Here is a 71,370-nt window from a genome sequence, read left to right as displayed (position 1 = left end):
ATTCATCTCGGCCGGCTTTAGGAACAATTAATGTTATTTTTGCTGCACAGCGGGAGGACCCAGTTCGACTCCCACTAGGGTGATGGCGGTTTCTCATTCTCGGGCCGAGGATACGAGGCAGGCCGAAGAGGTTGAAGCTCGATTTGCCCGTCTTGGGATTTTCTGAGGAGGATAAAATAGGGACTATCCAGCCCCATGACGATGCCCTTGTAGTTACGATTAGGATAGGGAATTATGATGTGAAGAGGGTGATGATAGATTAGGGCAGCGGTGCAGATATCATGTACCCTGATCTATTTAAGGGGTTAAGATTGAAGCTGGAAGATCTTACTCCTTATGATTCGCCGCTTATAAGCTTTGAAGGGAGAGCCGTTGTGTGCCAAGGGCAACGATCCGTTTGCCCGTTCAATCCGGCTCGAAACGGTTGAGGTGGATTTTATTGTGGTTGACGCGTACTCTCCATAGAGACATCCTCGCCATGCCTTGGGCGCACGCGCTTGGAGCGCGTCTCCTCACCTTACATGTTAAAGTTAAATTCCCCTCGGGGGAATGTGTTGAGAAATCCTCGGCAGCCAATCGGTAGCCGGGCGTATGCATATCGGCTGCAGCAGTCTTGCATCGAGACGAGCCGAGTCTTCGGCTTTAATCACCAAAGACTTATAGCAGTTAACAGCTCCTGGTTCATCTGGGATGGTGACAGGAGAGGAGACACATTGTGAGGAGTTAGAGAAGTTTCCAGTAGCCGATAATCCAGAGAGGTTCTTCCAAGTCGGCATACTTTTGCCACACCAAGAGAAGATCGAATTGTTAGAATTTCTAAAGGACAATATTGATGTTTTTGCGTGGGATCCTTACGAAGCTCCAAGCGTCGATCCGAGCTTCATTTGTCATCATTTAAATGTCAACCCAGCTATTGTTCCGAGAAGGCAGCCACCTCGGCGCTCTTCCAGAGAACATTCCAAGGCTGTGAAGGAAGAGGTGTTTAAACTCAAGAGGGCTGGGGCTATCAAAGAAGTTTTCTACCCCGAGTGGTTGGCCCATACAGTTGTTGTTAAAAAGAAGAATGGAACGTGGAGGGTATGTGTAGACTTTGCGATACGAACAAGGCCTGTCCCAAAGATTCGTTCCCAATGCCGCGTATTGATCAACTGGTGGATGCCACTGTCGGACATCCTCGGATGAGTTTTTTGGACGCTTTCCAAGGTTACCACCAGATTCCTTTGGCATTGGAGGACCAGGAGAAGACTGCCTTCATTACTCCAACGGGGAATTATCATTATAAGGTCATGCCATTTGGTTTGAAAAATGCTTGGGCTACTTACCAAAGAATGATGACCAGGATGTTCGAACATCAGTTGGGGAAGACTATTGAGGTGTACGTAGACGATATGGTGGTAAAGAGCAAAACGATACCTTCACACGTGAGAGACCTGGCTGACACCTTTCAGGTGTTAAGAAAGTACAAGCTGCGCCTTAATGCCTCAAAATGCTCTTTCGGCGTTGGGTCTGGAAAGTTTTTGGGGTACATGATCACTCATAGAGGCATAGAGGTAAACCCAGCACAGGTGAAGGCTATTCAGGACTTGCAGCCTCCTCGCAACCCAAAGGAAATCCAGAAATTGACTGGGATGATTGCCGCATTGAATAGGTTTATCTCTCGGTCAGCCGACTGATGCCGTCCCTTCTTCCAATTGTTGAATAAGTGGAAAGGGTTTCAATGGACCAAGGACTGCGTGTTAGCTTTCCAGCAGCTTAAACAATATCTTTCTCGGCCACCCATTTTGTCTCGCCCCGAGGCGGACGAAGTCTTGTTTGCTTATCTGGCAGTGGCCATACACGCGGTCAGCCTGGTCCTTATTAGGAATGAAAATGGGATGCAAAGACCGGTTTACTACGTTAGTAAGTCTTTGAATGAGGCCGAGGTGCGCTACTTGCTTTTGGAGAAAGCGCTTCTGGCCATAGTTCATGCCACGCGGAAGCTCCCTCATTATTTTCAGTCTCATACTGTGGTGGTTCTGACTCAATTGCCTCTCAAGGCAGTGTTACGCAGCGCCGACTACACTGGTAGGGTAGCAAAGTGGGGAACCATATTAGGAGCTTTTGATGTTAAATACAAACCTCGCACCTCGGTGAAGGGCCGAGTCCGCGACTTGGTGGCGAGTTTGCTGAACCATTGCCGAAGAGACTCAAAAAGAAGCACGCATGGATGGAAAATCGAGTCTGGTGTGATCACGGCCGCAGTGCCTTCGCCTTGGAAAATGTATGTGGATGGGGCGGCTAATCAGAGGGGTTGGGTGTGGGACTTGTTCGATATTCCGGAGGGAATTATCTTTGAAAAATCTCTAAGGTTATCATTCTCGGCTACTAATAATGAAGCCGAATACGAAGCAGTTCTGGTAGGCATGAACATGCTACATAAGATGGGTGGAAAGGAAGTCCATGCGTTCTCGGACTCTCAGTTAGTGGTCGGCCAGGTCATGGGGACCATGGAGGCCAGGGACACAAGAATGCAAGAATATCTGGCCCAGGTCAAACGTCAGCAAACAGAGTTTGACTCCTTTCTCTTAACTCACATCCCTAGGAGTGGGAACACTCATGCCGATTCCTTGGCTACGTTAGCAACGTCCTCGGCTCAGGACTTGCCCAGGATTATCCTTGTGGAGGATCTGCTGGAGCCAACTCTTATCCCCGCCAGGGCGGCTCGCATCCATCTAATAAGGTTTGGACCTAGTTGGATGGACCCGGTCGTATCTTTTCTTAAGAACGACATCCTCCCTGAGGACAAGTCTGAAGCAGAGAAGGTGCGTCGGAAGGCGCTACGTTTTTGGCTATCCGAGGATCAGAAGCTGTATAAACGATCCTTTTCAGGACCGTACTTGTTGTGTGTGCACCCTGAATCAACGGAAGCATTACTGGAGGAACTGCATGAGGGAATTTGTGGGAGCCACATTAGGGGAAGGTCCTTAGCCCATAGAGCTCTAACTCAGGGTTATTGGTGGCCCAACATGCAGAGAGAGGCCCAGGACTATGCCAGAAAATGTGATCAATGCCAGAGGTTCGCCCCTAATATTCATCAACCTGGTGGGGTTCTTAACCCTTTCTCCAGTTCTTGGCCTTTTGCGCAATGGGGATTGGACATAGTGGGGCCATTTTCGAGAGCAGCAGGAAATAAAAGATGGCTTCTTGTGGGAACAGACTATTTCACCAAATGGGTTGAGGCCGAGCCCTTAACAAATATCAGAGATATTGATTCCAAGAAGTTTGTCTGGAAAAATATTGTCACTAGATTCGGTATACCACACACACTTATCTCCGACAATGGCGTTCAATTTGACAGCAAGGCCTTTAGGCAATATTGTGGTGACATGGGTATCATAAACAGATACTCCACCCCAGCGTATCCTCAGGGAAATGGGCAAGCCGAGGCTGTTAACAAGGTCATAGTCAGTGGGCTTAAGAAAAGGTTGGACGATGCGAAGGGCAAATGGGTAGAAGAGCTCCCTCATGTTCTATGGACGTATCGGACCACACCGCGCAGGTCCACGGGAGAAACGCCATTCTCTATGACTTATGGAGCCGAGGCGGTGATACCTCTGGAATCTGGTTTTCCTACCCTAAAGACGAGCTCCTTTAGCCCGGAGAATAACAATGGACTCCTGGAGAAAGATCTTGATTTACTCGAGGAACGACGTGAGGCAGCTATGGTCCAAATGGCTTATTATCAACAGAAGCTAAAACGGGGATATGACGCCCACGTGAAGCTAAGACCACTTGCACCTGGTGATCTTGTACTAAGGAAAGTTGTAGGAACTTCTAAGAACCCAGCTTGGGGTAAGCTAGGACCCAACTGGGAAGGCCCCTATCGCATTGTTTCAGTAGCAGGCATAGGGTCATATCGGCTAGCTGACCTAGATGAAAGAATTGTACCACGCCCGTGGAATGTAAATAATCTTAGAAGGTATTATTATTAATAAAAGGGGTTTTTGTCAGTTAATATTTCAAAGTTATGAGTACCTCTGACACCTGCAGCTACTGTTCTTAAGAATCAAACAGAAACTTGGTTAAGTGCAGTCCTCGGACCACAAACCTTATGGAAATTGATGTCTTGCCATTTGTTAAACAGAACCTTAGTTATGCCGGGTCCTTGGACCTCCTACTTTGGGGAAATTAACATTTGAGGCTACTGTTCTTAAGAATCAAACAGAAACTTGGTTAAGTGCAGTCCTCGGACCACAAACCTTGTGGAAATTGATGTCTTGTCATTTGTTAAACAAAACCTTAGTTATGCCGGATCCTCGGACCTCCTACTTTGGGGAAATTAACATTTGAGGCTACTGTTCTTAAGAATCAAACAGAAACTTGGTTAAGTGCAGTCCTCGGACCACAAACCTTGTGGAAATTGATGTCTTGTCATTTGTTAAACAGAACCTTAGTTATGCCGGGTCCTCGGACCTCCTACTTTGGGGAAATTAACATTTGAGGCTACTATCCTTAAGAATCAAACAGAAACTTGGTTAAGTGCAGTCCTCGGACCACAAACCTTGTGGAAATTGATGTCTTGTCATTTGTTAAACAGAACCTTAGTTATGCCGGGTCCTCGGACCTCCTACTTTGGGAAAATTAACATTAGAAGTTACTGATTTAAATAATCAAAACAGCAACTTGGTTAAGTCTTGTTCTCGGACTGCAAACTTGATTAAAGTTAATTTCTTATTGCGTCTGGAAATTAGTTCCTTACTGTTTGTTAGATCGGATCTTAAGTTCTATATCTTTAAACGTTAAGCAAATTTATATAAGGAATGGTCCTCGGATCTTACATCCTACTGAAAACAATACCACACATTATAAGGGTTTAATCGTTATATGAGGTCTTCTCTTTTTTAACCAAGGCATGGTTTAAAATATCTCAACCATGTCATCTGCTGTTAAGTTTTTAATACTAAAACATGCGCATGACTGCGTGGATGTTATGATTGTGCAATCCTTGGAGTTAGATTTGTTTACTCTGACTCTTTTTTTTTTTATCTATGTACTAATGGGAAACTTTTGCAACAAGTACAAAAAGAATAAAGTAAAAACAGATACAACACGAAGAAAAATTAAATGAAATTGTTCTTCATTAATCATTCAAATATACATTACATATTTAATTCAAATATGGAAAAAGAGAAGTCCTAAGCTAGGTCCTAAGCTAGGTCCTAAGCTTTTGGAGGGGGGTCTTGTTGAGAAGTGCTAGTGGCCTCGGTCTTTCTCAACTCCAGCTCAAAGGGAGACAACACTTGCTTTCCTTTGTCTGCTGCCTTTGTTGGAGGGACGTTGGACTCCACATTCTGGCTCAGGTCCTTCTCGGCATCCCCGTCTCCTTCCTTTTCTTTATTGGAACCCGAAGGTTACGTAGGAGCACGGAATTAGCTTTGGGACCATGGGAGGAAGAGCAGGAAGAGTTGTTTCAGGGGTAGGAGTAGCAGCAGGAGCCTCTTCAATCTCCTGTATCTCCAGGGGAAGCCGAATATTCTCGGACTTCCTCAGATCCGAGGATAGAGGAACTCCTACTACATTCAGAGCTTCCCCCCAGACCTTTTGACAGTATTCCCGGCACAAGGCCGCAAAGGCTTCTGTCAGTTGCTCCTCGGTGACCGCTACCCCTTCCTCACAACTCCGCCGCTTGGCGGCTTCTAGAGAACGATGGAATGCGCCGGCTTCCTCCTTCATTCGCGCAAGTTCTTTCTCCAAATCCGAGCGCTCCCTTTGGACTTGGGAGAGCTCGTCATCTTTTTCACGAAGAAGCTTGCGCTGCCCTTCTATCTGGGTCTTCATGGTCTTCAGGTTCGCCTCGGCCCCATGTTTCTCTCTCTTTAGCTCAACCACCTCCGAGGTAAGCTTCTCATTTTCAGCAAGGGCTTGTGCCCAAGGACTTCTCGATCTCCGGCCGATTTCAAGCTCAGCTTTGGCCTTCTTCGAGTGTCTTCTATAAATTTCTCGGCTACGTAGAATTCCAGAATGGCCTGCAATATAGTGCTTTGAAGTCAGATATAGCAAGACACTTATTAATAGTTGTTAAAAGAGTAATCTTCCTAAAAGGGTTAAACTTACCAGCTCTAAATCCCTTTTTAAAGAGAGAATAGTTGTGGGCGGCTCATTTTTTCCAAGGTTTCCATGTCCTTGGGCGGCGAGGAGAGGCGCTCCAACACTTCGGCCAGTGGTGGGCATGGCCTTGTCAACCGCCCTTATCTTGGATTGGCGGGGAGATGGGTGCACCATCCAATCTTAAGTCGGGGACCAGGTGACCAGGTGCTTGGCGCACTTCGGCCTCGTCCACGATCTCCCCGCTTCAATCCCAGCGGGCCCTACCCTTGCCTTTATCCAGCTTCTGCTGCTGAACCGGTGGGGGTTGTTGTCGTGGTTTCTTGGGGTCATTGCTGCTCGTCCCCTCAGCCTCCACCTTTCTTTTCTTTTTGGGATCTTCGGCTGGAAGTTTTGGCTCAGCTGGAGGAGGGGGAGGTGGCAAAGAGGGAAGAGCTTGGGACCCCCCGTCTTTCTCTCAACAACCTTCGCGGCTCTATTGGTTAGGAGACCCTTCATCCTGTCCATATCCTCTTCGGATTCGTCCTCTGGTTGGGCAACGACTAACCCTGCAATTCCAGAAGCCTCAGTGGCTTCTTCTTCCTCGCCAGAGAGTACGACGAACTGGTTCCCTCGAGGTCTCTCGGTGTCTTCAAGTTGGAACTGTTCTATCTCCTCGTCTAGCGTGTGTGAAGAAGACACCTGCTCTTCCTGGAACAACGGCGTCTGAGAGTGCACGGCGAGGGGGATTTCCGCTATGGGCTGTCCGTATAAAACGGTGTGAGGGGCGTCAGGGAGATCGTGGTCGTCCAAAAAGTGGGGCCGGGCTACGTTTATCTTCCTTCGCCTTCGGTCACCGGCGACTATGGCGTTTTCTATCTCCTGGAAGTTCGAAGAAATGGGAGTGTACCCTAGAATCGGAGAAGCGGCTCGAGGTTGCGAGGTCCTCGCTGACAAACACCTCGGAGCGCAGTACTCGGTTGAGGTCTGCAACGTTGCAGTGGCTTAAGCGTGGGCGCACGTGTCGCTTATCTGCAAAGGAAGACACCAAATCAAACGAACATGGTCAGATTCACACAACATATAATAAACCTAAATAAACGTGAATACATGTGAATGCGTATTTTTGTGAGTATTAGAGGAGTTTGTGCGGGGGGGGGGGGGAGGCTAATCCTAAGGTGTCGCACCTAGATCTCCCCACTCAACTGGGCAGTGGAGGCCGTCGTGCCAGTTCCTAGAGACGATCAGGTAGTCATCCTTCATGCCTTTGTTGGATTTGGGCAGACAAGAAATTAGCCTAACGACGCTGGAGCGGGATTTAATATAGTAACCTACATTGGAGAGTTTATGGGACTCGTACAGAAAGACGACATCGTGCCAGGTGAGGTTTAGACCCATTTGCTCGTTTAGAGCATCGACGCTACCCAAAACTCTAAAAACGTTTGGGAGGCACTGATCGGGACACAACCGGTGGTTGCGAAGGTACTCCCTAGTTACAGGCTTCATTGGGAGGGTCATCCCACCCTCTACAAAGGCTATTATTGGGATGATAACCTCTCCCTTCTTTCTAGAGCCGGCCACGGCTTCCGCCGGGCAATATTTTAAACCTACATCGCCGGGAATGTGATACTTGGCTCTGAAGCCTTCCATTCCAGCGGCGGTATCAACTAGACATTTAAATCTTCCCATCAGAGAGGGGCGAAAGACTAAACTCTAAAAGGGAAAAAATCTACAAGTATAGCCGAGGACAAGATCCGAGGAGAAAAGGTTAAGAAAAGGAGAACCAAAAACTTACGAATCTCAAGTTGTGCAGAGTTCCACGGTTTTCTACGGGTAAAGTATGTTTACTGATGTTTTGATGGGATTAGTCCCTGATGAATTAAATGAAGGCGCAGGTTCCCGAAGCGTCACGACGTGCGAGAAGCGGCCTCGAAATTATATTTGTCCCGCCCAAATTTTCATGGAATGATAAGGACCGTTGGATGTTCATCTCACCGTTGAACGTGGGGGACAAGGTGTAACTTACAGTAATAAATGCGCGCGTTTTTGAAAATAAAACCGCCAAGTGTCACCCTCCGGAACGCGAAACGGTTTTCACGCGTGTGGTTATTTGCAGAAAGTGTGGAGGAGGTGTTCGTTGGATCAAAACCCCATTTTTCTCCTCGGATGATGAAAAATAGAGTTTTGAGGGGCTATTGTGGGGAGTAAAAGGGCCCAAATGGGCATGTGGGCCTTTGGGCTATAACATGGAGGGCCGACCTGCTCCAGGGTTAAACTCTATGAGTCGGCCCATACGCCGAGGGTCTGAGGATACAGCCGAGGACGAGATTCTCCTCGGAAAAGCCCTAGGGAGTTCAAAGTTTCATTATGAAGGTCAAAGCAAGCATACCGGAGAGACCAGGTGGTTAAAAGGGGACATCTGAATCTTTGAGATGGACCAAGGTATTAAAGAAAATATCAAGAATAAAGTCTGCCACCTCCGCATTAAAGAACACCTACCTCCAGCGCATTAATGGGAGGTGACCCTACAACGGTGGGGTGGAAACTTAGTCACTATTCAAAAAGTATCAGGGAAGGCAGTATAAAAGGGGGGTAAAGGCCAAAGAAAAGGGGGATCAGAAAACTAAGAAAGAAATTAAGAACTTGTAATTTTGAAGGAAGAAAGAGAAATAATAAAGAAACAGTTCTCGGCTTGAATCCGAGGAGACCCATTTGTCATTATCGTTCTTTATTTACTTGCGTTTGCTTATAAAAGCCTGTTATCAAGATCCCAGCATTTCTAACATAGGTTTAAAGCCCACACTCTACAAATCTTATTGTTTAAGGCTCATTGGGCCTGAGCCCGTGATTGTCTTTGGGTCCAGGTGCAATTGTGCACTTACATATATATATAATTTTTATTTTAAAATTTTAATTTATAAGTGAATAAATCAATTTAAAAATTAATAGGAGAGTGGTCCTATCTTTTAGGTAATGTTTTAGTGGGAGTTAGAGTTCCATTTTTACCGGATTATCCTTTAGTTTTGTCTCTATTTAAACATAGGACTGTAGGGGCATTTTTGAACTAAAAAATCAGGAATCCAAACAGGAGAAACCCTTTAAATAATAGTATAGATAAAAAAATATTCGTTATATTTGTGCATTCATTGTATCATGTTATTAAAGCCGGTTTCTTGTAGCCTACATTATTTATCAGAGTTAGGATTTTATGGCTTCCACTAATCCATATCTCCAATTGTCATATTCAAAATCTTTCCCTTACCATCTTAGTGATTTCAAGTGCATTCAATGGTCACATGCATCTTCTAAACATGCTTTTCAGCTTTCCTTTTAATCAATCACTTTCAACCATCATGGTTGAATATCACTAGCCACATTGATTAGAAGCACTTTTTATCAATTTTTTTTCCCCCTAATCATGTGTCTCTCTCATCTTCAAGACTTGTACCATTCCTTTGGGCAACAGTTTTTATTAGGTTTCTTTCTAGTCAGGATTTTTTACTCTCTTCAAATAGAGTAATTCAAATCACGTCTCTTAGTAGTAACCTCCATAGCCATATACATGACATGCACCACACCCAACATTCAAGCCACAATCATCCACGCTTCATTCTTTCTTGTCATCTGCACTTCATTTGATCCAGCTTGATACTCCACATTTAATTTGGTCATCAGTTCCTTCAATATCTTACTTTTGCCCAAATTATGTTAACCAACCTCTCTCCAGCATGTCCAGCAAAGCTAAGAATGAAGTGTTGTTCCCCAAATTATCTTACTATCTTAGTACTTTTTTTGCAACTATTTTTTGTGACAAGATTCAAGTTTCATTCGGTAGATAAACTCTAGGATATTCATATTTGATTTGAACTTTATTTTATCACTCTGTAATTTAAATTATATAGAACTTATCTGTAACAATTATATACTAAAATATAGATCACTTTGGTAGCGTATTGAAACCACAAAGTTTTTGTCATTCTTTCAAATTCAAGTTGTTTTCGAAATTCCCAAATTCAATTTCTCTTCAAACTTTAATTGACTGAAAAAGATGGTAAAGATATCAAAACTTAGGGTAAGTTTGGAGTGCAAGAAAAATAAACCTACACGTAAATTAATTTGAATCTTCGTTATTATAATTTATTTGGTGTATAAGGTGAAAATCTCTAACGTTGGGAATTTTTATTATAATTTATTTTCTATGAAAAATTATTAGTTTTTTTCAATATCACAACGGTGATCCTTTTAGAACACATTTTTGCAAAAATATCAATTTTATATGTGAGTTTTAACAACTTTAACCTTAATTGAAATGATTTATTTGAATTGGTACCACAATAATATGCCAAAATCACGAATATTAACCATGCTGTTGGCATGTTAAGTTCTTTTCATGTAAAATATCACTACATTGGTGTGAGGGTTTTTCATATGCATAGAGTATTTTAAATATAAAATAAAATAAAAAAGAAATTTGTAAATTTTGAATAGTGTAGCTTCTGTGAAATACCTCAATTTAGTTTCAAACAATTTCATTTTTAAATTTCACTCAAATTTGTGGTTTACAATAATTAGGCCCAGCCCAGGGTGGGCTCAACACATTTTGTCATTTTGCAGCCTAAGGCAACAATTTTTATGTAAGACATTCTCTTAATTTTAAATATTTATAATTTGATTTTTTTTTCTTTAAAATTTTATTTTTCTTACTTTTTGTGATGCATAATTACTATTAATTATGTTTTTGTTTTCAAATTCTGCTGAGGTTTCCTTATCAATTGGTAATATTGCTAATCCACTTAATATTTCTTGTGACATTATCAGTTTTAAATAATATAAAATGTATTGTTAGTTAATATTGTATAAGTAATACATGCATTAGAAAAAGAATCTAGCCTTTTTACATAAATTAATATGTTAATTGGACTTTCTTTGTATATTTATAAAACATATTTTAGAATTTTTTATTCTAAACATAAATCTAAAAAGCAATATGAACATAAAAAAATCATGTCTGAATGGTTTCTGTCCCTTTTGGCAATAGAAAAAAAGTTAAAATATTAATTACAATTTTTTACATGGTAAAACATAGACAAGACAGTCTATTGGCTAATATAAGAGTTTTTTTTTTTTTTGCCTAGGGGAGAGGACTACTTTTTTGTTATTATTTTTTAGTATTAGAGCATGTACATTTATTTTTTCTAATTTTATCCTATTTTACCATCTTAAAATTCACTTTATCAATTATACAATACCATTTTTCAATTCACCAACATCCAAACTTCTATTTTACCATACTACACATTAAAATAATATAAAAATAACAATATAAAAATATTTCTCAATAGAGGAGAGAGAAAGTGTTGGATTTTTTTAATAAAAAGGAGGAGAGAGAGAGAATTAAATAATATTATTTTGATTTACCATTAAGCTACAGTGCATTCTACATTTAGAATGACACTGTAGCCGGATTGTAAAAAAATTTACAATTCTTGGCTTTTACAATATTCAATGGAGTGAGGTTTTTGGGGTTAAATGGAAAATTGGGTTTGCATTTGCCATTTGGTCTATACGTTGTGGATGCTCTTATTATAAGAAAAATAGATATAATATTATTATATTTAAGTCGCTTCTGAGGGTATGTAAAATTATATAAAATAATTTGTGTAATAAATACTAGACTTCTATTTTATGGGGTTTTCTTCTATTCAGGAGCTTTAGGCCATTGCCTAAATAGCTTAAAGGTTGAGCCACCCTGTAAAGGAGGGGATGATGAACCTTAAAAAAAACCTTCTATCGTTGCATATGTACGCGGATACACCATAGTTTTGTAATTGATTTTGCAAAATTGGACTGAACTAAGGAGAAAACCAGTTGGTGAAAATATATCAAATTTCCCCGATCAGTTATCATGTGAACAAGCTCTATAGTCTGAATACCTTTTTTTTCCCCCTTTGGGCAGAATGTTAGAGAATTGGGAAACAAGATTTTCCAGGAAAAACTTAAAGGAGAACCAACATGGATAATTGCAATGTTATCTCTCTTTATTGAAGTTCAAGGATTCGAGGATCAGCATATGGCAGACCAAATTAAAATGCTTGCAATACACTTAGTTTTTGCATTATGTCTACTGCCAACTTAGAACATTAAAAAAAAAAAAAAAAAATGTCGGGCTTAGATTACTTTTGGTGCATGTTGGCCATTGTCCTATAATTACGGACAAGGTAACCCATTTTGTTGTCTAAACAACCGATATGTAATGTTACAAGCAATGATATCATTGAAAATAAGCAAAAACATTAGTACTTGATTAACAAAAAAGTCAAAAACTAATAAATAGAAAGAAAGCTAGGAAGACAATTCATGTGGTGAAAGTAAAAGCACAATTGCACGCATGAATTCATTGTTGTCATTTTGAAAAAAAAAAAAAAAATGTAGTTTTTACTTTTTATTTTTTTTAAAGTTTCATTTTCAATGTTGAAGATTTATTTGGGTTCAAAAAGAACTAAAAATTGTCTTAGGGGATGAACCAAATTGAGTTCATGCCTAGAACTAAATGGTTCCTTTTGTTTTAACAAATATGAACCATGATTACAAATTCCAAATATCGTGGAATTAGGAGTTGATGACTAGTTTAATAATAATCCCTTCTGAGGGACCATGTGGATTAAATGTTAGACCATCTTTGTCATGCTGGAAAGTGACTTGGTCTTTAATCAAATTTATTCTAGTCTCTACGTGTACGCCAAGGCATTGAACTCACACACAGTTGCACACCCTGTAACACACCTTTCAAAGGGCTTTATGGTTGAGGCTAATCAGTAATCAGTTCTCCGACCCTAAAATAAGAATGTTAGAGGTAGAGACACGAAAAAGAAATTATAACTCGAGAAATATTGTGTTTATAACATTTTCATAACGAATTTTAAGTGACAGGTTGTTATTGATGGACAAAAAAATAATTTCAATAATAAGTTCAAATTAGAATGAGTAACAACTTATCACCTATAATTTGTTGTGAAAATGTTGTGGATATAACACTTCTCTTATAACTTATTGCAGTGGCAAGTTGTGATTAGTACGTCACTGACATGGTTTTTATTGTACACCAATTACAATAGTTTAACAAACTCCAATTGTTTAGCTTAGTGGTTCCAGTGAGGCTCTGACCTCATAATATTTATAAAATATTGGATTTGAAACCTTTTACCAGCATCTTGAGTTCATTTTTCAATTGTTGTGTGTGAGACGGGTCGATTGCAAAAACACTCAAGTTTCTAGAAAAAGAAAAATGAAAATTATAATAGGTCAACTTAACAATTGCGCAATTTATGATGAAACTAGCTGGTCTGCATATAATTAACCAGCTGAACTTTCTAAGATTTAAAACCAATAATTCTAAAATTCTTAACGGGCAAAAGAGACTTGAGATTGTTGATGACTGTTATCTTCTTTTAGTCGATTGGAAGCAAATTTTATAATATATAATGATGTTAGGATTCGTGATCCACTTATGCTTCTGCCAATGATTAACAAAATTGGTGTGACTAAACAGTAAAGTCAAAATATTTAGCCAACTTTCCATTTTAACTAGCCATATTTTTAGATACACTGACAATTTTTTTTTTTATTCTTTCTATTTTCTGTTTGAATTATTCTTTATTCTAATAGGTTAGGTCAAATCCGACCTATCTCTTCTCTTATTCCCCGTTTCCCTTCATTTTTGCCTATTGTATTTCTCACTTTAGACTTCAAATCAAACCCTTCCTCTTCAATTCAATAAGTCCATTCAATTTGTGTTGTCCAATGGCTCTACCATGGAGTCCTACAAGGAGGACATCACCAAAGTGTTCATGATGTTATGTGGGTTTCCTTAGGTCTTAAAGTGATTTTTTCCAACTTGTTTATGATGAAGTGCAATCTTTAGGTAAATCCGGAAGGTATGAATATAGGTGAGGTTTGTTGCATGGGTTAAGAAATGTGAGGTTTCATGGTGAAGAAAGGTGAGGTTTGTTGCATGCTGTAACTGTTTGGACTACTGTATGTGGTGGCTGATGAGAGCATTCCATCCCACCCAATGCACTAAAATGTGTTTTTAGCTATTTTGCATTTTATTGTAGTACCAATTGCTTAAAAAAACAACACTTCACATCCAGCGCTCTAAAATTGTTGAGATTTCTGTATGCTGCTACAATAACATCTATTTTAACAACATTTATATCTTAAACGCTATTATTTATTCCATGCCCCAATTATTTTAATCTCACAAAAGAATAGAGTATGAAATGTAAGGTGTATTGTTAAAACTGTAGCGTAAAATAAAAAGGAAAAAAAATTAAAATAAGTGGTATGAAAATAGAATATAGCATGTAGAGTGTATTATTAAAGTGGAAATGTAAAATTGATAGAATAGCTTTTTGGTGATGTAATATAATTTATTTTTTGGGGACGCAAAATTTTCTTTTTTTGGGGCATTTCCGGAGGTGGATGCTCTTATTGTTAGGGCCACCGTGTATTATTAGATTTTGGTAGCAAGTCTCTCGACACTCTTTTGTACTTGTTTGTTGGAGCAGGATTTGGGACCCAACTGCCAAAGTTTGGAGAAAAAAATGGCATTCAACTTTTGTTCGAGATGCTCTAATGCATAATGCATCACACTTATCTTCAAATATTGCACTTATCCAAAAAAGAAATAAATAAATAAATGAAGAAGAAGAAGAAGAATTTAGCAAAGTTGGTGACTCAATTAAATAAACATAGAAATATCATTACTTTAAGGTAATTGTTACTAAAGTCGCAGTCATCAAATCCAACTTGAACCATCTTTGTAGCAATTTTTTGTTTTCACAAGTTAAAAAAACCAGAACTTAATTTGGAATTTTGCAGGGTAAAAAGAACACTCGCTTATAAAGTAATAATGATGAAATTGTTGGCCATCGATTAAACAGCATAGACCAAATTGCCTGTCAATTGGAATATTCTGACCATAGCTAAATGACATGAGCAACACACAAGCGAGTGCGCACACACTTTTACATCATGTAATTCATCCAAGCAGGCATTCAAGAGAACTATAAGTGGTAAAGTTTCCATTTCAATGGTCACCTAAAACCTTAAATTAACATCTCAACTGTAACTGTTGTTGAAAGTTCAGTTAGAAAAAATACTGAAACAGTTCCAGCATCATATAAAAAGGCAAACATTTAGGCACTCATTCAAATATATTGAACCTGGAGAGAATTATCACCACCAATCATTTCCGACTAAGTATCTTCTAAGTAACTAATGTGTGGATTTAACGGGAAAAAAAGGATCAAAGACCAAACAGAGTAGCAAGCTCAATGTGAGGGCCACTGAAATTATGGCATCTGCCCCACTGAAAACTGTATTCCTTTTCCTTTTCCAAAGAGAGAACCAAGAAAGGAAAAAGAGAGAGAACCTGTGTTTTACTTTCCTGTTGTTACAGATAATACATAATGCCCCAGAAATGCTGAGAGGACGAAAAAGCACTGATGCAGACTACTACTACTTTAAAGTTCAGGTTACAGCAACACAGAACCACCAAAATTCCACTGATCCAGGCATTCATCTCCCAAAGAATTATATACCTCTGATTAATCACAGACCTCCACCATGGATGCAGAATAGATAATTGATAAGCTGTGTGCTTCTGCCAGGGCAAGAACTGTATCACAAGCTGCTGTCCCTATTATACTTTAGCTTATAAATAACTAAGCTTGCCAAATCTTGTTATACTGAAACCATCATAACAAAAGTCCCCCCCCCCCCCCTCTTTTGATTGATCATTCCCTTCTAGCTTGATGCGTGTCTTCTCCAGAGAGCTTGTTATCTTTAGTCGTTGTAGTACTGTATAATTCAGCTGTTTCCTGGAATATTGACAATTTGCCAATGGCATAATAAGAAAGTAGGTTAAAAACTGATAGCAATAACAGATATAGTCATAAAACTACTCAGTTTCAATTTGTTAAACACACCCCCCCCCCCCCCCCAACCCATTTTCATGAGACCCGAAAGGATAAAGGATAAAAGGGTGTTCCGGGGGGGGGGGGAAGAAATGGTTTAATCAAACTTGACCTAGCCTTCAGAGAAGAATCAAGTCCAAGAAGCTGATGAAGTATAACTACAAGATTGTTTACCATGCACAGATGCAAGCCAGTAGCATGTTCCAAACTCTTATACAGCGTGTCAGTCTTACCACACCTCAAATTTTGTATCGATCAGATGTCATTTACTATTCTATCCATAAACTCATATTTTGCATATAATCTTAAAATACAACGAACTTGAAATTTAACAAATTTATAAATGAAATTGTGATTGTTCTCCCAATCATCTTGATATTTGGCAGATATAGAGGGATTAAGAAGACAACGTAATCCAACAATGGATGTATCAAAAAACTTCTTCCAAAAATAGTTATTAGGTGTTATAATATATATTAACCCCTAGGAGTTGGCTCAAGTGATCAAGGCCTTGGTCTTGGTGGTATGCTCCCTCCAAGTCTAAGGTTCAAATTCCCTTGGGTGCCAACAATTTCTAGGGGCCACGTCCCATTGGCGAAGCCAATGGCTTACCTGATCTGTGTGATGTACCTAACCAAGTAAAAAGACACAGTGCACTGCATGGTCTCTTGAGGTTCCTCGTCATCAAAAATATATTTTATATATATTGATGTATTTCACTGGTGAAGTTCAACTCTAGTCTAACTTTAGTTGGGTTGCCCTTTGATTTTCTTAAAAAAAACTCTAGTCACATGCAATGAGATATATGACAATTCATGAGCTCCTTCTTTTCCCTCTTAAATACATTAATGAACTAAATTAATTCAGACTACACCGACTACTGTCTCTGAGAAGAACTAGCAACCCACAGTTCCCTACAGTAAGACTAAAAGCACAAGTAGCAGAAATAGACAATGGTTAATGGGGCGCAGTAAAATAAATGCAGCAGGCAGTGAACAACATTAAGTCACATCCAATTGGGACATATGACAAACCATGACTTGCCCCTTCCCTCCCTCTTTTCCCCCTTAAATACACTTACATGAACTCAGTTAATACAGACAACACTGGCTACTTTCTCTGAAAAAAAGAAGCAGCCCACAGTTACAAACAGTAAAACTATTAAGCACAAGTAGCAGGAATAGAAAAAGGTTAATGGGACATTCTAGAATAAAACCAGCATGCAGTGAACATTTCTTTATGCATTGCGCAACCTATAATAAACATGATTCACACTGTATATCTCAAAGCTTACTAGAATACCTTCTCCACATTTTCATAAGATCGTTGCCCATCACTCCCATCAACCTTGGAATTGGCAGAAACTTCATTTTCCATCCTAAACGTGGAAGTCATGTTCTGATCTTCCTCTGAGTCCTGACCAGATGAATCACCATTTACAACAACTTCAACATTGGAAGAATTATGAAACGTAGTCACAGAGTGAACCTTTTCATTATTTTCAACAACCGAGTCAGCTGCAGCCCCATTTTCTCTTTCAAGTAATGTGGCTTCTCTCTCATGTCCCTCATTGGCTATTTGAGTTGCTTTAGCCGCTGCCTCTTCAGCTTTCTTCTTTTCTTCTTCTATTTGTTGTCTTCTTTTTGCCTCTTGCTCCTTTAGCTGTTTAAATCTGGAATATAAAGGCAGATTAAGACTACAAACACTAACCTCAAAATGCTTATGAAGAATGACAGGTTTCATTATTGACCTTTCACCAGGACGAGGCCCTGCTGATGTCAACTTCTCTTCTTGTCTCTCCTCTGTTTTGGTGGCAAGTACTTGTAATTCAGAAATTGACTTCTGATTCTGGATTTGCTCTTCCTTGATGACATCTTCAGTAAATATCCCCACCGGATTTTTTGCGCCCCCTAACTGTTGTAGCCATACTTGTTGTGCGGTGCTCAATATATTATTTGTAAACCTGCATAAGTATAACTGAAATATTTGAGAAAACATAGGCAACACTATGATATGAAAAACAAAAATATACATAGAGAAATAAGTTTTTTCTTGAAAAAAAAAAGGGTTTTCAGGTATGCTCACCAATATAGGCTTAAACCAGAAGGAACTGAGAGTGAAAAATAACCAATCAATAAAGGAAGGAATTTTGTTATTGCTTGAGAAGTCTTCATGTTGGGATCATTACTCTGAAATTTACTAACACATGTTAAATGATGAATAAATAATAACCTCAGACAGGGAGGTAAGAGTTATGTAAAAAAGGTGAAAGCTTACAATGTCATACAAATAAAATGAGCAGTAAAATCAATGAGTAGCATTTACAATGAAACTCTAGTTATAACTTACAATAACAAGGTACCATACATATGTATATCATACCGCATAGCATCATGATTTCCTTCTTTCAAGTGACTGAAGAAAACCATATACGCAAAATAAAAAGGCAGTGCACATAGGCATATGATAATACCAAATGTGATGTTTTTGCATGTTTAACCATCTTGGACGCACATCTAAAGACAAAAATTATTGAATCTGGCTAACAGTCCTCTTGCTTTATTGGATTTCTTTACAAGTACATATATTTATTGCAGTATTAGTAAATTATAAAATGCTAGATAGAGGCAGCATTAATAGAGGGTAATATGAAGCAACTGACTGAAATAGCTAGGCCATCGCATCAAAGACCAATTACTAAAAATACAAGAAATGATAGCCTGTGTTTAACAAATGACTGAGCCCTATTTAGAGCAAAGAGGAAAATACACTGTTCATACAACCCGAAATGTGTACAACTAGTTACGTTTGAATTTAATTGTGCTAATAAAACCTGGAAAGTGACTGACCTGTGACTGTGATGACTGCATAATTAGGACAGAAATGTACTGTGAGGCAACCAGCAACACGGGCAAGACAAGATAAGCCAAGGTATTCGACCATCCAAGGGGTGGATGACCATCCTAAGAAAACAAAAAGTAACCAATAAAGGAAATTAATTCACAGCATTTAAGATAGATAGCAATTAAGTATCTCATACAAGCTGTCAGAAATATCAACTTAACACAAAATGATACAACAATCAAATTATTAACTGCACATAAAAGATTTGACATGGATGAGAATGGGCATGAAAAACATATGTCACCGCTTGAGTCTTTATCTGGTGAAATTTGTATTATCATCCAGCTTGTAAACTAAATAGCAGCTTGGTTTCAGTGGAAAACTTGCAAGGACTGTACATAATACAATTTCTAACAAAATTTTTGAAAAACGATTGGGGTTTCTGGATTTGGAATGAAGAGACTTACTACAAAAGGGAAAAGCCAAGAGATGCCACTGCCATTTTGCCGAGCAGCAACGGTGGTGGGACCAGCCAGGGAGGGTATCCAGAAGAAGCCTTCTGTAAGGAGTCCCTTTAATATTAGGCACAAGCATTCAATTAGATGTGGGAGAAAGCAAAAGCTACCACAGGTTACCTATCAAGAATCAACTGAAAGAACATTTTACCTCATCTGCCACATTTGAAAGGGCCCTATAGAGTCCAATCCATACTGGTATTGTGGCCAGTGTAGGCAAGCACCCTGGCACAAAGGAAATAACCACCAACTTAGCAATCAAGAAGCTGAAGGAAGAAATACGTCACAAGAACCAGGGATTGAATTACAAGTGTTACAATTGTAGTCAGGATTGAAATCAATAAAGCCTTAATTTATTTAAATTAACCTCAACCCCCCAAAAATATTCTCCTTCTGCTAGTGATGATAAGAATATTTTACAAAACAGATGTTCCAACAATTGCCAAAACAACTACTTCTTCACCATGACCATAATAGATTTGGAGCCAAAAGTTGCTAGAATTTCATCAAAAGATCATTCAAAGTGCCCGCATGGCAACGTGGTTTTGGTAATTACATAATTTAGAACCCATTCTTGTATACAAATTTCTGTAACCAAACCAAAGGTCCAAACGCTGAATTTCTTGAACAGAAACATATCCAAAACTTTACCACTCATCAACAACAAATTATTAAAAATGCTGAACATTAGTATATTCAAGCTAAAGCAAGATACAACATCAGTACCTGCTAGTGGGTTTATACCAGCTAGTTTATACAATCGAGCCGTTTCAAGTTGAATTCTTTCCTGCAGGTAAACAAAAGCATCAGTGCTGGTCATTCAAAAAGTCATCGCTTGTCGATCAAGAAATCTTCGATCCCTAATATTAGTCAAATTACATTTTTGAATTAAACCCAAAAAGAAAAAAAAGAAAAAAAAAACTACACATGAGAGCTCAATTACATCAATTATACGAAACTAATCCATAAAATTTCAAAAATGGTTCAATGCCAAAACAGTTAATTTTAATCCCAAGTCCGATGCAAAATTATTAACTTTGACAGCAAGTAACATTGAAATCGATGTGACTAAGTTAACAGAAGCAATAGTAGTTAACATATTGATGATAGAGAAGACAAAATTTTCAACCTGATCCCCAGCATACCGTTGCTGAATTGCCTTTACTTGAGGTTGCAAAGACCGCATCGACATTGCTGATTCCACCTTCACTCAACAACATAAATAAAATTAAAAAACAGTTTGCCAATTCAAATAACCAAACAATAAAATAAAAAGATATTTTTGGAGTAACTAATAATAGAATTAGTATTTTAGTACCTGTTTCTTAGTCAAAGGAAATGTAACAGCTTTTACAAGAACAGTGAGTAGTATTATAGCGAACCCATATGAGTACGGAACATTCAAAGTCGATAGCCCATCCTTCAAAACCTTAAAAAAAAACGCAGACATAAAAACACGTTGTCGTTTAATGAAATCCGAAATTCTTGGAGAAAACAAAAAAAAAAAAAAAAAAAAACATACCTTGAGGACAGTCTCCATGTAATTCGTGATTCCAGAGAGCCAATCATTGCTCTGTTTGGTAGTGGAGCTAATTGTATCCGAGCTCGAAACAGCGGCGTCCGCGAGCGTGTAAAGGATACTCTCGGCTCGACCGAGCAGCTCGGCAATCGCGTTGCTATCCGGGTCGGGGAATAGCCCGGGCTTGAACCCGAACCGGGCCACGGCGGTGGAGCCCCGAAGATAAGGTTTGGGAAGGGACACTGAAAGAGGGTTGTAAGATTGGGTCCGATGAAAGAGAGGGTTCGAGGTTGTGGTGGTCCGGACCGGAAAGGGAGCTAGGACTAGGTACGGTGAAATGGCTGTGCCCATTAATTAAATTTGTGTGTGTGTGTGTGTGTGTGTTTGATAAATGGGAAATTGAGTTTGGTACTTTTACGAAACCCTAGTAAAAGTTGCGGAGGGTATTTGGTTTTTGATTTTTTCACACGTTGTGAACTGTCTCTGAGTGTTCTTGCTAATGATGTTGAGAGCGAGGAGGGAGTCAGGGAGATACAAGATTAGGTGGAGCAAAGTGTGGGTTTTTTTTTTAAAAAACTTTTTTAGGAAAGAGAAAAGGACTAGATTGATAATATAAAAAAAAAAGGAAGATTTTTTGTTTTCATGTGATGGTACCACACATAGATACGTGTCAAAGTGAACTTGATATGTTTTTTTCAAAATTGAAGAAAAATAAAAATCTCTTGATATTTGTGTTTGTGTGTCACATAAAAGGTAAAATGTAAAGAATTTGGGCCAACCCAACTTGAGGATTTAATTTTTATAGGCTTTTTGCTATTGGGCCTAGTGGATTGGGATGGGGCTAATGGGCATCCATTACAGATCCTTATTTCAAATGGCTGAGAAGCTAATGGGCCTCCACATTGCCGTACCAGTTGACAGCACCGGCGTTGGTGTTCAGGACGGAGGCTTCGTACTCGAGGTTCGAGGAGGGCAGGAAGGCGTGGATGAAAGTGATTGCCGGGACGAATGATTTGGCGAGGCAGGTGATTTCTGGGGTTGAGAATTCAGTCAATGCGCCGCTCAAGAAGGCGCTTTTGCAGTCCATTATGGCATTTCCGGTTGCGCTTAAGGTTAGTGATAGACATTCTCTGTTTAATTTGCTTGTTTTGGTATGATATTTTGCTTCTGTTTTAGCTTAGTGAAGGAAAGAAGTAATTGTATTTGAATTTGTACTTAATTAGAAGGTAGGTCTATTAAAAAAAGTCGGTGCTTAGCTAGGTACGTTTAGTATACTAAATAAGGATTACGATAAGAATTATAATATTTATTAGTAAGAATAAAATGTGTTTTAATATAATAACTAATCATATTCCAATGTTAGTTTGGTTGTGAGGTATAACATTAGAATGAAATTTAAAATTTATTTTAGGAAATTTTTTACTCATACAATTATATTTCCTTAAAAATTGTTATTTTTAAATTTAAAAGAGGTATGTGTTATTTTTTATAATTTTATAATTTTTATAATTGTTAGATGTATATGGAAAGTTTGTTTATTTGAAAATATATTAAGTTTTGAAGTTATTACATTACTAAGGAATAACTAATATAACCTTTTAAAGAGGAATAATTATTCCTCATTTTGAAGAATAGTTATTTATAAGGAATGATTATTCCTTGTAATAAAAACATAACCAAACTAAAGAATAACTAAACCATGGGAATAACTATTACATTACAGTGTCTATTACATTACCAAACATCTTGTAGAATTAGTTTGGATAAGCTTATTTAAAACTGAAAACACTGTAACAAAATAATTTTAAAATGTGTGAATAGTACCGCGGGACCCATTTTTAATGAAAAAGTTGCTGAAAAGTGAAATTTGTGGGTTCGTGAACAGTGCACGAATGCACTGTTCACAGAAGATTGGGTCAACACTTGCGGCTGGAGGAAAAAAAAAAAAAAAAAAAACTGAAAACGCAGACGCAGCTTCAGTGGAATCCAAACGCCCTCTTATTAGTGCACAAAACTCTCGTTTTTGCAAATGTCTTGGAGAAGTGGTTGGTAGGTGGTAGCCTAATAAGCTTTACTAATGTTTTAAATTGAATTTTGAAGCAAGTAATGTACTGGTGCAACAAAATGGAGGATGAGAGTTTTGTGATGAGTGATGACTTCTTCTTCTTCTTTCTTCTTTTTTCCTGAGTAATATGATATGCTGGGAAAAGGCTTAATGTTTTTAGTTTTTTTTTTCTTTCAGTAATTTGGAGAATGTGATTTGGTCAGGTTTAGCTTGGTGACACAAACTTACTGATGTGAACAGTTTTAGTGCAGTGTCATGTGATTTATGGCTTAGATGTTAGGCAAGAGCTCCAGAATGTGCTTGAAGTAGATGATCTTGCAATAGTACTCAATTCAAAGCATCGGCCACGTTGCATCATTGAGTTCATCTCTCAAAGCCTCCAGATGCTAAAGTTGGAGTAATCAAGGAGAAATGCACTGGTAATTCCCTTCTTGGGGTATCTAAGAGTTTCCAAAAGTAATCCCAGGGTTTTTTTTTTGGTTATTTTATTCCATTCCAAAAAGTTGGATAATGGTTACACAGTAGTGTAAATTAAATTAAATATTTTTTTTATAGAAAATCAGGTGTAAAATTGGTGGACTTTTGATTCTTAATCTGCGGAATATTAGGAATCAAAAGTCACTAGTATCAAGTATAAACATTTATGCAATTTGTACATTCTTGAAGCTTTCCAGAAACATTTACATTAAAACTATAATGTTTCTATATGCCAATACATGCTCAAAACTACCGAAATTATGTGCATTGTGTAAAATATTTTTATTCAGGTTGTAGTTTTCCAAATGTAATGCAAGAGTCAAAGATCTCTGGTTTCCATGAAGGAATTGGTGTTTGTGAACAACTTTTGGGTATCCCCATCCCCCTGTCCTACACTCGCTTGACCTCAAGGTTTCTAGTCCTCTGGCATCTCACTCTTCCTATCATACTTTGGGATGATTTCCATTGGATCGTGATTCCCGCTACTTTCATGAGTGCTGCTTCTTTGTTCTGCATAGAAGAAGTATGTATTGCTTCTGTCTGCCTTATTATGCATGTGATTGTATTTGTTTATGTGTGCTAGTAAAGCAATAGGAAATACTACTTTGAATCATAGAACTTTAAGGAAATATACAATTAACAAACATGTTTCAAATTTGAAAATGACCCAGAAGAAATGGTTTTGTCCTTATTCAGTTATTCTCGTGTGATATTCACTTTCCAATATTTTGAATATAAAGACCAAATCTGGATTTTTTGACCAGTTTTTCTACTTACTAAAAAATCTCGTTCCCAGTTTTTCTACTCTCATTATTATTATTATAGAAAATTCCAATGTTTTATGACTGAATCATTCATCCCTGACATGACTGATGTGGCAAGGGCACTTCAGAAAAAAAACCCATTAATGAATTTCAATTTTAGTATAAAATGAAAAAGAGAAGTGAAGGCTCATGTATAGTGTTCAGCAACATGCTCTCTCTCTCAAATGAATTAAAAATGCTGTCGCATGTATTTGCTTTGTGTCACCAAGTGGCTACACAAGCTGTTGCATATTTTGCAAACAAAAAACAGTTTCCATATTCTGATATGATGGTAATTGATTTCTGTAGGTTGGTGTTCTTATTGAAGAGCCATTTCCAATGCTGGCACTGGATGAGCTTTGCAAGCTGGTTCACAACAACATTCAGGAAGCAATCGCAAGTGACAAAATAATTCAAGCTCAGTTGACTGCAAAAATAAGAAGCCACTCTAAGGAGCACTCACCAAATGGTCGTCCTACTTCTTAGGTTGATAGGAAGCTCATTTTTATTTTCACAATTTGGGCTACTAGGCATGGTACCCATATATTTCCCTGTTTGCAGAGCTGGTGGCTAGTTACATGCATCATCTGTCATATAAATCACACATTATAGTTGAGCTTTAGCATCAAAGTATGTAGATATGAAATTATTTACTCCCATGAAATTTGTTTCCTTATTTCATATGTATATAATAGACTTGTTTTGGTGAAAGAATAAATCACCAATTTGGGCTGCTCTGCATTTCTATGTTGAATGATTCTTCAGTGTCAAAGTACATATACTAACAGTACTTATCAAAAAACAAAATTTGTTTTCTTTTCTACTTCTTATCTTGATGAAGGACAAAATGTTGATGTAAGAGGGCTAAATCACCCTATTCTTCCTAACCAAAAGAATGAGATATGACAGCTCAATCACCTCATCTTCAAGAGATTTCCACTAGACCAATTGAAAACAAGTTGGGAGAATATACATTTGCATCCTGCCATTGCAATCACTCTCATTAAAGAAAAGTATAATGCTATGACAAAGGCTCTTGTCTATAAGATATTCGCTTGTAGTTCCTTTTCATAACTTCAATGCTGCCAATTTCCCACCAGCATATTCCTCCTAAAGCTTCTACAACAGTCCTATGATCCTTTCGTTGACCCTTTAAAAAGCTTCTATAAATTGACAAAACCTCCCTAACTCGTCAATCCACTGTACCATTCATCGCACCTGCAATTAAATTCATTTGAACTAAAATCGCCATCCAAATCCCTTTCTAGTCTCTAGTCAATTAAATTTCTCTTTGTATTTTGATGATGGTTATATATACAAGTTGAAGTTTTCATTTTTTGTCCTAATATGGAGACAATTTCTAATCATGTTTGCAATGTGTGAACTAGGGAGGCAAGCCTCACACCAAGCATTATTAGTCAGGTAAAGTTTGTCAACACAACTAACTATTACTGCTGTCTATTGGGATTAAATTCCTCCTTTTTTTGTTGAGTGTATTAGGTGCACATTTTATGTTCGTACGAAAATAATTAGTTCATATCTCTGGGTTATCATTTTATAGAACTTTGCATACAAATGCAAAGAAAGACAACATGTTAAGCTAGCCGGGGGCAACATGTTGAGGTTAGAGGACTGTGATACCCTTTTTTTTAATTAAATAAAATGGATACATAAAGAAAGAGTGAGGTGTGAAAGCCAGATAAACTGCAGTAAGATGGAATCTCAGGTAAAATTGCCATGACGGCAAAAAATAAATAAATAAATAAATATAAAAATAAAAATAAACTTGAGATTTTACTGTTGTAGTAGTCAATGCCTTGAATTCTAAGCTAGAGACCGTTTTGATTTAGAGTAATAAATTAATAATAGTCTTTCTTTTCTTATTATACTTTTTTATCTTTCCATATCTATCATGTCTAACTTCTTCGTATTGTTTCCATTGAACTAATTTCTTTATTAGCTATCTTTAGAGTACTATTATTTTATCTTTCTATTCTTTCTATCTCTTTTCTTACTATTCCTTTTCTTATCATACATTTTTCTCTTTTTATTTCTATCATATCTAACTTCTTTTGCATTATATCTATTGGGTTTTTTTTTTTTTTGTGTTGTTTTTTCAATTAGCTTTATTAAGTCATCTTTATTATCATCTTTTCTATATACTAAAAAAACTAATAAAATCTACCGACAAATTTCATTTTCTAAGTTATATTTCATGACAGATTACACTATAAAAACTGTTGAAAAAACTTAATCTTTATTTAATGAATATGAAATAATTCAATTATTTTGGACAGACTCCATTACCCGACATAAAGAAAAATATGCCTTTTTTACATATTGGATTAGTTCAAGTGGCTGTAAAGCCATTAACAACAAAAACCTTAAATACAAGTATTTTACTTTGTTTAAGAGATGACAGACATTTAAGATTTTTTTTTTTGTTTTGAAGAACACACACATAGATTTATATATAAGGGAAGGAGGATGAGATAAGAAAATACAGTCACACGCCAATACCAAAACTGCATGCAACATTTAAGATTTCATGACTCACTCTTAGGCATGATGGAAACAAGTTTACATAGTGGACCAGTATATTTTAATTGTTATCCAAATTTTGCTTTAAGTCTATTTGATAGAAATATAATAGATGCTTTAACTTTGAATATAAAGACAAACGGTTATTAAATGAAAGAAGGTTCAGATTCTCCGTATTACACAATCACTTACACACACTGTCACACAATTTTAGTTAAAAATATGAAATTGTCACAACTGAAATTGTGTTTTGCGACCTCAAAAACATAATTTTAAAATGAAATGTATACGGAAGGTGCAATAGCAAGTATATAATAAAATTTCCAATTTGATTCAACTACTAAAATCAAATACTTGGATATCAGTCTATACCTATATATATCAATAACTTTATTAGAAATCCATAGTCAAGCCATCTCATTGACCAACATAAATTCATAAAAAGATTTAAAACATATAAAGACATAGCACAAATGTTCATAAAATATTAAAAACTCATAAATAACTTGTTTTGTATAAACATTGATGTTTTTTTTTTTCCAAAACAATGTAAATAGTTTTCAAAAAATTGGATTGGAAAACTATTTTTAGGGAACTTAATATAATGCAAAAGATGTGCGTTTGACACCATTTTTCTAGAACAATATTTTAGAAACCGAAACACAAGATACGTTGTTTATGACAGAATGTGTGGTCCACTTTTTCAAAATATTCATGAACATGCCATTGAAATATGTTTTTAAAGTTCACTTATTTAGTTGTGCCGAAAGGCCCGAAACAAAATGGCCATTCCAAATAGAATGGAATTCAAAATTTTGGTTGTAGCACATATGTTGTGTCTGCAATGAGTTCCAATCACAAATCACTCAAATTAAAGATAACCCTCTAGCACTATTTTCTTATCTGAGATTATTGGTTGTAAATTCTTCACTTTTAGTCCTCTATCCAAACTCTTAATTGCCACTTGCAAATTCTCATTATCACTATCACTTCCACCCCAAATTGGCAAAATTTCCATCACAATTTTTTGCAACAAATTTTGCTCAATACTCTCTTTTAGAAGCTCTTCAAGATCTCCAAAGTTCCCCCTCAAATCCAGCAAAACACTACAAAATCCTTGGCGCTTACAATATTCCAGAATTGCATTCAGATTTAACTGATCCAAAACCACTGTTTCAATTCCCTGTTGAGCTGTTTTGTCCCCTATATCCATCTCTTTGTCTGTGAAGATAATCACATTAGCAGTTTCTTCAGTGGAGAGAGCTGGGATTCTGGTCAGAGGACTAGGATTTCTTGCTGTTGTAATCAAAAGGGGTTGCTTGGCTCCAGGTTCTTGGGATGCCGGAATGGAGAGCTTATCAATTAACAGTGTGGAAGACAGTATAACTGCATCATGCTCCTGTAACAATTGTGAGTAGTATCCACCAGCCTCTGTCACTCCTTCACCAAGCCGATCTAAAACATTGCCATTAACTGAGAGAGAGTATCTGCAGGTCACAGAGAGTTCTTTAAATGGAATACATTTTTGTTTATATTTACTTAGAATAGAAGCCAAAACTGCAAGTTTTCAAGAGAATTCTAAATGTAAGAACACCCAAGCAACATTTTTAAACAAAAAAATTAAAGGTTTTACAAAAAAAACCAAGAATATAAAATAGTATGAATATAAATAGATATAAATCCATTTAATGATCAATGGCATTCTTTCTATTATATAAAAAATGTGGTAACTTTACCTGAGTGTTAAAAAAGGCTTTCCGATCAGCATTTGATGGATATAGGCCTCATTGAGCCTCTTGCACAATTCTTCTTCCACGCCCACGGTCACATTGATTCCTGCATCTCTCAGTTTATCCAGTCCCTTTGAAGCCACTATTGGGTTTGGATCAACCATCCCGACCACTACCTTTTTTACTTTGGCTTTAATCAATGCTTCAGTGCATGGAGGAGTTCTCCCATAGTGGTTACATGGTTCCAAGCTCACATATGCTGTTGCATTCTCAGCCAAATCCCCAGCATCTCTCAGAGCAAAGACCTGCAAATTTCACCACTTGACTTCATACATTCAGCAAAGGCTATACATAAACAAGATATTATAATTCTCTCTCTAATTTCCAACTCTATCATTTTTCAGAGAATAACATTGAATTTCTAGATATACATGAATGGTAAATTACATTTTGCAATACTAAACTATTTCTCCAAACCAATTTACTACCTTAAACTACAAATCTGAAGAAATAAGCCCATAAACTATATTGCTTATTTTTTTCACTGTTAGTAACCCATAAACCAAGTGGCCCTTAACTGAATTGATGAAACATACCTGGTGCTTGTAATGTAAGTTATATTTCTCCTTATCAAGGAGCCTTTCTATGCAACTTACAAGATGACAACATTTTCCTGGTCACAAATCTTTTCTTTCTTCTTATTTATACATATGTGTGTGTGTGTGTGTGTGTGTGTGTGTGTGTGTCTATATATATATATATCCCCCTCTTTAGAGTGAACATTGATTTTTTGCAATGACAGCTATGGCATCCCACAACTGGTTAACTAGTCTTGCAATGGAGAGAAAAATTTTACTCTTTCAAGTTGCAATCATTGTTTCATAAGGTCACTTCAAGTTAAGGCTACTTGACAAATGGACTAATACTGCTAAAAGAATAGATTAAGGCTCATTTATTTGATTTGTCTTATATATATATATATATATATATATATATATATATATATATATATATATATATATATAAGTAATAGAAATTTTATTTTATTTGTAGCTCATGGTAGTAAATGTTTTTGCAAAATAGTCCAGTGTAGTATTCTTTTGATTAGTAAGTTTCACAAGCATCTAATGGTTTTTGAATTCATGACTTACCACCTCCATCCAATGTTGTGATAGGAGGAACAGTCTTTGGAGCCAGAGTTCATTGGCATAGTTTAGGTCCTTTAGGATAGTAGCATGTAATTAACCCAACACAAATACCATAAGAACATAACTGTTTATAAACTACTCATTCCAAAATACAATAATGCAGAACCATTTTTATGTTAGCACATTCGAAACCTCTTACCGCCAAAACAAATTATAAGTTCAGAATCAGTTTATGGAAAAGGCAGAGAATTACCCAAACTGCCAAACATGCTTATCAAATAGTCTTCTTCTTCTTTTTTCCCTCCATGCAAAACAGAGTTTTAAGGTCGAACTAAACTAAAAATAGATAATAGGCGCTGCACAAACTTAGACATTCCACAAGTTAGAGCCTTTATCACCACTTTCAAAGTGCTAAAACAATATTTCCACAAAGTTTTCACAAAACTTAAGTACCTACGTAATGCTCAAAAAAATAAACACACAAATCTGAAGAAAGAAAAGGGAAAAAAAAATACACACCACAGTACCACACACACACACTCACAAAAAAAACTATCTTTCATTCTTATTGCACATGAGAAAAAAGAAAGGAAAGTGGGTTTTACCTCACCATGAGGCTGTCCAGCTTTAGGGTGAAAGCCTTCACCAACAATTTTTCCATCCTTGACAATAACACAACCCACCATGGGATTGGGACTGGTACGCCCAATTGCCTTCCTGGCAAGCTCCACACACCTCCTCATGTAAAACCCATCATCATCATCATCATTCTCATTATTTTGTGCCATTCCACCACATCTGACCTTAACCAAACCACCAAGATTCTTCAAACAAGTTGGTGATTTGGACACCCTTTTGAGTGAATTGCAAAACCCAGATTTGGACACAAGTTTGGTGGAGTGGTGGGTGGAATATGGGGGAGGGAAAGAAGGGAGTATAACATGAGGAGCCGGCGAGTAATTTGGAAGTGTGAGAATGTGATTGGGAAATGAAAGTCTTTGAATATGAATATTCATTGGAAAATGAAACCCGGGTGGTGAGTGAGAATATGTTATGCAGCAAAGGGACACCGAGCTTGAAGTAAAATATTTTCAAATGTAAAATATTTTATTGAAAATGTTTTCATTTTACCGTGTTTGGTTGCCAACATGTAAAATGAAAATTTTCCTTCAATCACGAAAAACCCAAACTCAAATTCTCTAATTTCATTCAAAGCACAGCCATGAATCAAAACAGAAATTCTTAAACCCAAAATTGAATTTCTCTACAAACTCACCTAAATTTGAATTTCTCTACAAACTCACCTAAATTTGAATTTCTCTACAAACTCACCTAAATTTGAATTTCTCTACAAACTCACCCAAACTCAAATTAGCTACCAAAAAAAAAAAAAAACTTGATATCGGTAGAAACCCAGCAAACCCAGGTGTTCTTTCACGGTTTTTAGCAAAACAAACCATGCGACTAAAACCTTGCGGTAGAACCCAGATCGACATAGAAACCCGATGGCAGAAACTGAGATCGGCGTCCACAAAAAATCCCAAACATATTGGGGAGACAAAACCAGATCGACGGTGAGATTGGTGGATAGAAATCGAATTCGTTGGAGAGAAAAACCAAGAGATGGAGGGTGATGTGAGTGACTGGCTGGGTTGTGGGAGAGAAGAGCCGAGAGTGAGAGTGAGTGACTGAAAAGAAAAACCCAAAGCCCAAAACGTTAGTATAAAACTGTCTGAGCCCGGGTTCGAACCGGGGACCTCTAGTGTGTGAGACTAGCGTGATAACCAACTACACCACCCAGACAGGCGGCCAGGGTTTTAGCTGCTATGATTATAACTAGTTCCTGGCCAGTGCCATAAAAAATTATTTATAAGCAAAAATGTAAAATTCACCTTTTTACAACATTCACACCAGTTTTTTTATTTTACACATCTATTTTTATACTAAAAACTTACTTTTTCTATTTTACACATCTATTTTTACAAAACACCCACATCAGTTCATCTATTCTATCCATTCTTTTAATTAAATAATTAATTTTCTCAAATTTTTTATTATTTCACACAACTGCCACTTAGATACGCGCGCTTCCTCTCACTCTCTACCCATTTCTGATTTGGCTCTCTCTCTCTCTCTCTCTCTCTCTCGATCAGATCCGATCAGGCAAGACCCATCTCGGTCATAGCTCCGATCAAGCAAGCATCGACAGCTCCGATCATATCCACAAGCACCGATCCACAGCTCCGATCAGGCAAGACTTGACAAGCACCATCGTTCTGATCAAGCACCATCGTTCCAATCAAGCACCGATCTAGGTTTGTGTATCTCTGTGTTTTTTTTTTTTTTGGAGTAAGTGTATCTCTGTGTTGATCCTGTTGATTTGACTGTGTGGATGTGTTTGTGTGTGGGTGTGTTTGTGTGCATCTGAGGAAAAAGAAGAAGATGAGGAGAACTGAGTTTGTTAAGCACGGACAAGAGAGAGAAAAAAAAGGAGCGAACGGGAAAACAATAATATATTGGATGAATAAGCTACAGTAGCCGTGTATATTTACACGGTTACTGTAACTCGTGGATGGGTTTGCAAGATTTTACACAGTTTTACAATCATTGATGTGGGAGTTTTTTGACTAAAATATGTAAAATGAAGAATTTTTTGTATTATAGAAGATTATAAAAGAACTGGTGTGGATGCTCTTTACATCTCCAAAACTTACTTTTTCTATTTTACACGCTTATTTTTACAAAATATTCATATCAGTTTGTCTATTATACACACATTCAAATAAAATATTCATTTCTTTAACCCAACACAACCCACACAGCAACCATCATCAGCCACCATCTCTCTCAAGATCGACGCCTCCAGCCTCCTACCGTGCAACAAGATCGACGCCGGAATTCACACAAGCTAATCACACCGGAATCCCAAAGAAAACCAGTAAAAAAAAAAAGATTGATAAGACGAAAAAAGATGGATCAAGCTCAACCGAAAAATGGATTAAAACCCACAAGATTCACGGCAGCCTCAAGCTTAACTTCAACCAGTAAAACCCACGAGATTAACGACAGCATCAGATCAAAACCCATGAGATTCTAAGCGATGGACTCGTCGAAGAACTCCATTCGTGTTGCAGGCGAAAGACTCGTCCGACGACTCAGCTTGCTCGACCTCGTTCACATCGGTGGCGGTGGCGATTGACGGAAGCTAGAGGAAGAAAGATTGATGAGATGAGAGAAAGAGAGATCTATGTTGTGCGCCTAAGAGAGAGGGAGGTGAGAGTTAGGTAGAGAAGAGAGAGAAAAATTATTAAGATATTAAATACACATGCTATAGTAACTGTGTAAATTTGCACGGTTACTGTAGCAATGTGCATTTATACACAAGTTTACCCACTGATGTGGGTTTTTTTTTTGTTTTTTGTGCTCAAAATGTGTAAAATTAGTGACTTTTTCCATTTTGCACATACTGATGGGGATGCTCTAAGTTTCACTACTTTTCATTTAAGTCCTGTAAGTATACATTCTGTCATTTTAGTCTTCTATAGAGCAACCACATCAGTTTTTTTATTTTACACATCTATTTTTACACTAAAAATCTACTTTTTCTATTTTACACATCCATTTTTACAAAACACCCACATCAGGCAAGACCCGATAGCTCCGATCAGGCAAGACCCTACAAGCACCAATCTCCCTAGCTCCGATCCATAAGCACCGACCAGATCTCCCTAGCTCTGATCCACAAGCACCGATCTCCCTTGCTCCGATTTACAAGCACCGATCATATCCGAGATCTCCTTAGCTCCAATCAGGCAAGACCATCTCGATTAGATATCTCTAGCTTCTATCAGGCAAGACCCACGAGCTCTGATCCAGTCAAGCTCTGATCCAGTCAAGCATTGATCTCCCTAGCTCGGATCCACAAGCACCGATCAGATCCGAGATCTCCCTAACTCCGATCAGGCAAGACCCACGAGCTCCGATCCAGTCAAGCACCAATCTGTGTTTGTGTATCTCTGTGTTTTTTTTTTAGAGTGTATCTCTGTGTTGATTTATCTGTGTGGATGTGTTTGTGTGTGGGTGTGTTTGTGTGCATCTAATGAAAAAGAAAAAGATGAGGAGAGATGTTACTGAGTTTGTTGAGTAAGGAGAAGAGAGAAAAAAAAGGAGCGAACGGGAAATTAATAAAATAATAAATGGACGAGTTACAGTAGCCGTATATATTTACACGGTTATTGTAGCTCGTGAATGAATTTACACAATTTTACACAGTTTTACACCCACTGATGTGGGTGTTTTTTTGGCCAAAATGTATAAAATGAAGGAGCTTTTGTATTATAGAAGAGAATCCACCAACTGATATGGATGCCCTAAGTTTCAACCCTCCTCAATCCAGTCTTTTGTTAATATTCCATTCATGTCTACCATTAACCATATCAAACAAATTAGGCAAACAACAATTAATAAACGCCAACCCCAGATCCTTTAAAACCAATGAAAGCTTAATTTTAAATTTTGAGAGAGCAATCGACCTACACAAACCAACCAGTATTGTTGAATATGTGGAAAATCAAGCAATGTTCTCTACCATCCCCTTCCTTATCCGAAACCTAGGAATCCTAGGCCAAGATACAAGCTCGTTTGTAAATGCCGCAATTCGCTGCTCAATTCTTTGGCCTAAATCAAGCCACAGCAGCTCGCTGACATCAATGACGAAAGTGAAGGCATGAAAGCCCTCGGAATTGTACCAATCCACGTATTCCTTGAGGTGCTTGCTCTTGGAACCGAGCCAACCCAACAACACCACCATCACTACTAGCTCTTTATTGTTCAAGTATGTTCTGACAATTGAAACAAAGTGGGGTTCTTCAGGTGTGGGAATGGAGTGATGGACGATGTGGGGGGGGGGGGTTAATTTCTGGGTTTTAAAAAAAATTAATTAACATTTTTTTCTTTAATTTAACAAATAAATAATTAAATAAAAATTGAATATGGTTATAGTAGACATGGATGGAATGTTAACGGAAGATTGAATTGAAGGGGATTGAAACTTAAAAGACTAAAATGACAGAATGCAATATAGGATTGAAATAAAAAGTGGTGAAACTTAGAGAGTGAGTTTTGCATTTTGACCTTATTTATATTATCATATATATTTAAATAATACAGTAAGTAATTAAAATAATCTCATGTTTCTTGTTGAAATTGAAACTCAAAAAAAAAAAAATTACATTAAAAATAAAAGACAAGAACAACAAGACAAAACCTATTACAAAGTACAAACCCACTTTTTGAAGTCATGCTTTATTTATTTTTTATTTATTTTTTATCATGGTTTTTCCCTTCTCATATTGAGCTTTTCTTTGCATCAATAAAAGTCATACTGAGAAAGGGTTTATTACTTGCTCCACGACACTAATTGCCTTGGTGTTGGCGTGTCAGTGTATTCCTTTATCTCATTCCCCTTCTCCTATATATATGTGTGTGTGTGCGTGTGTTTATCAAATAAAAAAAATACTCAGTGTTGTCGAGTCATCCTATATCAGTAAGGTGCGATATTGAGAAGGAGTTTATCACTTGCTCTGCGACACTAACTGCCTTGGTGTTGGTGTGTGAGTATATTTCCTTATCTCATCCTCCTTCCCCTATGTGTGTGTGTGTGTGTGTGTGTGTGTGTTTACCAAATAAAAAAAGATACTCAGTGTTGTCAAGTCATCCCACATCGGTAAGATATGATATTGAGAAGGAGTTTATCACTTGCTCCGCGACACTGCCTTAGTGTTGGTGTGTGAGTGCATTATCTTATTTCATCCCCCTTCCCCTATATATATATATGTGTGTGTGTGTGTGTGTGTGTGTTTATCAAATAATAATAAAAAAAAAGTCAACATCTTTGGCTTATATTTTGCAATTTTTTTTTTCCTACCCTAAATGCAAAATTTATTTTGCATAAATATGAAATGCATATGTCCTCATTGTGTCTTAAGGTTACTTTCAGACACATCATCCACAATTACAGTTGTATCACACCAAGGGAGGGGGCTAAAATTAAGCTGGATGAAAAAAATAAAAAATAAAAATCAATATATTAATGAAAATAATGATAAACAATGTAAATGTTGCAATGAAAATAACATTCAAAAGAAGAGAAAACTTGAGCAGTGTTGCAACACCAATCCAGACTCCAGTACCAATATTCATCAATAAATATGCCTCTATCGTTGAAAGGGATCTTTCCAATAGTTAGTTTATTGGAGTTAATTGCAGGATGTACCAAAGGAATCACAATGATGTTAAGAAAATTTTGAGTGCATACTTAAGTTTATCAGATATTAGAAGAAGAAATCTGGATATGCATTAAGTGCGGACTTTTAAAATATTATGGAACATGTGGATAGGCATTAAGTTAATTGTAATAATTTATTAAAAAAGTATTTGAATAATTGATAAAAGTCCAATTTTTTACTATGAATGAAATTGAAATATTTAAAACATAACTCTCCGACCCAATCCAACCCAACCTATCTCTAGGATTGGCTAAAAAAAACACTTAAACCTGACCAGTGATGCAGAAAATCTGGTTTTTCTCATCTTCACTAGCCATGCACACCCTTACTTACGAGAGTATTTGCCCATTGAAGAGTAGAATAAGGACAAAATACAAAAACCACCCTTGTAACATATCTAGAACTTGAGCAAGTAACAGATGGATTTAGTGAAAGTAACTTAGTTGGGAAGGGAAGTTTTGGCTTGGTGTACAGAGGGACACTTTTAGATGGAACTAGTATTGCCATAAAGGTTTTAATTGAATATTGAAGGAGGGTTTAAGAGTTTCAAAGCTGAATGTGATGTATTGTGCAGCATTCTCCACCAAAATCTTGTGAAAATCATTAGTAGTTATAGTAGCATTGATTTTAAAGCCTTTGTACTGAAGTACATGCCTAAGGGGAGCTTGAAGAAGTGGTTGTATTCTTTTTTTTTGATAAGTAAGAAGTGGTTGTATTCCCATAACCACTTCTTGGATATGCTAAAAAGATTGAACATGATGATAGATGTTGCATCATCATTGGAGTATCTCCATCATGGTTATCCTGTACTTGTTGTTCATTGTGATTTGAAACCCAACAATATTCTCTTAAACAAAGATATGGTTGCACACGTGAGTGACTTTGGTATTTCAAAATTCTTAGGCAATGAAGACTCTATGATGCAAACTATGACAATGGCCACTATTGGTTACATGGCACTAGGTAATGTTTCTAGTTTACAACTCAATTTTATGTTTACAAATACACACACAAACTCAAATTTGTCTCAAAAAAGTATTGAGCAATTTTCTTTTTACTATCAAGTAACGATATTTGATACTTTCTAATAATAAATTTTAATCAAATTGGTAGAGTATGGATCACAAGGGATCATTTCCACATGCAGCGATGTGTACAGTTATGGCATTTTGTTGATGGAAACATATACAAGAAAGAATCTCACGAATGAAATGTTTGTTGGAGAAATGAGCCTAAAAGGTTGGGTAAAACAGGCACTACCTGATTCAGTAATTGAAATTATGATTGCTAATTTGCCAAAGAGAGGCAAAAAGAATTTTAATACTAAGTTGGATTGTATGTTGTCCATTATGAAATCGACTATGGATTGCTTAATAGTGGCACCTAAAAAAAGGTTAAACATGAGAGATGTTGTAACAACACTCAAAAATATCAAATTGAAGTTTTTGAAGGATGTTGGAGCAAATTGACAAAATGAAGTTAAGAAATTTGTCTACATTTTTTCTTTGTTTGTGATTAAAGTAATGCTGAAGGATGTATGATTGATTATATATATTGGAGACATTATTTGCCCTTGACTATATATATTCGAGGCATTAATTTATTCTATAATGGTAGTAGACAATTATTACAAACATATGGGTAAAATTCACCCCTGAAATCTGGCTTATAAAGGGAGGGTGCTCAAAAATTTCTAAACACATGGTTAAATTTATATTTAATCCATGTAAAACACTAGGATCATAACAATAATGCAATGACTCAAAGTTAACAACCAAATGTTTTACTCTAATTTAGTATGTTAAATCACATAGGAAAAAACGATAGGATGATGCTTTTTATTAATTGGTAACAAGTACAGTAGATTAAAAATCCATTATATATAAATAAATAAATATATATATATATATATATATATATATTCTAAGTAAAAGAAATTATTACAGGAAAAAAAAGGAGGGAGGATCCTTCCCCATCTACCACAATAATACAAGGGATATTCAACATGGTGCTAGATCCCACAAAGCTATATATAGAAGAGCGAAAAGCTTTTATATATATATATATATAGAAGAGCGAAAAGCTTTTATTTATATATATATATATATATATATATATGTATATGTATATATAAAGAAGAAGAAGAAGTTGAAACGGGAAGAGTGGGATGAATAGTGGAGGTTTAAATGAAGAGTACAAAATTAGATTCAAATTCAAACCTGGAAAATGAAAGTAAGTATAAGTGAAAAAATAGGTCAATCCAAACCTTATTTACTAAAATGACAGGTTAGGTTGATTCTCACCATTCTCAGTTTTTTTCAATCAGATTCTCAAAATTTTTCTCTCTTTGATTCTTACATTCTCAGTTATTTTTATTTTTTTCACTATTCTTAGTTTTTCTCTTTCTCAGAGCCAATAACAGCCAATCTCCCTCATGTTTTCATAATACCAATTACTTCGTGAGTTTCGATTAGAACAGATAATGTCACTCTTGCTTTACATAAATATATTTAATAAATTTTAGGAAGATCAATACATCTTTATGTTTTCAAATACAATTATTCAGCCAACAAAAAAAAATTCATGAATTAATTTTAAAAAAAAGAGAGTTGAAAATTGGACCGAACCATCCTCCTAAACCAAGTTCTTCACTAATAGATCACTAGTAGGGATGGCAATTGCTGCTTGACCTGCAAGTACCTGACTCGGCATGACCCTAATAGGTCAGGTTTCACTCGGTACGATAAAGAATAGGGTTGGGTTTGGGTAAAAAAAACCCAAAGCGGGTCTGGGTTTTGCCAAAACTCGACCCGGTTACAAGTTAAATTACCAAAAACCCTTATATATATATATATATCATGATTTTAAAAATCGGTATGTCTAAAGAACTGGAAAAAGGAGTGGTTATCGGTTTTGTGGTTCGATTGGTGGTCGAACCAGCGATATAATAAATATTTAATTAATAGTTTTAAAATTATAAAAGCATATAATAAGTTTATGACTAATAGTATATCTTGTTATAATATATCATAAATTTTTTATAAAAAAAATTAAGTGAGTTTTCACCTTTTATATTAGAAAAAAAAATGTAACTAAACATATTAACACTACAATATCATCCTTAAAACAAATTAAAATAATTAGTGGCATAGATGGCCATCACTACAAAAAAGTTGTACTCATTCTTGAAAGCTTGTATAGAAGTCTTTATTTTCTTTTATGACATAAATTATAATTGTTGATTATAAAAATAAAAATAAAAAACAAAAAAAAGTGTAGTCGTTGATCTCATAAATTATATTACAAAATTATTAATATAAGAAAATAGTAATTGGTTTTTTATGAAATCATTTTAAAGAAAAGTGTAGTAAATTTTAAGTTATTTCATTTGAAAGCGTGATATATATATATACTTTTAAACCCCATAATTAATCCTCTCAATTCAGCTCACACACTCACCAGCCGTCCCACTCTCGCTCGCTCTCAATCTCACCCCCGGCCCAAGTTGTCACCGCCGGCCCAAGCTCTATCACCGCCGGTCTATTCTGTAACTTCTGTCCTGTTTTTTTGTTGATAAAATGGTCTGTTCTGTTCTATTCTTGCTTTCTCTTAATTTTTTTTAATATATTGTATTCAGTCTGAGATGTTTGTTTCAATTGTTTGTTTCATGTGAATCCCATTTGCCGAGCAAAGGTACGAGGAATCACGTGACATCATTGCCAAGTACCCCCATTTGCTAATCAAAGGTATCTTTTCTATATATATTTATATATTTTTTTCCAAAACTCATCAATTTTTTGTTTTGTTGATTCATATTATTTTTGTACCCAAACCGAGTCCCTGTATTCATCAAAGAGGGGCTTTGTTGATTCATATTATTAAAAAAAAAAAGAAGAAGATTAAATACGTTGATTCACTAGCAAATTTGTAGAGGCCCAGGAAATTTTCCGGGTCGGATCATTATTTTTGAGTTTTGACTTTTTTATTATTATATATTATGTGTTCATTGCTAACTTATTTGCTTATATTTGAGGATTAATTTTTTCAATGATGTAGCAGATGTTGGAGGGAATGTGATTGAGTAGATGTAGCAGATGTTAAAAGTTAAAACACTATGACTGTGAGATGGCCAAGACTTTTGACACCGACACACCTTTCTCAAATTATTCGGAACCAGAAAAACCCATTAACGGCAATTCAAATCTTCAAGGAAGCCAAATACAAGTACCCCAGTTACTGTCATAATGGTCCAGTCTATGCCACCATCATTGGCATCCTTGGAAATGCTGGTCAGATTTGTGAGATGAAAGAGGTGATTGATTGGATGAAAGAGGACTCGTGTGAATGCAAGGATTCTGTCTTTGTTAATGCAATCAAAACCTATGCAAGAGCTGGATTGCTAGATGAAGCAATCTCTCTTTTTAAAAGAATTCCTCAGTTCAACTGCGTGAATAAGACAGAATCTTTCAATACCCTGTTGCAGATATTGGTCAATGAATCTAAGTTTGAAGCTGCTCATCGTTTGTTCTTAGAGAGCTCTTATGGGTGGGAAGTGAAGTCTCGAATTAGATCTTTGAACTTGCTAATGGATGCTCTGTGCCAGAGGGGTTGTTCTGATCTTGCATTGCAAATCTTCTTAGAGATGAATTATCAAGGTTGCTATCCAAATAAGGAAAGCTATCGGATTCTAATGAAAGGGTTGTGTAAAGATGGGAGGATGAATGAGGCCACACATTTGTTGTATTCAATGTTTTGGAGGATCTCTCAGAAGGGTAGTGGTGAGGATATTGTAGTCTATAGAACCTTATTATATGCTTTATGTGATAATCAGCAAGTTGAAAAGGCTGTGGAAATTCTTGGTAAGATTTTAAGGAAGGGGCTGAAGGCTCCTAAGCGCTGTTTCCAGCATCTTGATCTCAGTCAGTGTAGTAGTGGTGAAGATATAGAAGGCACCAAGCGCTTGATTAATGAGGCTTTGATCAGAGGTGGGATTCCCAGTTTGGCTAGTTATAGTGCTATGGCTATTGATCTTTACAATGAAGGTAAGATTAGTGAAGCTAACAAAGTTATCATTCAAATGAAAGAAAGAGGATTTGGGCCAACAAACTTAATTTTTGAAGCCAAGGTTGCAGCATTGTGTAGGGGAGGGAATGTTGATGCAGCAGTGAAGGTAATTGAAGAGGAAATGGAGGGAAATTGTTTACCAAATGTTAGGGCATATAATATTGTGCTGAAAGGATTTTGTAATGAGAGGAAATCAGTGCTTGCTGTTGGGTATTTGAAGAATATGGCTAAGAAATTGGGTTGCAATGCAGACAAGGAAACTTACAGCATTGTAATTGATGGGTTATGTCGTGAAAGTAGATATCTTGAAGCAAGTCAAGTGTTGCAGGAGATGTTAATAAAATCATATTGGCCTTGTGCTGATACTTATAATATGCTTATCAGGGGTCTTTGCTCTGTGGGCAGGCAATACGAAGCTGTTTTGTGGTTGGAGGAGATGATTAGCCAGGGTATGAAGCCAGAACTTTCTGTATGGAACTCGTTGGCAGCTTCTGTATGTTCCAACATGGCTGACATTGAGGTGTGCTCTCAGACATTTAATTAGATTATTAGATTCTGGTTGTTCATGTTGGAGAAGTCATAATGGTGTAACCATTTTTATAGTCATATTTTTCTTTCTCAATTGCGTAGTATCTGAACATAATGAGGATGATTTTTCAGTTGAGAGATACACAATCTGAAAAATTCTTAATGAATAGAATTTGTAACACTGATATCTTAGGCAGCAACTATTCACAGGAAGCGTCTCACTGGATATTTGGCGTATTTTAGACAAATTTGATAGAAAGTTATTACTTAAAATTTGCACTAGTCTTCAAACTCCTTTGGAAAAAAATGGGATTCATCCAATGCTAGAGGTCTTAGGTTTTGGATCTCTTCCATTGCGTTGCCAAAATAATAAAAATAATATTGTTATTATTATTAGTATATTTTGATAAGTAACAAATTTTTTTTCAAAAAAAAACAGATACCAAGTGTATCGGGAGTGTACTCAGGATGAAGTTCAATCAAACTTTCAAACTACAATGCTCGAACATATCTAAAAGACTAAAACAAGGAGAAGAATGAAAAGCAACGCTCCAATCTAACAAGATACAAAAGAAGAAGGCTTTAACTTCAAGGATAGACTATTTACTTTCTCAAAACTTCTGGCATTCTGTTCTCACCAAAGACACCACAAGATGCAATGTGGCATAGCCTTCCAAAAGGCTAGATTTCTATGCCTTCCCGAAGAACCCTGCCAAGTTGCGAACATATCAATAACCCTCTTTGGCATAACCGGATAACCCATTGGAATCCAAATAAACAAAACTGTTGTCCACAGCTGCAATTGGACAGTAATAATAAATATAAATATAAACATAGAGATTATAGATATGAGCAATTGTAAAGTTAGAATGAAATTGTGGCAAAAAAACAAAATAGGCTAAAATGCATTTTACACACCAGAAGTTTGGGATTGATTCTAAATTGGTCATTTGAGTGATTGTGGTTGTTAACCAAATAATAAATGAATACTTTCCATCATTTGTGAGACAGTACGGCATCATTTTATCAAATGTGGTGTTTATGATTGATGTTTTGGTTCTTCCTTTGTTGAATTTAGATTTAAGAAGTGTTCTTTTGCATGTGAATGGGTGCTGCTTTTAAGAAAAGGGCTGCGCTTTTGATTTTGTAAGTTATGATCCGCTCTCTTCATATTGCTTTAAATTTAGGGCCACAACTCGACAACTTGCCACATGGCGAGTTGTGGCACAAAGTTGTGCCAAATTCAGTGTACTTGGCATTACCCGAAAAAAGAAATATATATATATATATATATATATATATATATATATATATATATATATATATATATATATATATATATATATATTAACCTATTTTGACTACCAAAAATTGTTGACCAAGAATTTAGAGTAATATTACATATAAAACATTTTTTTAAATAATTTCACAACATATCTCATGCAATAAATTGTTAATGGTTTTATCATTTGGTCCCAATATGACATCACTTTTTTACTGACCAATAATAGTTTGTTGCACAAATATTTTTTATAAAAATGTTATGTTCATAGCATTACTCCAAAATTGGCTCCCCAAACATTATCCTTAAACCCTTAAACCAAATTGTTTTTTTAAAAAAGCAATAAAAATTAGCCCAAGCAACAACAAAAAAAAATTAGACTAGACCAAACAACAAGAAGTGAATAAATTATCATTATTTTTTAAAATCTATTCAAGAACAAAAATAAAAATAAAAATACATAATTATTCAAATTTGTAACTCGTTCAACCTAATACATAAAAATAATCTATAACTTCATTTTTTTTTCTTAAAAAATGACACCAGAAGAAATATTGTGGTTGTGATTTCTCCTTAGTGGTGTCGACAATTATGCTCTCTTTGGCTTTGCAGTCACAAATATTTTGATCTCCTTAACGACTTTACTCTCAGTTATAACAAATATCTCTCTCTCTCTCTCTCTCTCTCTCTCTCCATTTGTCTCTTCTTTATTATCATCTCAGACTCTCTTTCACTTTATTACTCTTATTTTAGCATTTTCAATTCTCACTCTATCTTTTATCAGTCTTTTTTTTTTTTCCTTTATCTTTGTTAGTAGAAAGAAATTGTAATGTTTTATGTAATTGTGTGTTTTTTTTTCCTGATGTTGATATATTCAATTTATCTCTACATTAGATTTGTATCATTTAAGTTTCTTAGTGAACACTATAAAAATAATATCTAGAGCCGCCACTAAATGAGAGAGGCATAACCTTCTAGAACATTAATTGCATTAAACAAAGATTGATACTCAACGATTATAACTCTCATTAAGCCAGTGACAAAAAAAAAAAAAACTCTCATTAAGCCACCCCCTATTACATCTAGAATTACAACCCCTCCAATCATGGAAATTTATGAGTGTAATGGCTACAACACTGGGCCTATATATAGGTAAACCAAAACTACAAAAAAGGGAGGAAAAATAAACCCTAAAATTTTTATCTTTATAACAAAATACATAGATCAATACTAACTTAAATATCAGAGGCTTTCCCACTAGGGCAAACCCTAATGGTCACTACGATTGCTTCTCTCCTTTTTGTATATCTTAGAAGACCTTCCAAAGCTCTAGATTGGACATGTGACCTACTGTCGATTTTTAGCAGCATTAGCTAGCTCTATTTAAGCTCCCGCTTTAAGTGCATAATCAATTGAGATTAAATTGATGAATGCAACACCCATGACTGTTAATGAGAAAAAGAATATGTAAATGATGATAGAATTTTTGTTTTGAACAACGGTGACCATGGACGAAGCATTCTCATTAAAGCCAAGTTTGAGCCAGTAAAATCCATGTTTTTTGTTGGCTTAATTCCGTACCAAATTTGTTTGTAATTATTCTCTTATTATAATGTATCTTTTTGGGCTTAATTGTATTTAGGGTAGAAAGAACTTGAGCCTAGTGATCTTTGTGAAAATTGCATTCTTGTTCATCTTGTGACCTTTGACAACCTACACAACCTGTGAGTAACAGGTGACAGAAGATTTAGAGAGACTGCTGACTAGGCAAGTCACGACTATCTTGTGACCAAACAGCCCGCAACAAGAAGGATTCAGAGAGACTGCCGACTAGGCAAGTCCTGACGATCTAGGACTACATAATAATTACCCTTGTGAACAGGGACGGAGCCAAGACTTGGAGTTAGGGGGGGCGACTTTGCTGCTAGCTGTGTGCGGTGGCTCCAACCCTTGAGTCTATTTTTTTACTACTAAGGATTTTTGTTAAAAATTTTTTAAATGGCCAAGTAGTTTGTTCTGGGTAAAATATATTGATTGGACTTAATTTTTTTAGTTTTATTATATTGGTAATTTTTGTTGTTGAGCTAATTTTTTTGAGTTTTTATATTTTGTTTTAGATTTAATCTATTAATTTTTTATGTCCTTTAAAAGGTGAAAAATGCTAAAACTACAAAATTTTTACAAATTGCTAATGTGATAAGTGGTTATTGATATATAAAAAGTTATGCAAGTGTACGAACTAATAAGAATTTGCTACCTTAATAGTTTGTATAAACATTGTAAAAACGTTTTTGGCTATAAGATTACTCTCAAAAGAATTAATGGCATTATTAAGAGGGGCAAAGTGTAATTTTATTGAACAAAATTGTTAAACTTAGTACCTATTTGTATAATAATATTTTTATAAAAAAAATTAGGGGGGGGCCATTGCCCCCCCTAGTCCAATAACAGCTCCGCCCATGCTTGTGAATGATGTCGAAGATGTAGAGACCATTGAAGCTATGGCATTTAGAAGAGGGATCAGTTTTGCAGGTGAAACTAGTTTTAGAAATGTCCTTGTATATAAAAGGAGACTCGCTGCAAGTGGGATTGATAGAGAAAAAATTATAGGTTTAGGTGTAAGTGATAAGTAATTGCGTATAGTTTGCTATGCGTTATAAGTTTGTTAAATAGTTTGTGGTTTTAGAACCACTCCAATAAGTGATCAAAGCACTCCAGGACCCATTAGACAACTTTTCCTCATAGGGAGTCATTATAGAAGCAAAGCATTCTGCTAGGCTTTTGGGTAGGTGGGAGTTTGTCCAAACCAACCGAGATGAAGCTTACAAGGAGCCCATACGTTAATACGGAATGCTCTAGGTTTAAGATCTGAACTCGTGTGGCTAGAAGAGGTCCCTAGTTGTATTGCTGATATTGTTCAAAATGAATCTTTTACCACTATTGAAAGTTAACTAACTGTTTCTCAACCAAAATAATAATAATAATAATAATGGGGAGCTTAACATTTTCTTTTACAAGAGTTTATAATGGTAAAATCCTTACCTTACAGTATATAAATAGTTAAAGTTAATAATATCCAAAAAAAAATGCAAATAATAAGTCATAAAAGATTGAGTTGGAAGCAACCAAAAAAAAGAAAAGAAAAAGAATAATGAGTTTCACATATTAGAAGTTTCAGCACAAGAAGCTATGGAGAGGAAGAAAGCGTATACGACTTGGAAACGAGGGTGAAAGAGTTGGAGAAGAAAAATTCTGAGCTGAAAGAGAGGCTGTGCACCTTGCAGGAATGAGAATCAGATGCTTAGACATGTATGTAATCTCACCCATCTCATTCACATATCCTATCCTATCATACCGTTCATAAAAAAAAATCCTATCCTATCATACCATGCATCATTATCTCATTGCATTAAGTTTTTCTGTTATAATATATATATATATATATATATATATATATATATATATATATATTTATCTCATTGCATTAATATAGTTTTTCTTTGGAGGGGCATTAAGGGTATTTAATATTTACATTTTTTTTTAGAAAATTTAATATTTACATGTAAATTGCCTAGTACCACAAAATTTTTCTTCCACACTCATGCCCACAAAAATTGTCATACTCATGAAATGAGACTTACACATTACAACAAAATTTTCACATTCATCAAAAAAATGGGTTTGTTCAACCAAGCTCACGCATCAAATTCCCATAATACTCCCACAACATTCAAGTCAAAATTCATTCAACAATATATACCACAAACTACATACATTGCTAAACTTCATGAATTGTCAATATTGTTCAAATTTCACCATGGCAAATAGCTCAACAATTCAAAAATGCCCCAAGACCAAGATTACAACATAATCACAAGAATTTCCAACCCAACCATACAATATGCAAAATTCAACAAGAGCAAATAACAATAAAATGACATTGTCTCAACACCAAGCTCTCAACAAAACATAAAACCAACAAAATATAAAAAAAGGTTTTAAAAATCAAATTTTAATATCATTTTTTTTCCATAAAATTTGTATAAAAATACTTTTTAAATCAATCTTTTTAGCACTTTACGGCATCGGTTAACTTTACTCTTTTATAATAAATACTTTTGAAAAAATATTAATAGTACGTAGTCTGCATTAATACAAATCTAAGCCATAAAATAAATAAATGAAATAAAAGAAAATTGTAAGCCTCTGCCATCAGATTCACTTTACATTACATTACAGTCTCCACTACACATACGCGCGCTACGCTCCCAAAATTAAATCCCCCAACTATAACTTTTTTTCAAAATTTGAAAACCCTAACTTCCCAACAACAGAGAGAGAGAGAGAGAGAGAGAGAGAGAGAGAGAGAGAGAGAAGGGTGGGAAGCTCAGAAGAAGAAGAAGAAGAAAATGAAGAGTTGGAGAGAGATGTGAAGCAAATGGTTGAGAAGCTTCTACAATACAGAACCACTCTTCCTGAAGAGTTGGACGGAGACTAACCAGAGGTAATCACCCATTTTAGGCAGAAACAAAACTCACCAATGCATGTAGGCAGATCAGTCAAGATTTGTAACAGTGCTTGATGGTGAAGATGATGCTGTTGAAGGTGAAGCTAACTTCACTTCCAAAAAAACTTCAAAACATTTTAGAACAACAATATATGTTAAATTCCATTTAATGCACTTACAAGATATATTAAATTTCAGTTAAAGCACAAGTTAATAAATTTTAAGAACATTATATTTTTCATAATCTTCAAATAGCTCAACATCATCCATGGCATGTCGAAGCAAAATTTGCACTGAAGATTGAAGCCAATTTTGAGTACATATGAGAGATTGTACCATCTCAGGGGCAAGTGAACTACGGAATGGGTCTAGTATACGTCCTCTCGTACTAAATGCCGACTCAGAAGCCACAGTAGAAACAGGTGCAGCTAACACATCTCGAGATAGTATACTATACTTATTAGTATTATACTTCCACCAAGCCAGTATATTAAAGGTTTTGTCATTTTCTCCTTCACTATTCTCCATCAAGTATTTTGCAACCTCATCTAACACCCAACAGGTTGTTTTCCTTGCCTAAAAGCCTTGTATTAAGAGGCAATAAATCTGTCTAGATCATTATCATCATCATCATCAACATCAACATCAACACCTTCCATCCTTGATATCTCACTCGCACTTTGTATAGACACATATGATGAATAAGTTGAATTATAATGCTCATACAAGCGTTCCAATACACCTTTCACAAGGTCAGTGATATCCTTAGCAACATTCTCCCCATACAAATTTGATAAACAATAATTCAAATAATCCAACTTCTTTCGAGGATCAAGCACCACAGCAACATACAAAAGCACATTTCCCTTCTTTGATGAATCCTCCCCGCTCCCCCAATACTTGTCAAACTTCTCTTTCATTGTTTTTGCCATTGAGTACAAAAAATGGTCCTCACTCCTAGAAAAGAGATCTATCTTTCTTTTAATAATATATATCTCATCAAAGAAAGCATTTGATGTCACATACAAGGAACCCGAAAACCTCTTTGTGGCATTATAAAAAAGTTTCAAAAACTTAACAAATTTCCTACAAGTCTCCCAATCATCCTCATTTGGAGGTCTCCTATCATAGTCCCCATCTCGAAAGTGTAGAATATAATCAAGATCTTCATATTCCATCCGCTTGAATGCATGTTCAAACTTTTCAGCATTTTCCAACATTTTATAGGTGGAGTTTCATCTAGTGGCCACATCCAAACATAGAATAGCCTTTGACTCTATTTTCATTTTCTCCACACACTTCTTAAAGGTTTGTAACCTATTTGGAGAAGTTTTCACATATCTAACCGCATGACGCACCCTATCAATTGACTTATTATGATGTTTTAAGCCATCGGTCACAATAAGATTCAGGATGTGAGCACAATACCTCACATGAATAAATTCATTCCCCAAAATAGTATCTTTCCACATATTAGTAGTTGTTTTCAAGTAACTAATGACTACGTCATTTGAGGAAGTATTATCCACTGTCAAGGTGAAAATACCCTCAATATTCCACTCTTCTAAACAAGATTCAACCATTTTGCCAATGGTTTTTCCCTTATGGTTATCAACAATACAAAAATTCAAAATTCTTTTATGTAGCTTCCAATCATCATCTATAAAATGACAAGTAAGACACATGTAATTAAAATTTTGTATTGAAGTTCATGTGTCAGTGGTAAGGCAAAGCCTACGGCCTCTCAAGGCATTTCTCAACTTATCCTTCTCTTCAAAATAAATCCGACTCACATCTTTAGCTACCGTGAAGCGAGATGGGATATTAAAATTATGTTGGAAAACATTATAAAACCTTCTAAATCCTTCATTCTCTACAAACCTAAATGGAAGCTCATCCAATATGATCATCTCAGCAAGAACTTTTCTATCCACACCATTTGTAAAAGTCCTAGGCACTAGATTTCCCTCCTCTACATCCTTGGACAATGGGTCTTGTCCATCATGCAATTCATTAAAAAGATATTTAGGAAAAATGGGTGTATGATTTTTTAAATTAGATGTCCCATAAATTTTGCTATCAGCCATGTACTCCTTGCTACAATATATACAACTTGCCTTAGTTCTACCTTCTTCATCTATAAACTTCTCAAAGTGGTCCTAAGCCGTTGATGATGATTTTCTCTTATTAGGATTAGAAGAAGATGTTACCTGTGGTGGACAAGGAGGTCTCATAGTTGGTCTTGCAGTGGTAACATCAGGTTGTGTAGGCTCCATTGAATCCATGACCTAGTACCACACAAAACAAAACAATCATTAAAAATTATTGAATCCAAAGACTCAATATAACTATATGCTTGTTCATGATCTGAGCTAGGTAGGCATCAAACAAAGACAATAAACAAAAAGAAAAAAAAAATAGTATTAGGGTCCTGTTATTTCAATTTACCTTAAAAAATATAGTAAGGGATAGCAATTTGAAACCATACAAGTTACAATAATCCAGGACATGGGTTCTTTGGTTTAAGAAACTAAAGCAAACAGAACACTTAAAAATCCAACCTTTTGATTCATTTTTTCATTTTTTTCATCCTTAAACCAATCTTCAGAAGGTGCAAGGAACTAATTTTTCAGCCACAAGGAGCACATTAATTAAGCATTCAGTTTCATTTATAGGTAATTTAACACTGGATATTTGAAGAAAGAAACTACAATTCACAAAACAGAAGTGGATCGACTTGCATGCACCCATCACATTTTTAGCTATTCTAAACAAAATAACGTTTATTTGAGTTAAAGCATTGGCTGAATTTTTTTTATACTATGAGTAAATTAGAGTACGTGATTAGTTTTAGCAGCAGAAAAATCATTCAATATGTTTATACACTTTTACAACCAGCAAACATGGATAAAGGTAGGCAGCCATTTCATCAAACACCTAGAGTGCAAGACACAATCTGTCTACCAAATTGGAGTCACTGGTTGATCCAAACCATGATATAAACCTTTATAGCAATTGGGTATTTGATAATGCATAAAAAAAAAAACAATGAAAAAAAAAAACTCCCAAAATCAAAGACTAAGACAAGGAAATTAAGAAGAAAAAAAAAAACCCACAAAGAGAAGGATGAGTGGGTGACTTACACTGTTACACACGTAGAGAGAACTCAGTTAGAAAGGCAGAGGAGCAACCGAGCAAGAAATGGGTCCTTCAAAAACCTGAAAAAAAAAAATCGAAATGGGTCCTTAAAAAAATGATTCAAGCCAAACCCACATCACAAAATACAAAAAAAATCAAACACAAGGATGACTTACTATACATAGTTATAAAGCTTTAAACTGAGAGAATGACCAAAAATCTAAATAGATGTTGAGGGAGGTGGAGAAACACAAGAAAGACCAAACAATGTTCACCCTTTTGAGGAATAAAGAGAGAGCTGAGGGAGGCGGAAAGAGTAAGGTTTTTTTCAAAAAGAAAATCGGGTTCAGAAGAAGGAAATATATATGACCCGACACCGACCCGAACTCGAAAATAACCCGAAAATTAAGCCCGAAACCCAACCCGAATACTCTCAGACTCGCCCAAAACCTTTCGGATCGGGTTGGTCGGGTTGTTGGGTGGGTCAGGTCCACTGCTCAGTCCTACTTATTTGGGCTCAAAGATGGAAAAAAAACTTATTGACCATCGTTGATTAGGCGATTAAAATAATGTCATATGTGATAATAATTATCTCATTTATCGAATAGTATATATTTTTGTTCTTATATTGTGTATGTCACATGAGATACCTTTTTTATGTTATGAGAGTAATGAGTGCTTGAACTAGATGATGGACAAATTATTTTGTGTATGCCAACTTTCGTAGTTTCTTCTAACGTACACTTATATTTAAGTTGAACGAATAAGTTATGAACTTCGATTAGTTCAACTAATATAGTTTTTTATTGTGAAATAAAAAACCTAGATTTGAATCACGGGTACAAAAAAAAAAAAACAAATATATGTAAACATGTATAAAATGGTATCATGGATAGAATGGTTTCAATAGTAAGTAATCAGGGATTCAAGTAATAACTCAATGATAATGATATTCTTTATAGTGCTATATATTTGTTGTTTGAACCCTAGCTCTCCTCTCACACTATCTACCTATATATCTCAAGAAAATAGTGAGTAATTAGTTTCTTTCATTCATTTACTTAGCAAAGGTAAAAATAATTACAAATTTGGTCCGCCAATTTTTATTTTTTGATACAATATAGAATTTCTACTCTAGTCTAATCTAAATGTATATGTGTGTAAAGTTCCCTCTTGGAGACTTGAACCTCGGCCCTTGCCCCCCCACATCCTACACGCATTTATACTTGTAGAGTGATCACTGCACCAAGGGTGTGCGGTGGTTGGTCTGCCAATTATTAGGTAGAGCTTAATTTGATTTTTAATTAATAATTATGTCTATTTAATCCTTTAACTTTTAAAATCAAATCAACACATTAATTATCAAATTGTAGCAAGAATGATAATGTGTTATGTTGAACCAAAATTAACATGAAGAATAAATCTTATGTATTAGATATATGCATCTTCATAATGTATGAGTCTCACACAATTATAAAATGTATACATTGTAAGAAGGGAGATGCATATATATATAATCATTATACTTAAGATATGCATATCCATCTCAGTCAAAACTCATTACATGGCCTTAGCTACCCAATACCCATACAATTTAGTAACAGGTATGTGATAAGAAAATGTGGTAGGGTATGAAATATAAGGTCCATATCTCCCCAATCAGACTCTTTGGATAAGGGAAGAATCTAAAAAGCACAACTCTATTGGTCCTCACATCCTAACTTAGCTTCCAATCTATATTCCAATTTCATCTTACATCCAATCACTGAAACCCACCACTTTCCTTCTGATCTTGGAGCGTCTCAAAACCTTCACTCTCCCCATCTATCCACTGCCTAAAGTTCAGGAAAACTAAGACCAGCAAAAGCAAATCAACACCAATGGCAGCAACAATAACCACAATGGCCATGCTCAATGCCAAGTGCTTGAGCACCAGCTCCACAAAAATGCTCAACCCCATCAAGCCAACCACCAAGCCTATCTCCCTTCTCTCCATTCACAACCTCCCAAAAGGCCTAACCTCCTCAAAACCTTTTGAAAATCTCAACCTGTCATCTTCCCTAACCGGTACTGCCATTGCTGGAGCCATCTTTTCAACCTTGAGCTCTTGTGATGCAGCCTTAGCTGCCCAACAAATTGCTGAGATAGCTGAAGGTGACAACCGTGGCATAGCACTGTTGCTTCCCATTATTCCAGCCATAGCTTGGGTCCTCTTCAACATTCTCCAACCAGCTCTTAACCAAATAGACCGTATGCGTAGCATCAAGGGAGTGATCATTGGGCTTGGGCTCGGAGGTTTGGCTGCATCAGGGTTCATGTCAGCGCCCCATGCATCAGCTAGTGAATTTGCTACCATTGCTGCTGACGCCTCCTCTAGTGATAACAGGGGAACGCTCCTTCTGATTGTTGTTGCTCCAGCTATTGGTTGGGTCCTCTACAATATTCTGCAACCAGCCTTGAACCAGATCAACAGGATGAGGTCTGATTGAATTTTTATAATAAGGGTTTTGTGGGAGTAAATGGCACAAAAGTAACTTGTAATTTTTCCTTGTATGTTGTCAATGAACTTTTTTTTTCCTTATTCGGATGGTTTGAAAGTGCTGAGATGATATTTCTGTCATAACCCTACTGGGTTTTGATTTTTCGCTTGTGTTAGTAGATCTACTGTATACATAGCTCATAAGCCTAAAGCAATTAAAAACTACTACATATTCTTTTCTGTGTAATTTTCAAGTTTACTTTTGGTGTCTCATATGAGCTGCCAGAAACCCTAGACAAGTAACCATGAACATGAGGTGACAATTGCTAATTAACCATTTTATTTACTTGACATAGAGGAGCCATGTGTTTTTGTGTGTATGATTCAGGGAAAATAAATTAAAAAAATTTGTGTTTGTGTAATTTTATTTGTATCAGTGCCAAATTAAACAACTTGGTCAATCCCTTCCATAGAACACCCTACGTATTTATGAAGGAAAACATGCTCAGTTTGCACGTTGTTCACCCAGAAAAAGAAAAGAAGTTACTCATACTCATACTCCCTATGTTAACAGAAGTTCATTTGTATCCAAAAAAAAAAAAAAACAGAAGTTCATCCACATCGTTCCTTATCCACCAATTTTAGGTGAATTATTAAGCCCATGTACACAACAATAAAGAGAAGTCCGAAGTGCCGATCGCGCATTGGGCCAGAATTAGGCTTTAAAAAAAAAAAGACCAACAAAAAATGGTTATTGGGCCTGAATTGGAGCTGGAACAAGCTTAAGTCAAGTTGGGTTTTACTTTTATTGGGTGGATTCTAATTTCTAATTCTTTAATTTGGAGTAAAAAAGTCCAAAATAAAAAAATAAAAAATTACTGATTCAACTGAGATCATATACAGCTTACTGCTACTGGGATAGAATACAACTGATCTCTAGGGATTGCCACATCTGCTACCAGGCAAAACTTAAGAATAATGCCTCAGGTGGGTGCATGCGGTATTTTAGGTTCTTTAATCAAATTTAAATTAAATAGTTACGTTAAATTAAATTGTCCTTAGAAAAGACAATATTACTTTTGTAGGGGCATTGGGCCCAGTAATTTATCAAGGATGGCCCAACAAAGTCTTTTGGGCTAAAAACCCAAATCCGAGGACATCAAATGATCTAGGAGTACATGAATGTACCTCACAAAGAAAATGCCAAGTAAAGATATGATAAACGAGTGATCAATTACGTCCGAGGAATAGATTTGTCCTCGAGTTTTTAAGCCGAGGTCATAAGAAGAGAGGTTTAGTGTCCCCGGGCTATGTTATAAGAAATCCTATGACTACGAGAAGACACGGTACACGTGGAGGACAATAGGAAGAGTGGTAAAATATCTAAGGTAAAGCTGCTACCACCTCCCATACATTAAAAGCTCTGTAATTGATATACTGACTGCATAGATGGAAATATGGGACCTGAGCATGAGGTTTGGAACTTGGTCCTTGACCCCAGCGGACTTTGGGGAAGAATTGATGGGACAAGTATCCCAAGCCAGCGTTACAACCATGAGGTGGAAGATGATAAAGAGAAGAAGAGGAAGTATAAATAAAGAGAAGAAGAGGAAGTATAAATAAAGAGAAAGACCTTCGGATCAAGAGGAGGGCTTCTTTCTGTAAAGGAGAAAGACAATAGTATATGATAATCTACAATTGTAACCAACCTTAGGAAGCAATATTATAAACTATCCTCGGATTGTGTCCGAGGAGGAGCTTTTAGTTATACTCTTACAAATAACTCTTTATTTCGTGCCATTGGACCTGGAGCCCGTTCTTTTCTATGTTATTTAAAACCATCATTGAGAACTAGATTAGAAACCCACTCTCTACAAATTTATTGTAAAAGAGCCTTTCAAGCCCATTTCCAACCTTAGATTGGGAGTTTGAATTGTGTTCTTACAATTGGCGTCGTCTGTGGGAATTTAGTCTTTAAGGAAGTTTAGAACATCATGGTGGGCTCAGGACCACAACGCAGTGCGGAGTCCGTAGGCTCCTAACATGAGGATCACTCCTTGCATCCTGATCACGAAGAGAACCGGGAAGGTAGTGTACATACTACGCACACTATCAGAAGTACGAGTCATTCACAAGGAGGAAGTAGAGGTCCTCACGAGAGGAATACCAAGGCCATGCAAAAAGAGATTGACGACCTAAAAAGAAAGTTACGTCACGAAAGGTGAAGGTGAACTCCTTCGGTCTCCGACCCCTCTTCGGAGGGATCCGAGGATGACAATTATAGACAGAGGTCCAGGACTCCCCCGGGTGAATCTTTTTCTTCCGAGGAGGACAACCTGCATGTGAGGCATGACAGGGACTTCTCCTCTAAGGGCTCGGGAAATGATGCAATGGGTAAGGCGTTGCACCAAATCTCCAAGTCACCCTTCACGCGCAGACTGGAGGAAGGGAGGTTACCTCGGCGCTTCACACAACCGGCCTTCACTATTTACAATGGCCGGACGGATCCTGTGGAGCACGTGAGTCATTTCAGCCAAAGAATGACAGTACATTCCAAGAATGAGACCTTGATATGCAAGATCTTCCCCTCTAGCCTAGGGCCTGTGGCCATGAGATGGTTTGATGGCTTGAGGGCAGGCTCTATTAGCTTTTTCAAGGAGCTTACTAGAGTATTTGGTTCTCGCTTCATCACGTGTAGTAGAGTTCCTCGGCCATTAGATTCATTATTATCCATGGCCATGAGGGATGGGGAAACCCTGAGAACGTATTCGGATAGGTATTGGGAGATGTTCAATGAAATTGACGGGGACTTTGATGATGTGGCGATAAGGACCTTCAAGGTCGGCCTACCGACGGAGCATGACTTAAGGAAGTCTTTGACGAAAAAGCCTGTTAGAAGTGTGCGCCGGCTTATGGATCGCATTGACGAGTACAAAAGGGTTGAGGAAGATCAGCAGCAGGGGAAGGGTAAGATGAAGGTTATCCCACAGGAAAGGAGGGATTTCAGGTCGGACAGATACAACAACAATAGGCCTGCAAGAGATTTTTCCAGACAAGCTGGTCATATGCCCCCACATGTGGTCAACACCGTTTTCAAAGAACCAGTGCAGCAGCTGTTGGAGAAAATTAGGCATGAGTCTTTCTTCAAATGGCCAAATAAGATGGCAGGGGACCTTCTGAGACGCAACCAAAATCTCCATTGCCATTATCACTAGGAGAGGGGTCACACCACCGAGGATTGTCGCACTCTGTGGAATCATTTAAAGCAGTTGGTCAAAGAGGAAAAGCTAAAGCAATTCCTGTATCAGCCTAATGGGCAAGGAAACCAATTAGGGGTGGCAAACCACGGTGGCCCTTCGTCAAGGCCTCCTCTAGGTACCATCAATGTAATTTTTGCGGCACCTGGAAGGACTGGCTCAGCTCCCTTTAGGGTGATGTCAGTGGCTCGGACTTTGGCCGAGGAGTCAAAGGATCAGCCGAAGAGAATTAAGGCGAGTATCCTACCAGTTTTAGGTTTCTCGGAAGAGGACAAAGTGGGGACTATCTAGCCTCATGATGATGCCTTGGTGGTAACCCTAAGAATAGGGGACTATGATGTGAAGAGGGTGATGGTCGATCAAGGCAGTGGCGCAGATATCATGTACCCTGACCTGTTTAGAGGTTTAAATTTAAAGCTTGAAGATCTTATGGCGTATGACTCACCCTTGATAAGCTTCGAGGGAAAGACTGTCGTTCCAAAGGGGCAAATTAGACTGCTTGTACAATCAGGCCCAGAGGTGGTGAACGTAGATTTCATCGTAGTGGATGCCTATTCTCCCTACACCGCAATTGTGGCAAGACCTTGGCTGCATGCGTTGGGAGCTGTTTCCTCAACCTTGCATGTTAAGGTTAAGTTTCATTCTGGAGACCAGGTGGTGGAGCTACTTGGGAGTCAGTCTGTGGCTCGACAGTGTATCACGGCTGCAATTTTGCGTCAACCTGAGCCAGAGTCCTCGTCCTCGGCTGGCGGAGAGGCGTAGCAATCAAAGTATTTTGGCGCAGCCAAGGTAGATGAACCTGCATGTGAGGAATTGGAGAAGATTCTCATAGGCGACGACCCTGAGAAGTTCTTTCAGGTAGGGGTTCAATTGCCACAGGAGGAGAAGGAAGAGTTGATTTTGTTTTTAAGAAAAAACATGGACGTATTTGCATGGAATGCTTATGAGGCCCCTGGGGTTGATCCAAGTTTCATTTGTTATCATTTAAAGGTCAATCTAGCTACGGTACCAAGGAGGCAACCACCTCGGCGGTCCTCCAAAGAGCATTCCGAGGCTGTGAAAGAGGAAGTGCTGAAACTCAAGAAGGCGGGTGCTATCAAAGAAGTTTTTTATCCTGAATGGTTAGCCCATACGGTAGTGGTGAAAAAGAAGAATGGGAAATGGAGAGTTTGTGTGGACTTCATAGATTTGAACAAAGCTTGCCTAAAGGACTCTTTCCCAATGCCTCAGATTGATCAATTGGTGGACGCTATTGTTGGACATCCTCAGATGAGTTTTCTTGACGCTTTCCAAGGTTACCACCAAATACCTTTAGCTGTGGAGGACCAGGAGAAGACTGCTTTTGTCACTCCCACAGGAAACTACCATTATAAGGTAATGCCATTTGGTTTGAAAAACGCAGGGGCTACCAATCAAAGGATGATGACGAGAATGTTTGAGACACAGCTGGGAGAGACTATTGAGGTATATATGGATGATATGGTGGTAAAGAGGAAAACAATTTCTACGCATTTGGAAGATCTGAGCAACACTTTTCAAACGCTAAGAGAGTATAAGTTGCGACTCAATGCCTCTAAATGTTCTTTTGGTGTGGGATCGGGCAAGTTTCTAGGCTATATGGTAACTCACCGGGGAATTGAGGTGAATCCTGATAAGGTAAGGCCATTAACAACTTACACCCACCTCGGAATCCTAAAGAAGTACAAAGACTAACAGGTATGACCGCTGCCCTCAACCGATTTATATCTCCGTCTGCGGACAAATGTAGGCCTTTCTTTTAGTTGTTGAATAAATGGAAGGGTTTTGAATGGACCGAGGAGTGTGCGGTGGCTTTTCAACAGCTTAAAGAGTATCTCTCGCAACCACCCATTATGTCTCGGCCAGAAATTGATGAAGTTCTGTTTGCATATATTGCAGTAGCTAATCATGCAGTTAGTTTGGTTCTTATACGAGATGATAGTAATATCCAGAGGCCAGTTTATTATGTAAGCAAGTCTCTGCATGAAGCCGAGGTGAGTTATTTGTCACTGGAGAAAGCTATTTTAGCGGTGGTGCATGCTACACGAAGGCTTCCTCATTACTTCCAATCCCATACGGTGGTTGTCCTTACACAACTCCCTTTCAAATCTATACTTCGGAGTGCGGATTATACGAGAAGAATTACGAAATGGGGCACTATCCTAGGAGCTTTTGACATCAAATATATGCCTCGCACCTCTATAAAGGGGCAAGTCATCGCAGATCTTGTGGCAGAATTTACTGAGCCCTCATTAGAAGAATATATTGAAGGATCAGGTGTGGGTAAAAAATCAATAAGCATGATTTCATGCAAAGAGCCTCCGTTATGGAAAGTGCACGTTGATGGAGCAGCAAATCAGAAAGGATCTGGTGTGGGACTAGTTTTGGTATCCCCGGAGGGAATTACTTTTGAGAAATCTTTGAGATTGGAGTTCTCGGCCACCAACAACGAAGCAGAATATGAGGCCGTCCTCGCAGGGATGAACATGGTTCATAAAATGGAAGGGAAGACGGTACAAATGTTCTCGGATTCATTATTGGTGGTAGGCCAAGTAGAAAGGAAGCTAGAAGCAAGAGATTCAAGAATGCAAGGATACCTAACCCAGGTCAAATGCATGCAATCTAAATTTGAGTCTTTTTCTTTATTACATGTATCCAGATGTGGGAATACCCATGCCGATTCATTAGCCACACTCGCAACATCCTCGACGCAAAGCCTACTGCGGGTTATCCTTGTCAAAGATCTGCTGAAACCTGCTGAGACGAATGGTAACGTCATTCAAATTCTTCAAATTAGGACAGGGCCTAGTTGGATGGATCAAATAGTAACTTTTCTCAAAGATGATATCCTGCCTAAAGAAAAAGTCGAAGCAGATAAAATTAGCAGGAAAGCAACTCAGTTCTGGTTATCCGAGGACCAGAAATTATACAAACGCTCTTTTTCGGGACCATATTTGTTATGTATGCACCCCGAGGCAACGGAGTTACTTTTGGAAGAGTTGCATGAAGGGATTTGTGGAAGTCACATTGGGGGAAGGTCTTTGGCTCATAGATCCCTTACTCAGGGCTATTGGTGGCCCAATATGCAGAAGGAGGCGCAGGATTATGCGAAGAAGTGTGACCAATGTCAAAGATTCGCTCCAAACATACATCAACCAGGAGGTGTCCTTAATCCTCTATCTAGCCCTTGGCCTTTTGCTCAATGGGGCTTGGACATTGTTGGACCTTTCCCAAAAGCAACAGGAAACAGGCGATGGCTCCTCGTCGAAACAGATTATTTCACCAAATGGGTTGAAGCTGAGCCATTATCGAATATGAGAGACATGGAAGCGAAAAATTTGTATGGAAAAACATCGTTACCAGGTTTGGCATCCCTCATACTCTCATTTCAGATAATGGTTTACAATTTGATAGCAAAGCCTTTAGGAAATATTGTTGTGATCTAGGCATCACGAATAGATATTCCACTCCAGCTTACCCTCAAGGGAATGGCCAAGCCGAGGCCATCAATAAAGTGATAGTTAATGGACTCAAAAAAGGTTGGGTGACGCTAAGGGAAGGTGGGTGGAAGAACTGCCACATGTCTTGTGGACATATCGAACTACCCCACGAAGATCCACAGGAGAAACGCCCTTCTCCATGACTTATGGAGCCGAGGCAGTAATACTCCTAGAAACTGGGTTCCCAACCTTAAAGAAAAGCTCCTTCGTTCCAGATAGCAACGATGATCTATTGAGGAGAAATTTAGACTTAGTTGAGGAACGACGGGAGAATGACATGGTTCAACTAGCTTATTATCAACATAAGCTCAAATAGGGGTATGATTCTCATGTAAAACTGCGACCTTTTGCACCTGGCGACTTGGTATTGAGGAAAGTTTTGGGCACAACAAAGAATCCAGCATGGGGAAAACTAGGGCCCAACTGGGAAGGACCTTATCGTATTACTTCGGTCACAGGAATAGGGGCTTACAATCTGGAGGATTTGGACGAACATGTTGTACAACGTCCTTGGAATGTAAATAACCTACGAAGGTACTATTATTAAATGAAAGGCACTTCGGCCATTTTTGTTAAAACTGCATTGCGTTCATTGTCTTCGTTCATCTAAGTATCAAACTGAAGCTTGGCGTGCCTGGATCCTCGGACCATATACCTCGTCTAAATTGATATTTTTTATCAAGTGTTAAACAGAACCTTAGTTATGTCTGATCCTCGGATCATCTACTTTGGGAAAATTAACATTTCAACTGTTTCATCTAAGTATCAAACTGAAGCTTGGTGTGCCTGGATCCTCGGACCACATACCTCGTCTAAATTGATATTTTTTATCAAGTGTTAAACAGAACCTTAGTTATGTCTGGTACTCAGATCATCTACTTTGGGAAAATTAACATTTCAACTGTTTCATCTAAGTATCAAACTGAAACTTGGTGTGCATGGATCCTCAGACCACATACCTCGTCTAAATTGATATTTTTTATCAAGTGTTAAACAGAACCTTAGTTATGTATGGTCCTCGGATCATCTACTTTGGGAAAATTAACATTTCAACTGTTTCATCTAAGTATCAAACGAAAGCTTGGTGTGCTTGGATCCTCGGACCACATACCTCATCTAAATTGATATTTTTTATCAAGTGTTAAACAGAACCTTAGTTATGTCCGGTCCTCGGATCATCAACTTTGGGAAAATTAACATTTCAATTGTTTTCATCTAAGTATCAAACTGAAGCTTGGTGTGCCAGGATCCTCGGACCACATACCTCGTCTAAATTGATATTTTTTACCAAGTGTTAAATAGAATCTTAGTTATGTCTGGTCCTCGAATCATCTACTTTGGGAAAATTAACATTCCTTTTCTTTTTCTTAAAGTATCAAAGCTTGGTATGCCTAGGTCATTAGACCATATACCTTATTTCATATATTTGACATAAATCAAACTGGAGGTCTAAATGAAAAATCAACTGCTTAAAAGTCTCCCTGAGATAGTGATAAACGGATAAGAAATCCATGAGCATCACTTAATGCATCTCCTGGCATATTGAACTTGCCTATAGTATTAAGTTTGATCCAGTTTTTGGCTTTGACTTTAGTAAATTACTAAGGGCGAAATGATTACTGTTCTAAATATATGGCAAAACAAAACAAAAGTGAAGGCCATCAAACAAAAAAGAACGTGCGCTTACATTAGATTCAGAAAGTACTTTGTAATTACAAGGAACTTGCGAAATTACACTTAGCAGAAAATAAAGAAAAAACCAAAACTAAGGAAAAGCAGTCACTGCTTCAATTTTATCTTCAGAGGGCCTTTAGGGTCTTGAGGAGGTGGAAGCTGCACTGAGGCCTTATCGGCAATCCCTTTGCCTTTGGAATCATCCTTCAAAGTTATCGGATTTGCTTGGTCACCCAGCTCATCCTTGGAAGATTCCTGAAGGTCACTTGAAGGCTGTATGTCTTCTAGTGCCTTCTCTTGTATTGAATCAACTTGCTTGAGAAGATCTTCAGAAAGAGCTGAGTGTTCAGCCTGTTCACCTCTCTTATCCTCAGATGATACCTGGGCAGCTTCATTGTCAGCTTGAGGAGCGTCAGAAGCTCGAATTGCTGGAGGATAGTAGACACTCTCTACTTTCCAAAGAGTAGAAGAGGCATCAACCCCAGCTTGGGAAAGTGCCTCGTTCCACACTTGGAGGCAGTAATGTCTACATACCTCGGGAACCTGAGCCTTGAAGGTTTCCGTGATCTCCTTCACACCTATCTCGTAACCTTCTTGTTCAGCTAGCTCCTTTGAATTTTTGGCCTCTTCTTTTGCCTTTTCAGCTCTTTCCTTTTCTTCAAGGGCTTTCTCTTTGCCCTTGATGGCCTCCTCTTTAACCCTCTCAGACTCTTTCAGATCTTTTTTCAGATCCTCAATAAGCTTTCGTGCTGCAGCAAGGTTCTCGTCGGCTTGTCGGAGCATCAGTCGTTGGTCCTCGGCCTGTTTAGTGGTTGTTTTGAGATCAGCCTCAAAAGCTGACCTTTCACTCTCTGCCTTAACCAACTTGGCTGAGACCTCCTGCAGCTTCTTCTTCTGAATGTCCGAGATCCTTTGGGCGGCTTCACGCCTTGATTCCTCGGCCCTCAGAGACTTGTATGAGCTGATGGCAATCTCTTCTTCCCTATGGGCAGATTGAACAGCCTGTGAACAAAAAAAATATATATATATATATATATATGTGTAAGTTTTTTTAAAAAAAAAAAAAAATATATATATATATATATATATACAAAAAAAATAGATAAGGCTTAGAAGAAAAACTTACCATCGCAAGCTCCTTCTTCGAAATCATGAAGACATTGTGGTCTCTTTTCTTTCTGAGCTCACCCATGTCCTCAGGGAGCAGCAACGCTTGCTCCAATGCATCTGCCACGCACGCAGCAGTCCCTTCATCAGAGTTTTTGATGGACGCATCCACGGTAATAGCCCGGTCGTCCATGGTCATGTCAGGGAGCCATAGAGGAGCTTGCACGGTCACTTGCGATTCGGTCCTTTTGTCCGACCTGGTCTGCACCGTGCGGGCCTGCTTACTACCCTTTTCAATCTCGGGCTCTTTAGGAAGAGAGCCCTTCCCTACCTCCATCACTTCCTTTCCCTTCTGCTGTTCCCTTTTCCTTTTAAGGTCAGCCGGATTGGGACGTTGAGTTTGGGGAGGAGGAGGAGGAGGAGGGAGCCTAGACTCAGGGCCTTTGTCAGCACCCTTATCCTGGGCCCTAGGGCGCAGTTCCTTAGGAGGCTCTTGAGAGCCTGTGTGACCCTCAAGCACATCTTTTAAACTGGGCTTGACCTTGCGCTGAATGCCCATGTTATCGGATTGGTGAACAATGGCTGGCAAGACTTGTGAAGAGGTACTGAGGATAGAAATTGAGTCTTCGGGAGAGTGGGGTTGGTTAAAACCTCGAACTCGTCCTCGGAATCAGATACCTCGACGATGTTTTCTTCTTCCTTTACAGTAGGATGGGAAGACGTGGCTTCACCAAGTACGGATTGTGTGGGAATAGGGACTAAGAGAATCCCTACTGGAACAGTTTATGGTGGTTGTATTGGTTGAGTGATTAGAGTACCTTGGGGAATAGGAGCCCCCTCCGGTAGCAGGAAACCTTCAACGGCAACGCTAATCCGAGGAAGGCGGGGGTCCTTGGCTTTGATCACGCACTTCGGTGCCTGAAAGGCTTTGGAAATTGGATTGTAGCTGAGGATGAGATGAGCCGCTCGGAGTTGGCCGTCAGTATGCACAAAAACTTCGGCTTGAAGGATCTTGTCTAAACGTCCAAAATCGACGAGGAAAGGATGATGGTCTGCTGTGTGTGGATCTGTAGAATTATCCAAAAGGAAAAGGGTAAGAATAAATAAGAAGACAAAAAAAGAAAAAAAAATATAATAATGGTTTTTAGGGTTCTAGATAAAAAACCAAAAACTTCACCTGGAGTCCCCTCCCTTGTCGGACAGGGTAAGCCGTTATGCCAATTTCCTGATACGATCAGGAAGTCGTTTTTTAGACCCTTATTAGATTCGGGCAGACACTGAATTAGCCTAACTTCTGGGTATGTAGATTTTAGGTAATATTCGTCTTTCTAATGGAGGTTATAAACCCAGTTCACGTCGTGATGAGTGAGCCCTAGGTTCATCCTCTCGTTTAAAGCGTCTATGGAACCTAAGATCCTAAAGACATTTGGGGTGCACTGGGTGGGAGTTAATCTAAAAGCCCTAAGGTAATCCCTAGTAACGATTCCCATGGGGATTCTCATTCCCCCTTCGATGAATGCAATCATCGGGATTACTACCTCCCCCGTTTTTCTTTTTTCAAAATATTCCTCCTCGTTACAGTACCTGATCGATACGTCTGAGGGGATTCGGTACTTAGCCTTGAACTGTTCTATTTTTTCGTTTGAATCCACTAAGGACGCAAATCTACCCATCTTTGAAAAAGGGGGGTGTGAAGAAACTAAAAAAGAACTATGCCGAGGACGAAAGATACAGAGAAAAAGAAAAAGAAAGGGAGAGAAAGAAAACAAAAGAAACAAAGAGCTGATAAGAAGGGGAGAGAGTATGGGAGAACTTACTTTAAAAAAGAAGAAGGCACGGTCACCTCGGACAAAGTATTTGGTAAAATGAGAAGGCACGTGAAGGTAGCAAATGTGGCAGGTACGTTATAAGGTTATTGTAGCGTGAAAGATTTGAAGAAAATTAGTATTTATATACCAAAAGGAGTTATGAAGCGGGAGAATTCCCGCCTCAACCCAGGAATGGCTCTCAACCGTTGGATATGTGTCACATCGTTGAAACATAGGGGACATAGAGATGCCAGAAGTTAATTTAGGGGCGCTTCACATGCCGGAGCATCGGGAACATGCGACGGGCAATTCAAAAGTCATTGTCCCCGTCAGCAATATTGCCAAAAATCCGCAAGACAAAAAGGAGATTTAAGTCGAGATCCTCTTTTCCTTCCGAGGTGAAGAAATAAAGAATCTCGAGGGGCTATTGTAGGGGCATTGGGCCCAGTAATTTATCAAGGATGGCCCAACAAAGTCTTTTGGGCTAAAAACCCAAATCCGAGGACATCAAATGATCTAGGAGTACATGAATGTACCTCACAAAGAAAATGCCAAGTAAAGATATGATAAACGAGTGACCAATTACGTCCGAGGAATAGATTTGTCCTCGGGTTTTTAAGCCGAGGTCATAAGAAGAGAGGTTTAGTGTCCCCGGGCTATGTTATAAGAAATCATATGACTACGAGAAGACACGGTACACGTGGAGGACAATAGGAAGAGCAGTGGAATATCTAAGGTAAAGCTGCTACCACCGCCCATACATTAAAAGCTCTGTAATTGATATACTGACTGCATAGATGGAAAGATAGGGCCTAAGCATGAGGTTTGGAACTTGGTCCCTAACCCCAGCGGACTTTGGGGAAGAATTGATGGGACAAATATCCCAAGCCAGTGTTACAACCATGAGGTGGAAGATGATAAAGAGAAGAAGAGGAAGTATAAATAAAGAGAAAGACCTTCAGATCAAGAGGAGGGCTTCTTTCTGTATAGGAGAAAGACAATAGTATATGATAATCTACAATTGTAACCAACCTTAGGAAGCAATATTATAAACTATCCTCGGATTGTGTCCGAGGAGGAGCTTTTAGTTATACTCTTACAAATAACTCTTTATTTCGTGCCATTGGGCCCGGAGCCCGTTCTTTTCTATGTTATTTAAAACCATCCTTGAGAACTAGATTAGAAACCCACTCTCTACAAATTTATTGTAGAAGGGCCTTTCAAGCCCATTTCCAACCTTAGATTGGGAGTTTGAATTGTGTTCTTACAACTTTCTTTCCTAAGGTCCAATTGAAATGGAATGAGTGAATCATTACACAATGAAAAGAAATGGAAAAAAAAGAAAAGAAAAGAGAAGAATGAAATTGAATTTAATAATTTTGTGTGGATGTTTTAAAATAAAAGAATGGAAAGAAGGTAACCTTTTATGAGAGAAACTTATAAGGAATTAATATAACATAATTATTTTACAAAAACATTATTGATGATGTGCTGAAATCATCAGTGAGTTGTAGGCTCCAAATCACTCCAATGATTAGTACCTATGGAATAAGAACAAATCGACTAAACAAAAGGCATTGGTGTGGTACCGGCCAACAACCCTTCGAAGGTCAAGTCAGTGAATGAGAAATCTCTAAGGACTCTATAGTGAGAGAGCTAGGGATTTTTTGCGTAACTTAGAAAAGGAGGGGCCTAGTGCTTATATAGTAGTGGGTGGTGAACCAAGATCCCCTGAGAGTGGGGATTTTTCCTTATGGAGAAGATCTAGTACAAGGGTTTCCGAGATTGTAAGGTGTCTTTCCATATGAGGGAGATATGAATCAGTAGTAGGTTCATTTGCGTGATATGCAAGATGTTTCCTTATATGAACATTTGTGAGGACTAAGCAAGGCCATGCTGGCCCCGTCGGCTTTTTCATTTACCTCGTCGGCCTCTTGCTCATCCCGTCTACCTTTCTTTGAGTCGGATTTTAACGTGGCCTCGTCGCTTTTCACGCCATTGCTCTGGATCATCTGTCTACTCCTGTGGGACTAATGGATTCGTGTGCGCCATCAGTTTCCTTGCGTGGTGTTACCAGGATTCGTTGAAGCTTAGTCAAAATTACCCCTATCAATTATTATCAAACCCCTCATTTTATGAAAACATAAGAAGATTCTAGTCTAGACACAACGTAAATATTGCTGCTACTCTAACTCTTCTTACTAGGTATCAAGATGTATTCAAGTTTAGAGTTATCACACCTCAAGAGTTTCGTGATACAAATGTATACCTCCTTTATATTAGTATAGTTTTCTAACATTCAAGTAAAAAAAAAAAAATACCATACAGTATCGCATGATCTAAACAACTCATTTAGTCCACTGGATTTAAATTGGCATGAATATATATATATATATATATATATATATATATATATATATATATATATATATATATATATATATATATATATATATAGACACACACCACATTTTTGAAAAAAAAAAATGTTTTTGGTTGTGGATTGTAAAATCAAATAAGTGCATGATAATGATTGAATTTACTAGCCTATCAAATTCAGTGTTGGTCATGCTGCATATTTATAATATGTGTTTGAGTTACAAATTACAAGAGGATAAAATTACAGATAGAAGAAGTTTAAAACACAAAAAAAGTCTATCTTAAAATACAAAAAAAGTATATCTTTGACAGCTATTCTTAACATTGGCCTAATTGTGATCTGCACAACTCTTTTGAATTTTGAAATTCAAAGGCTCCTCTTTATCACAACTAGCTTGGATTTGTATTTTGGAGTTATTGTTGATCTTATCCTTAACATACCCCCTCAAGCTCAACTGTATATGGACAACATTGAGCTTGATACGGAGCAAGGCAAACCTAAAGGAAGATAGGGGCTTGGTGAAGATGTCTGCCAATTGATCTTTACTAGAAAGGAGTTGAATGGTAATAGATTTGAGAGCAACGATATCCCAAACAAAATGAATATTAGTTTCTATATGCTTCGTGCGAGCATGGAAAACAGGATTGGAGGAAAGATAAGTGGCCCTAATGTTATCACACCACAAAACAGGACAGGTAGAAACAGAGGTGCCAAGTTCAGATAAAAGATAGCATAACCACTTGACTTTAGCAGCTGCATTGGCAAGGGCCTTGTCCTCAGCCTCTATACTAGACTAAGCTACAGTGGCTTGCATTTTACAACACCAAGAAATTATATTAGCAACCAAAAAATTGCAAAAACCACCAGTAGAGCGACAATCATCATGACAGCCAACTCAATTCGCATCCAAGAAGGCTGAAGAGAATGAGTGCGAGAGCAATATATTTGAAGACCAAAACAAATGGTTTGTTTCAGATAGCAGAGAAGGCGCTTGACAGATTGCCAATGTTCAATTTTGGGGCTATGCATATATTGAGCAAGCTTGTTGACCATAAAGGATATATCAGGACATGTAAGAGCTAAGTATTGCAAGGCTCCAATAGTGCTTCTGTACAATGTGACATCTTGAATAGGATCACCCTTAAAAGCAGAAAGATTTGTGGATGTGGCCATGAGAGAGCTAACAGGTTTAGCTTCTAACATATTGGTTTGGCGGAGAAGATCAACAATATAATGCTTCTGGGAGAGTAAAATACAAAGGTATTTTTTATAACCTCAACACCAAGAAAGAAATTTAAATCACCCAATTTCTTAATAGTAAAGTCAATCTTCAAAAACTGAATAAGTGTATAAATTGCTGAAGGACTAGAACCAGTGATTATAATGTCATCCACATAAATGAGAAAGAAAATAGTTACTCCCTAATGGTAATAAATAAATAAGGATGAGCCAGACTTATAACTTCTGAACCCAAAGGCTAGTAAATGACTAGTGAGCCATGAAAACCAAGCCTGTGGTGCTTGTTTTAACCCATAAAGAGCTTTGGTCAATCTAGAAATGTGACATGGACATTGAGAGTGGGTGAATCCTAATGGTTGGGACATATATATTCATCCTCAGATAAATTTCCATGGAGAAAGACATTTTGAACATCAATTTGCTGCATAATTCAACCAAGAGACATAGCAATGAAGAGAACAATACATACCATAGTGGGTTTAACAACAGGATTGAAAGTCTCGCCAAAATCAACTCCAGGTTGTTGATGAAAACCTTTCGCGACGAAGCGAGCTTTGTATCTCTCAATTGAACCATTGGCATGACGCTTGATTCGAAAACCCATTTACAGCCAATAACATTGCAAGCAACCCAAGAAGGAACAAGGGTCCATGTCCGATTTTTGAGCAAAGCATCAAATTCCAAATTCATAGCTTTACACCACTTGGGATCTTTAACAGCAGAACTATAGCAAGTGGGTTTAGAGGAGCAAACACCCTTAGAAAGAAGAGCACGAGGGATTGGATAACGGATAATACCATCAGTGAAGGTTTTTGGTTTGGTGATGTTGTTCTTGGATTGAGTGGCCAATGGGTGAGTTGGTTGAGTAGGTGCATCTAGATGTGAGGGGTGAGAAGTTGGTTGAGTAGGTGCACCTAGATGTGAGGGGTGAAAAGTTTGTAACGGTGAAGAAGAAGGGAGAATAGATGTAGAGAGTTGAACAGGTGCGGGCTGGGCTGTGGGTTATAGGAATAGGTAAGAGTCAAGTGATGTATCAAGTGGAGGAGCAGGTTCAGTAGAGGAGAGGTCCATTGTACATGGCCCAAGAGAGAGAGAGGCAGGGACTATACCGCTCTCAATTGGCCAGCATGATCCCCAACAACCCTTATGTGGCGTTTGGTACGAAGTAATGTTTTAGGATTCCTAGGAATGTTTAAAGATTCCTATATTTGGTTCTAAATCATGCTAGGGAATCAGATGACAGAGGAATCTAGATTCCTTCTTTAACCTCCTTTCAATAGAAATGTGGATCCTTTTAAAATAGGTGGGTATCCAGATTTCCAAGTTTAAAGGAAATTGTATTTTTTACAAATTGACAATTTTAACCATTTTTCTTTATCTTTTAAGTAATTAAGATAAAATATAAAACAAATCATCAATATCTTTTCCCTTATCTTTATTTTTTTTTCCCGTCAAAACAATATAAACAGGATAGACAACTTTGTTGATATATTCTTTAACAAAGTTCTATTTAGGTTTCACGTGTGGGAAATTTTTTTTTGAAGTGGACCCTCCATTATTACTAGGTATTCACTTTTACTGTTGTGTGTGTGTTGCTCAACAAATTATTAATGGATTTATTTTCATACAAATTTGTTAATGTATTTATTTATATCTTAGATCTTGGTTTTGTTTAGTTGCTAGAAATATAGATCTGGATTAGTGGCTTCATCTCGTTTTTTATTTTTAATTTTTTAGATTAATGGTTTTGTTTCTAGATTCATATGTTACAGTACAATGTCAATAATTTGTATCCTATCTAGTGATTTTGATGTTTGTTATACAATGATACAGAATGTGTAGATTTTTAATTTTTAACAACCCATCATATTTGTACGCGCGTTTTTGGATTTTGAAACACATTGGAAGCATTTGAATCTCAGATCAAGTGCTCATAGATAGGGGTGTCTATGGGTTGGTCTAGGTTTGGTTTGTGTCCAACCCGCGATCGACCGGATAAAATCAAGTGGTGAAAGTTCAGACCCATCGCCGACCAGCAAGAGGGTCAGATCGGAGTGGTCGAGCAAGGTCGGGTCGTCCATAGTAGAAAAAACTATCAAAATAGTTTTTTTTTCAGGCGAAATCTCCAAATCCAGCGAAGATCTCACCAGATCTGGTGAGATCTCGCTAGATCTAGTGAGATTTCCACCAGATCTGGCTGAGATCTCCCCAAATCCAGAATAAATCTCGTTGGATCTCAAGTAATTTGACCAAAAACTCGCCGGAAAAACTTGAATCGCCGAATTTTTTGTTAGTCTCCGGTCGGGTCGATTGAGGCGAGTTTTAGAGGAGGAAACCCGCCAACCGATCCGCCGGACTCGGTTTTTGGGCTTCATAACCCGCCATCGACCACCGGAGCTCACGGATCGATCGCGGGTGGGTCGGTTTCGGTCGGGTCTGGTCGGTTTGAACGGGTTCGAGTCTGAGTGGACACCCCTACTCACAGATGCAGGGGTGAATGCATTATATATGTAATAGATCGTATTTTTTTCATTGTTGATGAACTACTTTTATTTTTATTGCTACTTCTATGGTCTTATAGACCTAAATGTTGTCAGGTTGTTTTGTTATGAATTAAGCTCTTTTAAAAATTACTATTAAGAATATAGTATTTGAGAATTTAAATAGTTGTTTTTGTATTGTATTTGCCATTTTGAAATGTTAGACTACAATTTTAATAAATTCGTCATAATTTATAGTTTATATTTTGTTTTTCGTTATTTGTTTAGAGGAATTTTTTTTAAAGAACTTAGTAGTTCACATTCAAGTTTAAAAATAAAATGGAAAAAATAAATAATCTATTTAAAATTCCTGGAATAAATCAAATATATATTTTTTTATAGGTAGAATAAACCAAATATTATTATCTCATATTCCTATAAATTTTATTAGATTATTAATGAAACCAAACACAAGAATAATTATATTCTTTAATATCCAAATTGTAAAAAATCACATTTTTAAAAATCTAAATACCAAAAGTATGATGGATTAAAATGCCGTGATAAAAACCTCCCTCATTTTCACCGTTTCAAGATATACATAAATACCTTACGGACGGAAATTTTTCTGAAACCAACCCATAAACTTTATTCGATTTTAAACCTTAAAAATTGATGAGATGTAGGTTTGACTTGAAGTGTACACCAGCCGCCACTATACTCATTATTTTATAAAATTTATTGGACATGCATTTATCTCTATCTTTTTGTTTTTCTTTATTTTTTAAGAGGGTAGGGGGTTTGTTTAGTGGAGCAATAGCATATTGATGCAAACCAAAGTATAGTGGAGCAGACTGATGCAACAAAAAAAATAAAGTGGAGCATTCTGGATACAAAAGTATTAAAAATGGGGAAAAAAAAAATCAGAGCTTGATTTCCT

General features: G+C 37.3%; 6 protein-coding genes and 1 non-coding gene across 11 annotated transcripts; 3 read left to right on the top strand and 4 right to left on the bottom strand.

The window, feature by feature from the left end:
* Positions 1-15,329: 15,329 nt before the first annotated feature.
* On the bottom strand, positions 15,330-21,486 carry LOC142628300 (ALBINO3-like protein 1, chloroplastic). 2 transcript variants are annotated; one of them, XM_075802397.1, is made up of 12 exons: positions 20,922-21,486; positions 20,718-20,828; positions 20,529-20,603; positions 20,126-20,186; positions 19,551-19,624; positions 19,352-19,456; positions 18,890-19,003; positions 18,126-18,229; positions 17,791-18,003; positions 17,529-17,712; positions 17,343-17,456; positions 15,330-15,944 (listed from the first exon to the last, which is right to left on the bottom strand). In XM_075802397.1, the coding sequence occupies exons 1-12, from the start codon at positions 21,267-21,269 to the stop codon at positions 15,861-15,863; spliced, it is 1,587 nt and encodes a 528-aa protein (XP_075658512.1). In that variant the 5' UTR covers positions 21,270-21,486; the 3' UTR covers positions 15,330-15,860. The 2 variants fall into 2 exon arrangements, with proteins under 2 accessions (XP_075658512.1, XP_075658511.1); XM_075802396.1 differs by having other exon boundaries at positions 17,343-17,712.
* A 418-nt stretch (positions 21,487-21,904) lies between these two features.
* LOC142629006 (voltage-dependent chloride channel 1, chloroplastic-like) lies at positions 21,905-24,749 on the top strand. The gene is made up of 4 exons (XM_075803011.1): positions 21,905-22,030; positions 23,235-23,380; positions 23,758-23,983; positions 24,573-24,749. Exons 1-4 carry the CDS (start codon positions 21,905-21,907, stop codon positions 24,747-24,749), a joined length of 675 nt encoding a protein of 224 aa, XP_075659126.1.
* Positions 24,750-27,479: 2,730 nt separating this feature from the next.
* LOC142626745 (riboflavin biosynthesis protein PYRD, chloroplastic-like) lies at positions 27,480-31,452 on the bottom strand. Its single transcript, XM_075800452.1, has 4 exons — positions 31,043-31,452; positions 30,288-30,986; positions 28,541-28,839; positions 27,480-28,291 (listed from the first exon to the last, which is right to left on the bottom strand). The coding sequence occupies exons 2-4, from the start codon at positions 30,696-30,698 to the stop codon at positions 27,676-27,678; spliced, it is 1,326 nt and encodes a 441-aa protein (XP_075656567.1). The 5' UTR covers positions 30,699-30,986; positions 31,043-31,452; the 3' UTR covers positions 27,480-27,675.
* Positions 31,412-31,485, bottom strand: TRNAV-CAC (transfer RNA valine (anticodon CAC)). The gene has a single exon. It is a non-coding gene; the product is annotated as a tRNA-Val (tRNA).
* A 7,948-nt stretch (positions 31,486-39,433) lies between these two features.
* On the top strand, positions 39,434-41,641 carry LOC142627389 (pentatricopeptide repeat-containing protein At1g05600-like). 4 transcript variants are annotated; one of them, XM_075801238.1, is made up of 3 exons: positions 39,434-39,550; positions 39,663-39,715; positions 40,029-41,641. In XM_075801238.1, the coding sequence occupies exon 3, from the start codon at positions 40,084-40,086 to the stop codon at positions 41,575-41,577; it is 1,494 nt and encodes a 497-aa protein (XP_075657353.1). In that variant the 5' UTR covers positions 39,434-39,550; positions 39,663-39,715; positions 40,029-40,083; the 3' UTR covers positions 41,578-41,641. The 4 variants fall into 4 exon arrangements, with proteins under 4 accessions (XP_075657353.1, XP_075657355.1, XP_075657352.1 ...); XM_075801240.1 differs by having other exon boundaries at positions 40,026-41,641; XM_075801237.1 differs by having other exon boundaries at positions 39,434-39,715.
* A 6,299-nt stretch (positions 41,642-47,940) lies between these two features.
* On the bottom strand, positions 47,941-48,570 carry LOC142629005 (zinc finger BED domain-containing protein RICESLEEPER 2-like). The gene has a single exon (XM_075803010.1). The coding sequence runs from the start codon at positions 48,568-48,570 to the stop codon at positions 47,941-47,943; it is 630 nt and encodes a 209-aa protein (XP_075659125.1).
* A 3,546-nt stretch (positions 48,571-52,116) lies between these two features.
* Positions 52,117-53,069, top strand: LOC142628165 (photosystem II reaction center proteins PsbY, chloroplastic). Its single transcript, XM_075802189.1, has one exon. The coding sequence runs from the start codon at positions 52,369-52,371 to the stop codon at positions 52,975-52,977; it is 609 nt and encodes a 202-aa protein (XP_075658304.1). The 5' UTR covers positions 52,117-52,368; the 3' UTR covers positions 52,978-53,069.
* Positions 53,070-71,370: the final 18,301 nt, after the last annotated feature.

This window comes from Castanea sativa, chromosome 3 (genome assembly GCF_040712315.1).
Source record: "Castanea sativa cultivar Marrone di Chiusa Pesio chromosome 3, ASM4071231v1".
NCBI classification, from domain to species: Eukaryota; Viridiplantae; Streptophyta; class Magnoliopsida; order Fagales; family Fagaceae; genus Castanea; species Castanea sativa.
Note: the sequence above shows the minus strand (reverse complement) of the source record. Positions and strands in the feature narration are given on the sequence as shown.

Bases quoted from the DNA above. Each gene is read 5' to 3' on its own strand.
- LOC142628300 (XM_075802396.1), bottom strand. From the start codon at position 21,269: ATGGGCACAGCCATTTCACCGTACCTAGTCCTAGCTCCCTTTCCGGTC. The intron at 19,004-19,351 runs GTAAGTCTCTTC...TTGTTTTCTTAG, and splicing joins CTTGGCTTTTCCCTTTTGTA to GATGGTCATCCACCCCTTGG. The intron at 15,945-17,342 runs GTATTCTAGTAA...TCAATATTCCAG, and splicing joins CTTATGAAAATGTGGAGAAG to GAAACAGCTGAATTATACAG.
- LOC142629006 (XM_075803011.1), top strand. From the start codon at position 21,905: ATGAAAGTGATTGCCGGGACGAATGATTTGGCGAGGCAGGTGATTTCT. The intron at 22,031-23,234 runs GTTAGTGATAGA...GTTTTAGTGCAG, and splicing joins CATTTCCGGTTGCGCTTAAG to TGTCATGTGATTTATGGCTT. The intron at 23,984-24,572 runs GTATGTATTGCT...TGATTTCTGTAG, and splicing joins CTTTGTTCTGCATAGAAGAA to GTTGGTGTTCTTATTGAAGA.
- LOC142626745 (XM_075800452.1), bottom strand. From the start codon at position 30,698: ATGAATATTCATATTCAAAGACTTTCATTTCCCAATCACATTCTCACA. The intron at 28,840-30,287 runs GTAAAACCCACT...TGAAATTTGCAG, and splicing joins CTGGACAGCCTCATGGTGAG to GTCTTTGCTCTGAGAGATGC. The intron at 28,292-28,540 runs GTAAAGTTACCA...TGTGACCTGCAG, and splicing joins AAGCCTTTTTTAACACTCAG to ATACTCTCTCTCAGTTAATG.
- LOC142627389 (XM_075801238.1), top strand. From the start codon at position 40,084: ATGACTGTGAGATGGCCAAGACTTTTGACACCGACACACCTTTCTCAA.
- LOC142629005 (XM_075803010.1), bottom strand. From the start codon at position 48,570: ATGTTGGAAAATGCTGAAAAGTTTGAACATGCATTCAAGCGGATGGAA.
- LOC142628165 (XM_075802189.1), top strand. From the start codon at position 52,369: ATGGCAGCAACAATAACCACAATGGCCATGCTCAATGCCAAGTGCTTG.